We start from the raw sequence: 72,089 nt of genomic DNA on the forward strand, positions 1-72,089 counted from the left end.
TCTTCCTAACCGTGAACACTAAAATAATATGTACCTAAAACATGGCCAAGTTTTTAAAATAACATAAAATTCATCACATTTAATCATAATTGCTTAAGAAAAAGTAGGTTATTCCTTTCGATTTAGAAACGCGAGTATGTAATACGTTATATGCCAATTAAAAGGGATGCATCTTATAATCAAAACAGATAAAAACGAAGCCGTAATTGTATTAATCTTGCCTATGATTTAGGTGATATTACGAGAATGAATTACGCTAATAAATTGATATTATGTATATTTTGCCTTTCTAAATATCACTAAGGGTTCTAGCAAAATATCATTGGTATTGACTTTATTATGCTGGATATCAAGGAATAATTCATGCATGAACTTGAAATTTTGCACTTTAACTTGTTTTTCAAGACAACGTCAAAAATAATTATGGGAGTGAGACCCAAACTTAACATAGCCTAAATCTTTGCAATTACATCTCAAGAACGATTTCATCCTGAAACAAATCTTCTACATAGGCAAATGAGTTCGATAAAGAATAGGGCTGACCGTCATTGACGTCTATCACTTAGTAGGCTTCCATGTATACCTGGAATCACGAATAGTATTCTTTTGATGTAGTTATTTTGGAAAAAAACTACTAGCAAATTTGTATTCGTGCGACATGAAATATTTTGATTTATTAGTCAGTATTACCTTATTAAGACTATTTGATACTCTACAAAAATAATACTCTTATGGTTAAACAGCATGAATAACATGCTTTACAAGAATACCAGTCTGTCCGTTATTGACTTACTTTGTTAACATGTAATAACCTAAAATTTTTAATAATGACTACTGTTTTTGCTAACGAGAAGATGACGTGTCAAAAATTCATTGACTTTCTGCTTCGTTCTCAAACATTAATGACAGAAAATATCACAGCCAGAATATAATTTGAAAAATCTTAATAGTACAAGTTTTTTCCTGATGTTTAACACAATTTTTTGTAAAAAACCTGCAATACTCAATGGGACATAAATGAATCTAATGTTGTAAACAATAAGTATCAACGTAGATCAGTAAGTATCAGACATAAATAAGAAAATCTATACTTAAACTTATACTAAATGCTCACCTGTTCAGAAAAATGATCCCACATAATAAATTCTGTGAAAGCTTATTAAAAGTGTACATGTTTTCATTACTCTTCTTACCGTGTATTGTCCGTTAAATGTAGAGCTTGATGTAGTATTCACAGATATATATATCTGTTCAAAAGCTTGACAGTTCTTATTTGGTGAGTTAACTCTTTATGTTCCATGACAAGCACTAATTTTGAGACTTCACGTATCTGAAATTAATTCACTTATTTGTAATGCGTAATTTACTTTTGTAAATGTCGTGGATTATAATTTATGTACAATTATAACTATCAAAAATTCATAACTATTACTTTTATTAATAATTATTAATAATAATAATTATTATAAATTGTTTTTATTAAACATTTATGGCTGGAGTTTTCTCGCAAACACTCTTCCCATCAGTCTCATTTTTAAAATAGTCTTAAACAATAGATAAAAATGCACAGTGCCTCAAATATTATTCTATGAATAAAAATAAGCTTTTTGTGTCTTGATTATTTTTCATGCAGGTGAGTAAATAAATAGTTATCTAACTAGGATATACATACCGTAATTGTATCTTATCGTCTATAACAAGAAACATAGTAAGTTTTCTTTTTTGCAATAAGATGAATGCATCCAGCACAAAGTTTACACAAAAAGGCTATTATTTACAAGAAAACATTTTATTAAAAAAGGAAATGAATGATTATATTATGAATGAAAAACAAATTTCAGTCTCTTGCAGTGGTTTATGGAATGGAACATATAATAAAGCCATTTTTACTACAAATTATTGTATAATACTCTTGGGCATATAACGTAAATAATCTTTTGTAATATGAAACTTATATATAAGGGTATTATTAATTCCAAAAACAACTCAAACTTACTGAAGAAGTTATCAGGCTTGGTTTTAATGTTTCAGTGACTATAATGGAGGCGGAGTCAGTAATGGAAGGGGTGGCCAAACTCCCTTGTGACCTGTCCCTACCCGAGCCTAAAGATGTGGTCACGCTAGTAATTTGGTACAAGGGAGGCACGCGCACTCCTATTTATAGGTAAGTAGAAGCGTCTCATTACTCTATTTATGGGTATCTAGGAATATATTAGAAATAAAAAATACACTTTTCTTTATTCAAATAAAATATATTAAATCGTAGTTTCATGTCCAAATGAAAGTGACTAGTGGTTGTTAAGAGTGAGAGTGAGTTTAAAGACCAAATCCGTTCTAAGTTTATAAAGTGTTCCACAATATATTAACCCTCCATCAGGCGCTTAAAATTAGAAACACCATCAGGCGCTCACGGAGGTTTCCTCCAGGTTAGCGAATAATGGATATCATAGTCGTTTAAACTGTTTTTATTTGTTTAAATATTCATACGGATTTAATTACAATAAAATATATTCATTTTTAGAAGTTAAATAAAATTTACTCTCTTATGTAATGAATTTTCCAAATAAGAAATTCAAAATCTTAAAAAATGTTACTTTATAGTAACAACATGATTTATTTTAAGGAATAATGCAATTAATTGTAAAAATGTTTAACCTACTGTAATAATATATGGAAATTAACTTAGTTTTTAACTTCTTACAAAAACAACTTACTTCAATTCTTGAGTTATTGTACAATGTAATGTCAATTATTACTCTGAAATACAAAATTTATTCTTTACTAAAATTCTTTTTTAATACTACACAAAGTTTCAAAACATTTTCCTTCTGGTTATTATAACGACAATGTTCACTCCATAAACAGTACTGAAATGTTCCCTAGCACACGGGTACTGTACTGACAAGTCTCTCGTCTTCATTCTCCATTTTCACAAAATTCAAATAAAATATATTGTAAAACTTAAAAAGAAACCATCACAGGTCACACATTTAGGCGCACACGGATTATTACTACATAAAAACTAAACACAATAAGGCGCTCACGGAGATTTCGTCCAAGCACTACAAACACAACATCGGGCGCTCACGGAGGAATCGTCCAGTCTCGCACGGAAGTAGACGTCATACTGACAGATTTTGACAAAGATAAGCGGGAGGCTATTGTTTCGCTTCCCCGAAAGATGCTCGTGAAGTACACTGCGGGAAACGACTGCCAACATCAGAAAAGTAGTACTATTTTTAATAATAAAAAATACACGGAGGAAAACTCCGTTTAGCGCCCGATGTAGGGTTAAATAAATTATTGTTAAGGAAAATTAAGAACCTGCACTATTTATGAACCGAAATCACTTTACATTACTATTCGTATTACTTTATGACAGACCTCACTTCCAATTCCAATGTTGAAACATTATTGCGTATTACAATATCTGCATTAATTTAAAAATATAAATATAATATGAATAAAAAGATGAACTTGGTGTAAAGGTTTCATAAGTGTTATTGAATATTTTTCTGCATAAAATTTATGATATAATTCCAGAACTCAACGTAATGGTTAACCAGTATGGGCCTTGTTGTTTATCAAGGCCCATACTGGTTGCCTTGATTTTTTGGCATCACAATAACCATGTCATCACCACAAGACCTCGGGTACATAACTCATTTGGGGCATGAGTTAAAGTACGCCAACATAATAAATATAAAAATATTAACATATGCTACAGTAACTAGAACTTAAGACATTACTTTCTGTCTAAGATATATGGATAAATTTATAAAACTAATGTAAAACCCCACTAAATACCAATTGGATCACGAGGTAATTCTCTATAATCCAGGCATTTAAGATTTATCTGGTAAAGCCGTAATTTAAAAAAGATTTTACTTATACGAGGGCTATTCAGAAAGTAAAAGACGATTTGAAATAAAGAATTGACCAACTGAAAATTTTACGTACATATAAAGCTACATTCTTATGCTATTTTTCAACGTAATCCTCGTTCAATTGAGACATTTATCAAAAAGTTAGCAAGTTTTGCGATTCCAGCTTTGTATAAATCTGCCGCCTGAGATCTTAACCACTGATTAACGCCAGCATGAAGTAGTTCAGCGTCACTATTGAAGCGCTGCGTTTCAAACACTTCACAAGTCGTGGGTTTTTGAATTCCAGCACACATTTTAATTAATCACAGTGAGAAAAGTAAAATAGATGCAGACCGCGCACGACTACAGCTCGATGCGAACTGAATACCAGAGTGTTTTCACACCAAAATGGCGGCTGTAGCCCTGCCCACTGCCGCATCATTCAAAAACGTATGTTACTTTCTGGATACCCCTCGTATAGGTAAAATCCTTTTGACAATATGGCTTTGAAACTCGAATATTACAATTAAATAAAGTAGTGTAAAATTTGAAAATTATATTTCCAACGTGCCGGAATACTAATTGAAATCATCCACACGGTTATATATTGATATGTATTTTATAACATTTTATGAATAAATCATTTAACCTGTGATATTTCCAATTCCTTAGCCTAGATATTCGAGACCGGCCCATGCAGGAGGGGTCACACTGGTCCGAGACCCGTATATTAGGAGGTCGCGCCTACTACACAACAGAACCACCCTTCTCCCTACTTATACTGGAGGGTGTCAAGGAGGCGGACGCGGGAGTCTACCGGTGTAGGGTAGACTTCAAAATATCTCCTACTAGAAACTCACTTGTTAACTTAACAGTTATAGGTAAGCCTAACAATATTATTTAGTCAGGTTTTCATAAATGTACGGAACTTGGAAGAGTATACGTTTAACTACATGCAAACAAAAACTGTGACACAAGCTGTGAAATTGTTTACTTCCATTGTTTAGTATAAATTCAATGTAATAAATTTGTTCAGATAATTTATTAAGAAATCTGTTCAGAAACTCAGCTCTAATTTTTTTTATTTATTAATTTTTTTTATTTATAAACAGTTGTTTTACATAGTCTTGGCCTCACCAAGTTCAACAAAACTTGTCGGTGAGGTCCACTTGAAAAAGTATATAGAACACATTGATACAAATATTCAACTTTTAACTTTCTTTTAATTTACTAAACTATAAAATTCGGCGGTTTAGGGCAGGCACTAGCTTAGATATCTTGGTATGTGTGGTAAATTTGATCGAAACAGTACAATTTTTTTAAATAATACTTATCGTTTTATGTATAATAATTTTAGCCGGAAAATGCACTTATAGTAATTAGTTTAAAATTATGTAGAATATTGATAGTATATTCTATAAGCCATAGTTATTTTGGACAAAGCCATTCTCATTATTACATTTATTAGCTCACCTTGGGTTTTTTTTGCGAATTTTACTGTAATGAATTACACTATAGAATTAAGATATTGTATACAGATATTCCGTGTTCGGTGATGGTGCCTGTCATTCCATACGATTTGGATGATCTTCAGTGATCATTTTTACATTAGACTTATGGCTAACCATGATTGAAACCTAAAAATCACAGAACAAATGTATTTGTAAATAAACTGAGTATGAACATGATATGTCTGTTTTAAAATGTGATATCGACAAAATTTAGCTATAATAGACATATTCTATGCAGCTTTGTCTAAGCATGTTTCATAACACGTAGAGTAAAATATCTTATAAAATATACATCAGTCTCTGTTAGTCTGTATTTATTTTTATTGACTGCTGGTTAAAATTTTATTTGCGAATTCATCATTCACTCGCATTATTTTTGGAAAAATAATAAACCATAAATCTGCAGAGCTGTACTATACATTCTTCTACAAAATGTATCAGCTGTGCATTGGTTGTATAAAAGTATAGAACATCATTTTGTAAACCACATCCATTTATAAAAACGGAGGTTATTGTTTTGTATAAAGTCACATATGAGGATTGTGCTATGAGTTATGAGCTTTGCTTTTAAATCTCTCTCAGCATGCCGAAAGCAATCTCTAAAAGCTTTTATACACTTTACAGACAATTGTTGCCACTCCACTCCGACTCTAGTTCCAACATTCTCAGTTTATATTGTGTAGCATGAATGGAGAGACTCGTTAATTGCAGTTATGAAAAGTTTTAATGAAGAGGGAGAAGACATTGTTAATATAGTGGGGAGGGGAGTAAATAATAATTATAATTTACAGCAAGGCCTAACTTCCTAGAAGGGTTCATGATTAAAACCTGGGAATTAATATTGTAACATTTTATGGAAATTATTTTGGTAAAATTCATAAGATATCTCTTCATTAAAGCTACCTTAGGCTATTTTTCATTTCAAGTATTTAATTCACGAGTGTTTATTGTAGGAAAATGCATAAGGTATGCAAATTAATTTCAAATGTACTTTTGCAAGACAAAGATATATTATAAAATAAACTGAAAGATATATTACTATTATTTGTATACTTCAATAGTAATCTCATAATTTATTTCACTGTCACGGATTTAATGAGGAAAACAGGGATGAAAATGTAAAGATAACTACATGAGCTATGAAACGGTTAATTAAAAGCTCAACCTTTAATTATGTTAACTTTTCCGATATTTATTACAGGATTAATGATTTTTCGACTCGTAACAAGAACACATACACACAATATTGTCAGATAATTCTTAAATAACGTGTGATAGATTTATATTAGAGATAAAATTTTTATACCTGACTTTGACATAATTATCTATTTCATATCATTTAGTTTAAAACTATTTCACTAACAGTGCATGCACTTTTATTTTACTTAATATGTTTTGTTTATCCATTATTACGGAACATGTTTTTTTTTTCCTTTCTGGTTATCCTCATTTTTACCGTTTTGACCACGGGTATAACTTAACTGTAGTTTATATATGGGCGGATGTAAGGCGAGAAATATTAATTAATTTATTGTTATTGAAAAAGTGGTCTCAAGATTTGCGCTTTGCAACATATTTTGCGATTCATTTTTATTTATAAGATTCAATTCATTCATCCAGTTTCTATATTACTATACTGAACATCATTGGTTGTATGTTATAGTGCCGCCACGAAAACTAACTCTACTCGATGCCGTGGGAGGCACCATCCACACCTCCTACATCGGACCTCTTCATGAAGGCGATATTATCAAGCTGTCGTGTGTGGCGACTGGCGGTATGTTACTATACCACTATCACTATATTATTACTGAAAACACTGTATGCATTACATGTTACGGTAATACATATTAGAGTTCAGATAAGGTAAAAGGAAGGAAAACATGATTTTCTAATTACACGGTCTGATCAATAATGTTATGTTAATTTTATTTTATAAGGAAGTAAATGAGTTATTATATTTAGCAAAGTGTAAATTTTAGATTTGGAAACTGGTATGAACTTTTTATTTCTCCTAATTATAAAGGATTGCGAACGGCATAAGATTGTAATCCCATATTAATGTATGCCTCATAAATATGGCATGTATGGCATGCATAGCTCATAGCTTTATATAGATATACAGCTATTTATATTTGTATCAGCTATGTATTATATCAATTAATTATAATTTTATATTATTTTAGTATGCAGCATGGTTATGTATGGGTTTTAGATCTTCTGGTACTTCGTATTGGTAATTTTTTTAGTGAAGTCCTACTTTGTCTGATATTTTTTACCAATTCAGCAGTACGAACCCCGTATTTCTTAATTCGATAGCCTTCACAAATTTTCTCCCCACTTAAGGCCTAGACGAACAAATTTACTTGCGTTTGCTTGAAAAACCATCATTCATGGAAGACACAACCAATGTATTAAAAAATGTTAATGTAGGTAGGCCTTCAAAGGTTCTTTTAGGTAAACGAACCCAACCTCATTTTACCTACATTTTAGGTAAAATTTAACGCCTCATTCAGCTTGAGTGTTATCAGCTAAGCATTTGTAAGACCTTAGGGAAGATCTCTAAATATGTGTGTTTTACTCCTGCAAATACAATTTAAGATGCATATTTGCTTGTGATTGCAATTTTCAAAGCACTATTGCCAAAATTCCTTTACGCAGTTTTAAAGTTGCACAACTCATTTGGCTTTGTTCATTCGGGACTCATTTTTACTTGACGAGATGTGAAAATATATGGCTGATAATACTTGTTTCATATCGATTAGGCTGAGGCAGTTTCTTCTTATTGCTAGGCATTTGAAGCTTTTGGATAGCTAAATTTGCTATACGAGTTTTCTCTGAAGGATCAAGCATTTAATTTTTGCAATTATTTATAAATCCCATAAGCGAGTTCCCTTTCTTTTTTTAATGCGTACAATGCATGTCCAATATGTACAATGCTTCACAAACAGCAATTTTCTATTGCAAAACACTGTCTCAACGAATAAGAATTTTTTTAATATTCTTTTTTATATATCTATATAAAAGGATCATTCGGTCAAATAAACTTGAATAGTATTTCTTATTTAATTTTCCATCCAATTAATTGAACTTGTAGACAAAGTTACAACGAAGTGATGACAGGTTTTTGTTTTACTAAAATGGGTGGATTCATCCCTACACGAAAGTTGTGAACAACAAGTTTTGGTATTTCAGAGGAAGCTAACTCAGGAATGTTCTTGCATATTACGCAATAATTCAAATACTTGGCTGCTGAATTTGCCTTTTCGCTTTAGAGTGGTACTGGGACTCAGATGTCAGTGGTACCCGTCTAGAAGTCCCCGTAAACACAGTCGTTATGCAAAATGAGCTGGCAGTAAGAGACAGCAAATCAATAAATGGTCATATAAATTGAAGGAAGCTAATCGAAAAAAAAATCTTAATGGGTGAAAATGGAGCGTACAATGGCTATGGGCGTCTTAAAATCTATATCAAGCGATCAAACATTTGGTTTTTAAGTAGAATTATATATGTATGTGCCTATATATATATATATATATATATATATATATATATATATATATATATATATATAGTCTCGGCGGAGCAAATACTTTTCGTAATTCAATGTTTATTGAAATTAATTAGGCTGTTGCTACTTATAAAAATTTAATAAATTTAAACAAAAGTAATTTGACAGGTATTCGGTCTTCCGATCATATGTTAGTTTGGATATTAAAACGCATATATTTAAACGGATACGGCCAAATACAATATAATTGAATCGTAAAAAGTAAGATCCCTGTGGTGTAATGGTAGCACATTCACCCGGCAAGTGAGAGATCCGGGTTCGAGTCCCGGCGGAGCAAGTACTTTTTGTGATTCAATGTTTATTGAAATTAAATTAGGCTATTGCCACTTATACAAATTTAATAAATGTAAACAAAAGTCATTTGACAGGTAACCTATTTGGTCTTCCGATCATATGTTAGTTTTTCAGAACCTGACATATATTTTTGTCTGCATAAGTGGATGTAAATACATATCCCTAGGAGCTTGCTGCATAGATGGAACACGTGCAGCAAGATATAGGTGTAAAATGTAAATAAGAACATTGTAGTTCTTCTGTAAAATAGTCATGATCGGAAGGCACACAAACAGTAGCAAGTTGAAGCCGACCGTACTATTGAGATACTTAAACTAAAAATGTATCAAATAGTAATATCTATCAAACAATTTGTCCCATATTTGTTGTTTAAAGTTCGTTTTTCCAGACGGAAGGTTTGAAACGATAATATGATTTTGGACATTTGGCGTCTTTTATGTGAAAAAAGGTACGAGGATATGGTGTTATAACTTATGTAATCTATAACGATAGCAAATTTCTGAGGTCTCGTTATTCTTTGGCCAGTATTTTCTAACGAATAGTGATTGGCCTTTGCTTAGGTACATAAGTGCATTACAAGGTATCCTACCATCAGGGCTTCCTACGTATGCTTCATCTAACGCTTTCGTAGATAATGTACAAATAGTTTCTCACCTAGAACTTTTGATGATGGGTAGTGCATTAAACATATATTATCAAAAACTGCCAATCAAGCGCACCATTACTACTAAAAACTAGATAACAAAACTAATTTAAATATGCCTCTACTCAACTTGAAGGCTATGCGTAGGTAAATAGTTAAGAAATCCTCTCCTTCGCTAATGTTACCATGTTTTAAATACATTTTCAGATTATTATTCATATCTATTTGACCAAATGGTATCATTATATATTAAGTTTTAAATATCTATATATAGAAGAATTGGGAGGGGCTGCTAAGGAATAGACTGAATAGGCTGCCGGTATGTATCTATGTACGGTATGTGTGTGCCGGTGATGTGGCAGGTCACCCAGAAGCCGGAAGTGAGCTGGTGGCGGGACGGGGTGCTGGTGGACGACTCCAGTGAGGTGCTAGCTGGTCGACGGGTCCGGAACATCCTCAGGATAGACGGTGTGGGCAGAGAAGATCTAGGCAGTCGCCTGACTTGCCAGGCTACTAACAGTCCTCAGCTAACCCCACTCACTGCAACGGTTACCGTTGATATATATTGTAAGTTTTAACTTTTACTGTTTTACTTTATTTTACTAATCTTTTTTTCATTGAATTAATATATACATTGTATAATATAACATACACTCCTCACTCTAAACGAATTTTATGGTTTTATTTCTCGCTTACAAAATATTTCATATGTGTCAATTACTCTCATAATAAAAATATTCATTGATTTTTAGTATAGTAACTGTCCCGATGAGCAAAATATTTTTTCCATTACAATGACAGTATTTAGCAGTTTAACTACAGTTAGAAATTTTTAATTAAACAAAAAGATGTTTTTACTAATTAAGAATTAAACATCGTAAAAAATTGTGTTTTCATTTATTGGCATGATTGAAATATATATGTATAAATATATATAAAACGCTAATATTATTATATAATGTCATGACTTTAAGTTCAATAAATTTAATTAGTGAACATTTACTCATGGTTATCTTATAACATTAAAGTACGAGACATTTAATAACAAGCCTTGGTTATGGCAAATAAACTGCTGTTAAAGCCACTTATACCTGAGATATTTTTAAACTCAGGATGAGTATCAAAGATTAGTTTCTTGCGGTAGTACATTAAGTAAGGACATCTATTTACATTAATCAATAAGTTATAATTTCAACGTCTAGACTTCCAATGGTATATCTCATACTATAGTGTAGTTATTAAAGCAAGCAAAAGCTTAATTAGCTTATCTTTGCTGATACGTTAAATAATTCCAGTGCTTCAAATAGTTTGTGCTTTCAATGTTCTTTAAAAAATACACTGCTTGTGTTTAATGAATGCAATATATTTTATTTTTATATCTTATATCGTACTGTAGATTAATTTCAGTTTCTAAATAAATGTTCTTTTAATGGGTAACTTGTGAGGCAATCTGGTGTTAAATGTGATTATAACACTACATTTGTTGATTAGAGGGAATATTTCCGAAGATTTGTTTTTGGCGTTACACGTCACTTCTGTTCAAATAAACAGTTTTTCTTGTTTTCCAGGGTTCTTAACTTTTAAAAACATTATTACCAGTTATATTTGAATTATATCTACATGTTGTCTTGACCTCTCTTAACTACTTGTAACTAAACATGAAAGCATAATCGCCGATATTAATTTACACCCTAATTTAAACTTAAACAATGGCATTGATTTTGCAAGTAATATGTTGGTATAATAACACAACCTCTGTTTGTAGTAGAGGAGTTACTACAACAAATCCCTTGCATATGCACAAACATATAAACAATATGCACAAACATATAGACACATGCACAAACGTATTTATGCATAAATTATAGTGACGTAGAGAATACATACGTAAATGAATATAAATAAGAGATTTTATATCCCATTGCTTACACTATGCTTTTAATACTCTTTATTTGTTTTAGTTGTGCTGGAAATGTTAAAAGATAAAGTCGCTAAATAAATAATATTATCAGGAAGACAACATCATGATCAATTTACTGGCACTCAGGCGGTGATCTCGTTTAGGATTAGAAATAAATAATGAGCACTTACTAGCACTTATTGGATCCATCAGAGTTTTTTCATTCAGGACAGAATCATTTAGTCTCCACTCAATTATGCGATGTTTTTATCATTCGTGAACAGGTTCTTTTAGTTTTTACTTGTTTCAATTCCATAAATGGATATAAAATGAGAAGAGAGAACAAAAAGCAAGAGGACAAAAATGGTATAAATTGTAATGAGACGTAAAATATGAATATATTATGTATCTTAAAGGGGCAACCACGGCGTGTAAAGGATATGTGTTTATTTTCGGTAATGATTGGGTAAAACGTGTTTTTATGTAACCCTTAGATAGGCTGATTGTCTCTACAATCATTAAAATCGCAGAAATATTATAACAGAAACAATTATTATATATACGGTTTATTTAAACAGTTCCATTGTCTTTATGATTTTGAAATGTTCCTTGAAAGTTGAAGCAGCTGTACAAACCAATGAAATCTTGAAGTTTATAACCAATTTGCATTTCATACGCACAAAACTTAGGTTTTCGTAAATCCGATCAATAAATGTATAAATAATGGACGTAAAGAAACATAATTGTACAGCACATTTTAACGTGTACATGTAATATTCTTTCTCCTAATAAATCTTCTCCTTTCCTATTTTAAAACACACGTAATTTAATAAGATAACAATATGATATTGTTTAAAACCTACTCAATTACCATGCATAAAACATTCATATAACCTTTTAGGAATACAAGCTAGGGCATTGTAATATCGTTCACCAGTTCATTTATGAAATAAATGGCTGAAAATTCTTTTATACTTCTCAATAAAGTCTCTACTTTACAGCCTCACTTTATATATCAAGTGGCAAGAAATTGTAAATGTTTGAACCCATGAATGAAACTGACTTTTCAAAAATGTTGCTTTGGTGTTAAAATTGCATATTTATAACGCGTTAGTTGTAAGTGGATATAAAAATAGAAGGACTGAGAAGAGTTAAAAATAAAAATATAAACAACGATGCTAAATTGAAATTTAAGAATTTCTCCCAACAACAAATTCATCGGAAGCCACTATTTAGGATTTGCAAAACGTAAAAATTAGTAACTTTATATAATTTCACGTCATTGAATAATCCGTAATAAATATAATGACAATTATTTGACACAAAAAGGAATGTTTTGATGCAATTTACCTCATATTTGAATGATTAGCGGCTGAGAGTTTTTCTCAGGAGTTCATTTCTCATTTTGGCATACTCTAAAGTAATTTTTAAAATGGTTCCAAAAATTAAATCTTGTACAAATATTAGGGATGTAAGATGTTATTAATGTTTTTTGTTTGTTACAAGATCATAGAAAACCTAAAGTTTCCAATATAGTGTAAAATAACACATTGTTAAGTTATTCCGTGTGGAGCCTAAAGCACATATTTTCGTGCTGAAACTTTTGACGGACCACTGCTGACCCAATACCAAGCCATTTCCCTCATTATATATTTAAGAAATTACTTAGGTATTTTTCATTATCAAATATCAAGGTTTGGGATGGGAATGTGAGGATATCAGCATCTTACATGTTTAAAAGAAATTAATTTTGATTTCAAGCTATTAAATAACCATTATAACCGTCTTCAGTTGATAATGGAAGTATTTTCTCTAAAAATAATAGATGTGATGAAAACTATTTAGTAATAATTCTTATTTTTACATTACTTTTTTAAATTAAATTTTTTTACTTACACAAAAGTATTTACTTTCCAGACGTCGTTGTGGGAAAATAAAAGTGTTTGTGGAGTAAAAGAATAAAGTGGCCCAAAGTTTACACAGGCAATTTGTTATAACTCACCGACGCGTCTTGGGAGACAAATGGCTCACTTAGTTGTAATGTTAGTTGGAAACAAAAGTAGGGTGAAGGGTTTTGGTAAGATATGTCTTCTGTTTTTAAACTTTCACGAATGTCTACTTTAGAAACATGTCTTTCACGAAGCGTCACATTTGAAATCAAAATATTGTCCTATGCATAGAATTACTAATAATGAGCTAAAATATGCTAAAATGAAACATGATAGCTAATTTAATTACTAATACTCCATAACACACATAGTCCATGCAGTTTTGGGGAAACAAATGAGGTGCTGATAAATTTTTTTTTTCTGTCTGTCTACCTGTCTAACTGTTCTGACAGTACCACTAGAAAGAAGTTGCCTTTGGTTTGGAAATCTTGCAAGATGGTTCCCTTTCTTATAGGTAACACCAAATTGTATGATGGTTCAAGTCACTCTTAATATTGTTAGCGAAGATTTTTACATTCTCCTTTTGCGTAACCATGATCACTACGAGTGTTCTTAATTTTTAATTTGACACTGTAACACATACAGTAATAAAATGATCTGTATTCATAAAATCTTCTAGCAATCTCAATGAAGGTTGTTACGTAACACGTTAATTGGGATACTCGTACCTTGTAAAATATAATTAATAAATTGTAAACAATTTGCGACTAGAATATTTTATACTTTTAAGATGACATAGAGACAGCCTTTTAAGATGATATACGCTAATTTAACATTATGAGTTGTACGTCTCCCTGTTACCTTTAAAATACTTTATAAAAAAAAATACGTTGCTTAAAACAAAAACAATAAAAGGCGTCAGAGTAAAAGAAACTAAGTGCAACTTGTTGACATTGAGTGTCCATTAGCACTCTACATATTAACTAAGAGAGATATGTGTCAGTGACAATATAATAGTTTCAGTAGTTGTTCACAGACAGCGCTGGCGTTGTATTTAGGACTCTTTGTGAAACTATGAGAGCTAATTAGCTCCCTTAATTTCTTTAAAATGAAATTTTCATTACTTTATAATTGCTGTCTATAAAATTTCTAGATGCTTATGCAAAACTTCGGTAATTCATAAACCTCTATTAATTTTGGTAAATTAAATGGCCTTTTAAAAGACTCAGAACATATACATTCTTTTAAAGAAGTCAACCCAAACTCATAATATGCGATTTCTTATAAAAACCTGAGTGTTACTGAATCAAATAAGAGTGATATTAATGAAATTATATCTTCCGTGAATTAGAAAATTCTTTTATTGGTAGTAAAACCTTACAAGTATACACTGATCGAAATTATGTTATACATTTACCATATGAATACGTTATCATGCGATAAAAAATGGAAAAAATATAAACCCTTGACGAGCACAATTATAGACCACACACCACACAGACTTGAATAAAACTGTAGCTTAGATAATAATGTATCGTAAAATCATGCGAGATGTACTACTTCAACTAAAGTGTCTTTTATTCTCTTACTCACAAAAATATTTTAAAGTGTAAGAATATCTAAATATTTTAATAAATTAATATTAACATTATAATGTAATAGACTAGCTGTAATTAACTTAATAAGTTATATATAAGTAATTAACTAGTTGTGTTGCAGCTATAATTATATATAAATCTTGTTTTATAACTGAAACATACATTGTCAAGTATAGTAATATCACAAATATATTACTACAGTAAAACAAAAATACAATTTTTTCAGTTTCGGAAATTTAGTGCTTTTATTTTTCTGTTAGTTTTTAAGCTATACTTATATTATAATATAATTAAGATTGTATATACATGTGAGAATTTTCTCTCACTTCAGAACGTTTACGTTTGTTCCAGTAAGGCCGATAGAGGTGAAGTTAGTCGGCCTGAATCCTCCCCTAAGCGCTGACCAAGAGCACGAGGTAACGTGTAGAAGCGCAGGGTCCAGACCACCTGCCACCATCACGTGGTGGAAGGCCGGCAAGATTCTTAACTACCCTTCCAAAGTTACTGTAAGTGTTTATAGTGGTTTTTAAATTCTATAGAAAATTGTACTCGGTCTGTTTTATGCCACCTGAAATGAGCCGGTTATGTGATTTAGTTTTTAAATTGAATCGTGTATAACAGTAATTAAAGGTAATTTATTTATTAGTAATTTTGGATTGATAAATGTGCGGTTTTATGAATATAACTTAATAAACAACAGTGTAACATACGGAAATCATATATAATGAACATTTACTTAAATAAAACTGGACACAAATGGGTTCGTTATTTTAACGTATTACGTATTTTATGCTGTTTAAAGGGTGAGATCCTTGTTTTTAAACAAATCAATATTTTATTTATTGGCTTGTATTTTTATTTGAATTGAGCAAATTTGCATCATACACTGTTGTTTCAAATTGGGTGTTTCTTGTAGATCAGTTCATATTTTGTCATTCTAATGGAATAAGATATTATTGACTCTGTTGAGCCCTAATTGGAAGTGTTGTATCTTGTTTCTTTTTGCCTTTTGTTACTTTTGAATTACAAAATTAATTATTTAATGTTTTAGATCAGCTAACTTCATAAACATAAAAAATAAACATTATTTGCATGAGATTCAATTCCATTATGGTTATTTCGTTGAATTGCAGAAACTGAAAATATTTATACTCATATCACTCCGATATACGTATTTCCTCTGCCAATTAACGTGTTTATTATGTGCCGAATGGATGAAACAGAATAGAGATCCCTTAGGTCGTAGTAATTAATACTTGATATTTGAAAGTTTACTCGTAATTTTACTTTAAACATTTTCATAATATGCCATTCGAAGTAGATGTCTCGCATCAACGGGTTAATTTTTATTAAAAAAATACATTATACTTACGAAAAGTCGCATGGTACCCATTGAGCAATCGTACAACTACACAGTTAAAGAAAGAGAAAAATGAGTTATATAATTAAACTAAATGACGGTGCAACTCTACTAGACGTTAAAGATCAAATTTTCATGTTAGATACAGCTTCATACTTCGTAATGTAAAATGTACATTCACTTTTTAATAGAGTTCATAGGTACTTTCATTCGATCCCTTTTGTAAAAAGAGCATCATGGTATGATGTCAGGTGACACCCCATTTATATTTCAACGAGCAGATTTACATGCAGAGTAATAAAATCAGTAAACTATACTTTTTATATTTTAAAACATTTTTTAACTCATAACAAATTTAATTAACACGCAATTTCTTAACATGTTACTGAAAGCTCGAGCGAGTTCTGTATACATCGATTACTTTATATCCAGTATACGGTTAATTAAGGTGCCGTTGAATTAACTCAATCCTTAGCATGATATATATTTTTAGATTTGATTAAGTTGGATTTAGGGAGTAATATTTCTTTTTCCAAAAATATACTCTAAGAAAATGGGGAATGCAATAAGTATGCTTATACCCTTCAAAGCGGTATTCGATAAAAAACTTGCTTTCTAGGATATTGTTCAAAATGTAGGCTTCCTCCTACGATTTCAAGTTAGACATTCACAAGACAGAAATTATTCTGAAGATGGAGCTATTTTCAAACACCAACAGTTATTTTTAATGGGGCATGAAAATGCTATTTGAAGGGTATTGACTGTGACAAAATTCTTATTGGAAAGTTTAGTTCAGCTCTATTTCACCGTTCGCTTAGTGCACCGTCTCATATTTTACGCTGTCACAGATGTGTATCCTGATATCTGGATCTTTCCTAAAATTGTTTTGAAGATCCTATTTCTTCATAAATCGTAATATACATTTAATATCTTCAACCATTTAAAATAAGTAAAATTACATGGCTATTAATGTAGGATAGGACTGAATTGTAGAAAAAGTTGCGACTTTATTTACGAGGCAAGCGAAGATATTCCAGTCTGCCAGATAGCCAGTCGAGGTGGGTTAAACATTTCCAGGTTTCGAGAATTAAATTTTACTATCATTAATTGTTAGGAGTCGAATGAGATAGTTTTGCGTAAGAAACCGATAATTCCGAAAAAATATTGCACTTACTTTATCACGTCAATTGCAATAAAAGTTTGAAAAAGTAGAAAAATAAAAATAAATTTTTTTGTAAAATAACAATTTGTTGTGTTTGGAAAGTTATTGGTCAAGCGATTTCTTACTTAGAAAGTAAACTTTAATCCTGGAATTTCCACGATTTAAACCATTATACTGTAGTGTTAATTAATACGTCGGTCAGTGAGTAATTACTCAGTAAGCAAAATAGTCTCCACTAATAATTTGGCCGGGAAGTCGTATACGATAATATTGTAAGAGCCCAGGTCGGAATGATTAAGCGGTTAAATAATGATAGTTAGTAGAAGCAAAATACAAAATAAAGTAAATATATAAATAGCAGTAGGGTAACTATGGCAAACAAAAGCAATATTCAAATAAAGCCAATAGTAAATATACAGTCTAGAAGATTAGCCATGCACCAGTATCACAGTAAAACTAATATATACACAAAGCAAGCACAGAATAGATAGCTTAAAAATGTTTTGTAACAGATGCACAAGCTAGAAAATTTATAATTTAAAAATAAATGAAAAATTTATTTAATCCTTATGCAAATTTACGACCTCAAAATATAATATCTAGACTTTAAGAGTTAACTGCCAGGCATATAATTGTGAAAAACAGCATGTTCATCACTTATCTCACAACATGTAGGCTTACTCTACCATATGCAAGTTAAGATAATGGTAAATTATTTGAATCATACAATAAAGGTACTGAGCTAAATTACTATGAATACCAATGCTCTATGCGTATAAAAAAAATCAACACTTAATTTATCTGCACAATTCACCTAAAAAAGCAAAATATCATTAATTATATATTTTTAAGCAGAATATCGGGGTAAGGGTGCCAGGACATTCACCGAAAAAGAAAGGATTGCTTGTCCTGAAATATATGAAGGAGATAAAATAAGAATAATTACTTACAGAAATATGAATTACTAGTAAAAAGGAAGATTTGATTAAATATAGAAGAACAAAATATTTTCCAGTAGATTAGAGATTAGCAAATAAAATTTACTAATTGCAGAACAACAGAATTTTATTATAGTCGAGGAAACGTCATACTTAATGTTTTTAAATAATATCGATTGATTATAAGATTTACTTTATAAGAAAAGGGTTGGCGGGAAGTAAGTATTTAAAAGGAAGTCGTACGGATAGGATGCCAGTACATTGCCGAAAAGAAGCGTTCCCCTCTCGCCGTCATCGGCGGAGAAGTGGCAATATTCCATGCGGACACGGCCCTGTCAGTTAGTGTCTGACTCATCGTTTGTAAAATAACAATTTCGGTACTTTAAATTCAGATAACTATAAACTCAAATCGTTATAACGTATAACATTATGTTCTTTTTCGAAATTTCACTTATCAATATTTGATTTCGTATGTTAAGAAAAAAAATTACCTGTTACAAATTAAATACTGTACTGTTGTACTATTGTTTTCCAGACTAGTGGGGAAGGAAACATAACAACAAGTGTTGTGACGCTTCGAGTGTCGAGGAAGGATGCAGGATTGCCTTTATCCTGCCGAGCAGCTAATCCTCACGTTCCTGGAAGTGCTCTGGAAGACTCCTGGGTTCTTGATGTCAACTGTACGTATTGTAACTTAATGATATTAAAACTTTTAAAAGCACGCTATTTTATATAGTGATACTTCAACCTACGTAAATAAAGGTTGGGATATAAAACACACGGTCTAAATTATAGAATATTTTTTATCATAGTATAATATAATCAAACATTTTTCTTAGAAGATTAAATTAATGTAATAACCATTTGTGAGACAGTTACTTTATAAAAATATAAAACTAAATAAAAACAAAAAATGAGCCTATTTTTTCCTATCCATACTAAATTTTTACATTACTGTTTTTAACTATTTTAAAGCATAACATTTTCTTACACTCAATAAGCTAAGATTTCGTGTTCACAAAAATATCCAAAACAGATTATTGTCTTCTAATTTTGCATGCAAACTACTCAAAAATCGTAGGCATGAGTAAGATCTTCTAATACTAGATTTATAAAAGTTTCATCATTATATAAATTATTTGTTCGTCCTTACGTGTGTCTCAAATAACTAACTTAGTTCTTTATAACTGTGCTGAGAAATAGTGGTGGTAACATTTTCATAATAAAAATAAAGTTAAAGGACCTGTTTCGGGTTCGTAACTGCCCACTCAAGCCCTAAATTAATTAATTTGAATATAACGTACTAACATCTGACAGATTTAAGTCTTGATTTGTATGTTTTTCTAACTGTAGTTTTGGTGTATCACATCTATTTACGTATATTAAAAGTATACTGCCTTTAAGTTACAGATATTATAAATCAGTGATGTTCTCAGACGGAGAATGATCTTTCACAAATATCCACAGTCAATATATGGATGATATTTCTTTGCGTGGAGGCGATGTGTATCACGATAACAGACAAATTTGTGGCACAATGTGACGTGTATCGGCGATATCCCTCTGGATTCCTCAGGATACAATTGATTTGCGTTTGGAATATATGTTTGAATATACATTCTTAGAAATGTGTCACTACTAGAAACGTTTCTGTCAATATAATGTGAATATCAGGCATCTCACGAAGAAATGTTAGGTTAATATGTGAACTAATATGTGAACAGGACCAAATAGAAACAGCTGAATATTAAACTATTAAATATTTTTATTATTTACATGAAGTATAGCTTGAAGGAGTTAACTTTATTTGGTACTGAGAAAAGGTATAAAAATTAAATATATAAAATTATTATCATCTTCCGAAAATTGTATTTTTGTAAACTACATATATGTTACTCTTAGTAGTTGTTTTTATTATAGCTATACATTTTAATATACTCTAAAACTATGATATTACTATCCCGTTATAGTTTTTCTTCGGATTTGACTGCAAGATGTGAGATTTAAATTGCTGTAGCTACCAAATATATATTATCAGTGCTATGACAAACATTTTATTAAAAACTTTAAAACATTATTCGAGTGCCTATATATTAGACTATATATTTGGGGCTCAGTTATTGCAGTGAAATTGCAAGTAGTTCAGAAAAGGTAATAGGAACAAGCCATAATTTCTACTATCTAAAACATTGAAAATCATTAGCGAAGAAGCGGCGTCGTTGTATGTATTTTTAAACAGGCAACCCTATTTATTACAGTGACTTTCCTGTTTCTGGAAGATTTGATTTAAAGTTACTGTTCATTAAGTAACATTTTCCACGTTAAAACTGATTTTCATAGCGTCCAAGTCAAAAATAATAACAGCAAACAATTAAATTAAGTTAACCTTATTTTTTTTCCTTGGGACAAGAAGCTTATAAATTGCACTTAGTTCTATAAGAACCATAGCGCTGCTTCCAGAGTGACAGGATATTCAGGGTAAGTTAGGCGGTAGAGGCCGCCTCCTATGAAAATCAATGAGGAAGAATTAGGGCACTAATCTCAAAGTCATGTCCCTCCGTAAGAAGGGGAGGCTAGCTCTGAACCAGCCTCTCTAGTCATAGCAGGCAGGGGGTAACATATCCTTGTTGAGGCAGGCAAGAACCTCTCGTACTTGGGAGAACTAACCCACCAACTCCAAAAGAATTATCTCCCGCAGTAGAATAGACCTATCGAATTACCCTTGCACCTCAGAATCTCGATATGTGCGGTTAGTGATGTGCCGCTCCTGGATATCCATAAGTTTTCCCAGATTTAAGTTACACATTGGTGTGTCCAGTGTTAGGTTCAATTGGAAGGTTGAAAAAAGCCAGAAGTGATCGCTGCTGGATATATATATATATATATATATATCTTTGTTTACCTTCCATTGGATAATAACTAGTCTCTGAAGCATCGTCAATACAGTCTTCATCTGAAAAAGAAAATTCATTTACGGAATTTCTCTGGCATTCCAATCCATCAAATTCAAGACAAAAAATGGGTAAAACTGGTGTAATTTTTATATGAAGACTTTTGTAATTGCAGATTTACCATTAGTGAACGTCAAACTGGGAAGCAACATCAATGCGTCCTACATCAGGGAAGGGATGGATGTTTACTTCGAGTGTCAAGTAGAGGCAAACCCTCGGATACGGAAACTTATTTGGATACATAATGTAAGTTTTTAAATGTACCGACCGATTTGTGCTTTAAGTGATGAGTTCAATCGAAAACTCATATGTTCCATTTATCTCAGTTTTGAAGAAAGAAACTTATATTTTTAATAATTTTCTGTCACTTATAATTTTTTAACCTTTTTCACTTGTTAATTGTATAATTATACAGTTCGGAAAAAACAATATTCCCTTACATATAGTAGTTTCTTATATTTTGAAAGGTTCCATAAACTTAATTAATTCCTGAGCCATGTGTGGAACTAGTTTTGGCACAACATATGCCTGTTTAGATGATATATATATATATATATATATATATATATATATATATATATATATATATATATATATATATACATATATCAATTAAGTTATTAGTGTTATTAAAAAAATACTTTTAAAGATGTAAAGAAAAGGAGTTTTGTTTCTATCGATATTGTGAATTTTAGAAATAAAGTGCTAAAACCACGAGTTCTGGGAAAAAAATCCACTATTATATATAAGGATAAATAATAATTAGTAGTGTTAGAAATATACCAAGCAATAAACTATGCCATATATACCATTGAATTCAATTTTAGAAAAATTATGTACTACAAATCTGGATGATGTGAGTTTTATAATATATCATTCTGAGTAATTATGAACTAGTGGGCTAAAGTATTTGTTCTTTTATATATGATATTTAGTCAGTTAATTGCTCGGTTGATAATTGTTTTGTATAAAAGTATACATTTTATTTTATAAAAAAGTGTGAAATATTGCTTGATAATTAATTACAAACCAAACTAGAAACAATATTTTTCAACAAAACAGTTTTATTAATTTGATTTTATTAATGAATGGAACTTTACGAATATTTTACCTCACAACCCACATCCGATGATGTGATTGGTAATTGGTATGAATTCCCATGCAAGTAATATAATGAACAATATTGGCTTATACGTATTGTTTGAGAGCGAAACAAGAGAAACAGAGCAGAATTGAATTTAATTAATGCTCCAGCTCTTCAAAGCATATTCTTGTTTTTTAATTAGGACCATTTTTAGTTTTATAATATGGAGCATCCAAATAATAAATAATTATGTAAATTTTATATCTAACTTCTGAAATCGCGGAGATTGCAGGCTCTAGAATTAGGCATAATTTGGATAAACCGTTTGCTTTTACTTACTAAAAGACCATCTCTTCTAGACCAAAGTGTGCATCATCTTCTGTTGGCTCCTAAAAATCGAGCTAACAACATTTTCCAAAAACCTTCAATCCGTATGTATTTACAATCCAAAGATTATATCTATTATCTGGATGTGGCCACTAAAAAATTCCATCCAGATTCACAATTAAGCAATAATTGCACCATTTTTACAGTAATTTTGAGAAGCTAAAAATAATGATTTAAATACGTGAATTTTCTCACATAATACAGTATTCAATATGCTTAACACACAAAACAACAAACATGTTTAATAGATGTGCAAAACCCTTTTTCTAATCCAGGACCAGACCACATAGACCTGAGTGTCAAGAAATAAGTGATCAAAATACGAATTACCAATTACATTAGTCTTTTAACGTAACTAGTCTAATGCTATAACATATTTTCTGCAGTAGATAAAACTAATTGTTATTTTTTAATCTGCACAGGGAATGATGGTCTACAACAATGCCAGCACTGGGACAATCATCACTAACCATACTCTCGTCCTCCAGTCCGTCAGCCGCAACAGCTCAGGCCTGTACTCGTGTGTTGCTACCAACTCTGAGGGAGACGCCGAGAGTAAACCATTCGACCTCAACGTCAAATGTAAGATCATTCAATATTTTGAAATCTTTTTAACGGCTATGTAATTGGAAATTATATGCACGCCAATACACGGCTATCCTAATAGGCTACGGGTTTAACTTCAATTAAGTTCCCACTTTAGTGTGAAAATTAAAACGGTGATTAGTAAGTGAAATTAAAATTCATTTTCCCATAAGGATCTTTAACGATGGCGAATTAAATATCCTTAATAATGTTGTTGCGTTGTCACTGGTGTGCGCAAGCTCACTCAGATTAGTTGTTATGGCGAGTCTAATACATATTATGCATGATTAAATTTTTAATTAATAAATGGAATATAAATCGAGATTTTAGTGCTAAATAACATATAAGTATGAATAATTAAAACTTGCACATAAGTACTATCTCAAGGGATGAATTTATTTCTCCAGCAATCTGGGGTGATTCCGGAGGCGCATGCTAATGGCAAGGAAATTTTCTAATCCGTAATTAATTTCTCTTGCTAAATTATGCTAAGAGATCTGATTACGTGAAATTACCTGTTAGGTTTTCATATTTATTTATACTAATTAATTTAATTTACATATTAATATATTTTCTTACTGATAACCAAAATTGTGTATTTGATTTAGAATTGCTCATTGTCCACCATTGTTTGATACTATGTTAGTCATAAAGGAATCTATTTTCATTGTATCTTTGTACACACACACACACACATGTATCCCAAATTATAGTGGTCCGACTGTGACGTAGTATAAGGTGACTTGTGTCGACCAATCACAGGCGTCCTGGGAGACGCGGACGAGAAAAGCCCTCAGATGCATCTTAGGCAGATCTTTTACAGACTCCGTATCGCTCGGACACAAATTATCATTGCCTTCAGTGGGGGCTTGGGTGGGCGTTAACCTCTCTGGATATAGAAGGAATAAAAAACAAGTCGCAAGTTAATTATCCTTCTTATCGCTCGGCAAAGCAAAGCAATGTTTTCTTTCACAAACTTTTCGTGGTTATTGCTTTCCAAAGATGACCTGATCGTAACATTGAAGTGTAAAAGGAGTTGAAATTTAGCCAATGACTCCCTATAATTACCGTTTTACTAAGAATAGCAGCATTTGGTAAATTATTACACATGATTTGAGACTGTTGCATCGACCAAGTGATTATAATTGATGACTCAAAAATAAAACTGAAATAATTTATTGGAAGTTAAAAATTGAAAATAAATCTTCTTACTGCTTCAAATTGTTCATTGCCAGTTATATTTACAGCTATTTTTATGTAGTATTGTAATTAAAAGTATTTAGTTTTTAAATATTTTTTTAGATAGTCGAGTATGTAGAGTGGCAACCAGCTACCAATTCTTAATATGACTTAAGATTTATGTTTATGTTTTTATTTAGAAAACGTACTTATTAAACACATTATAAACAATATAAGGCCATTTTAGAGACTATCTTCTGTATATTTTTAAAAATCCTTCAATTTACAAAACAAATATTACTCCTTTAACTTGACATAAAAAATATTATTGAAAACACAGAGCGTGACGTATAACAATATTACACAAAAGTTAACCTATTGTTATTACACAATTATTTTAATATAAATATAATAGTATATACTTAAAATTTTTAACTAAGTTGAAGAATAAAAATTTGAAGCAGTCGGGATAAAATGAAACTCTAAAATTCAAAACCGTCATCGGATATTACAAATCTCCCAATAACAATAAGAATACATTTACAAAATTAAAGACTTACTAATAGATTTTACTAGCCTTCAACTAAAGTTTTTCTCAGAAATTCAGTAAACAGCCCAGAATGAAGAATTCAAGCGGTTATTTTAAAATTACAATTGGTAAAAGCATATGGAATTCTAAATCAATCATATCTTAGATAAATATTTTTTTTATTATCAATGAAAACAAATCATAAAAGAAACAATTCAAATTCAAAAATTATGACAGTCTTATGGAGGACGCGATTGACTTTGGGGTTTGGCTTAACGGTTTCTTCGGATTTGTTGTTTGTAACCAAGGCCTTTGTCTAATAATCTCACGGGCACTGACAACTGTTGTTGGGAAAGAAATTGGAAATTTAGATCAGCAGCTCTCGGGAAAAAAATCTAATTGTTAAAATTTAATGCCAATGTGGCTCATAAAAAATGTGTATTGCATATTGTGAGACCATTATCACACTTAAAAACTTCTCTTTTGAACAAGGATATTTTTCATTATTTCTAATTAAGTCCGATTTTCACAAAAGACTACCTCCAATCGCAAAGCAATAACCGGCCTATTTCAATTTTACTAGTTTTGTTCGAAGTAGTCGAAACACTTTTCGTAGGAAGAATGCTTTAATTTTATAATAAGCACAACTAGCTATCTGAAGACCGGTTTGGCTTCAAAGTCAAAAATATATTAATCTGCGTTATAGTGTCTCACAGTGCTTAATCCGAAGTGCAATTATTTTTCTGATCTATTCTGTACGAATGCCTTGTGCAATTTACAGATGACTTGACTCTCTGTTTCACTAGCATATCAACATTAATTTGGGAACAGCAAAATTTGTTTGAGTTCAAAAAATGCATATAACAGCCTTTATCTTAAGACAAGATCTGCAAAATCCTATTTTTAAATTTTACTTTGCGATCAGTAGTCATGCATGACGGGCCTGCTGTTATGTTGGTGGACACCATGCCGCAAGATGTCTACTCCTCGAAATTCCTAGGAATATACTTAGATCGAGGGTGGACTTGGAACGATCATATCGACCAAGTTTGCTCCAAATTGTCCTCAGGCATTTGTGTTTTGATGTCCCTGGCCATATACCGCGATATTCAGGTTCTGATTACGATAATTTGTGGATTTATTTACCCCCACACAACACACAGGCTGATAACCACTACACGAACCCTGTGCAAAAAATTAATTCATGAACTCATGAGAGTTTTCTAACCGCGAAAGAGCTATATGCATTATTGCACAGTAGTTGAAATAAGGAGTGTCGTGCAATGAAGCATTAAAAAATTTACGCATTCAATTCTCTTCATCTTAGAAAAAACTGTGTTTTGTTTGTCTGATTATCTAGAGGAATAAATAACTACCGAACTCGTTGACAAAGAAAAGTGGTTAATGAACGATTGCCTTCACAGGCATGTGATCACTTTGTAAACACATTATCAGATTAAATAAAAAAGCTCGTACGCCTAAAGTTTTAAATATTCGTTAGAAACACTTTTTGGTGTCACAAATATTAAATAATATCGACCGGTTTTAGCGTATGGTTGGGAGACCACCAATTAAAAAGACTGAATCCGTCGCTGTAAATGGGAATAAAAAGCAAATAAATGGACGTGTGTAAGTTTGCAATTTCTACGTTTGAATGAGATTTCTTGAATAATATGTAGATTGTTGACTTTTGTGTGCTTTTCCGGCAATAATAATATGATTTAATTTTACTTGACTTTTTCATAAATACGTATGTATTTATGAATTTTGTGAATTTCCAAAAATGGAATACTGTATCGAGAATACTAGGAGGCAAATTTCTGCCTGACTCTGTTCCTTGTTGACCATCACAACTTTCGTGCGTACCTGTTAAATGTATGTAACTTTAAAAATCAGTGTGTGCCTGTTTTTAACTTTAAGTTTCACAACAATTATATTTTATTTTTTTATATTTTACATAATCATATTTTACTGAGTGGGAGCTATGTACAAATATGTACAATGTGCATGTTCAATTTCAATTTACTCTCCATAAAAATTAAAACCTTTAAAAATAAAATATAAAACTATTTATCAGTGACAAAACGAAACGCTTCTATTGTCATTAAACCAGATGTAACACTAAAAGCGTTGCTGTTTGGTAATGCCAGGCAATTTATAATTACACTATTTGGGTCACAGTAAAACAGGGCTTACAGTTAATTTGTGGTTGCACTGCGAATTAATCACTCAGGCTGCTTTGTTTATAGTCTGTGAATCTCTTGATGAGGAATATAATGATTTGATTCAAAGTAATTATAGACTAGTTCCATTATTTTCCCACGAGACTAAATTATTCAACCGTTACTGCAGATCCTATTATTTATTTTAGTCTAGACGTTGATGAATGCTAATTACTGAAATGGTTCATTTATACTGTTATGTAAACCAAATGTTTTATAATCTATCGATCATACACAACAGATATAAAAACATATTTATTGCTCATTACAATATATTGATCAAAGCTTATGCAACATTTCTCATTTCAAAATTATATTATTATTACCCTGTCTACGAATTGCGGGTGGAAGAGATCGACTTGAAGAGAATCAAGAAAATACATAGTTCGGTAATTTTTTTCGTTTTTAATATTGAAATATTTTGACTATATGATTCCTTTACGTAAAGTTTCTGACATTTTACCTATGGAAACCGTACGGTGGATGCAGACCTGAATTATGATCCACAATTTTATGTCACATGTGGAACCACAGTATCTAACTGGAAGTCTCTTGTACCGGTAGAAGTTTTCACCCGCCATGTCGCGTATTCGCTCCACTTTTCGAAAATTAAGTTGAGATGAAAATTTCTCCTATCCTGGACCTACGCTGTTTACCGTTCTTCCCGACGACGTTGAACAGCTCCACCATAACCTTTTTTTAATTATAACTAGGAAAGTGTAAATAATTTGACTTTTTTTACTACAAAATTAAACAAATAATAACAAAATTAGTTGTTATATGATTATTTGTTGATTTAGTATATTACAATTTTAATTTTGTGTTTTTTTAGTTTTAATTTATTTTACATTGTATTTATTGATCTATGATATTACAAAAAGAAGACTGTAAACCGAGAAGCGATTGGATATATAAAACATTTTTCATGTACCTATTTATTTAATCATTAAAAATTTTTACGAGTTTCATTAATACGAACACATTCTTTATACTGCAACTAAACTAGGTTTTATTTTAGTATTAGGAGTTTTTTTATATAAAGCTCAAAAAAAATAAAGTAAAAAATCTTTTATAATAACCAGAGCATTGCAAGTAATCGATATAATACATCTATGTCATGTGTTTACATCAGCATTCAGTCAAACGTATGTCAGTGTCCTGTTATTTACATATTCGCTTTTTATCAGATCCTGACTGATCCAGCGAATGTTTGTTTAATATTTTGTTGCTCTAATGCTTTTATATATATATATATATATATAATATATATATAGTCATCGTCAACATAGTTTAAACACCTGGAACCAAAAAGCGTTTAAAAGAGCTTAAAAATATGTCCGCCTTATAATTCCCCGAGTCAGCATAATTTCATTAAGTTTCATGGACAATATTAGGAGAAAACCCGCTATCACACATAGTCATAATAGAACATTTTCGCTGCTTCCTGAATGACAATATTTACAAGTTGGATAAGGTTGGGGTAGGGGACACATATTGTTAGGACTTCATGAGGACTCGAGTAAGATCTCTGTCATGCCTGATTGCAAGAAGTGGTGGCTAGCTCTCTTTCAGCACCTTCTATTTTTTAATTTTAAAGATCTTTAACATTACGTGAGCTCCACTAACTTCAACAGTCAACATCCGCAGTCTAATACAACAATCAACCAGCGCTTTATAATTCCTATGTCAACTTGTGTTTAGTCATGTGTTACTTCTGTACTCACGGTATGTAATGTATCCAATACAACAAGGGTTCTCCTACAAGGGTCTGAATGCACATTGAAAGAGTATGATTATATTTTTACTCATGATTAAGTCTATGTGCTGTAAATATAGTTGAGCCGGAATGTCTGGGCAGCCAACAGCGGGTTTATGGAGCTGCCCGTATGGAAGAGATCTCCATAACGTGCGATGTGGAGGCTAATCCTCCAGCAGCATGGTTCCACTGGAGTTTCAACAACTCGGCGGTGCGAGCCAGAGGAGTAGACTCCTTCCAGAGTGTAGGAGGGGGAGGCCGCAGCGTGGCCCGGTACACTCCTCTCTCTGACGGTGACTACGGGACCCTGCTGTGCTGGGGCCGCAACGAGCTAGGGTCCCAGTATCTACCATGTGTCTTCCACATTGTTCCCGCTGGTAGGTTTAAATAAACAAAAGTAAACTGTACATTTCTTATTTAGTATACACAAATAGATTACCAACCAAGAGACAGACAAACCAAGTATACCTCCTTAAATAAGAATATATGTCAAACTTGTCGGAGAAATATATTTATACAAAGCGAATATGAAAAATCTATTTTAGTTTCACTCATATAGATTAGTTACATCATCTACTGCTAATTACAAGATAAATATTGCTCATTACGTTTTGTATTTCAGTAATGCAAATTTGTAATAGGAAAGTTTGTATCTTACAAAATCGCATTTAGGTATACATGTCGGGGAGTTATGCATCTGGTTCAAACATATATATATATATATATATATATATATATATATACAGGGTGAATATAAAGTCAGGACCCCCTCTCTATTTTTTTCTATATGTAATATAAGGAGATATCCTTCGGGTAGTGGTACAATATGGAAAAGATGTTTCATTTTATGATATAGAAAATTTTTTTTGTCCCCCAAAAATGCGAAATTTTGGGGGCAACCCAAAAATTTCAAATGTATACCCCTATCAAGTGACCCCTCATTTTTAAAGAGCATAAACAAATAAAATAGTGGTGAAAACCAGAGACCACTATCTCTTTTCCAACAACATAGCCAATAAAAAATTGTAATTAAGTCTTTTTTACACCTAAATTTATTTTGTTTTGGGTTCAGTTTCCGTCGGCGTGGAAGCAGGTTTTATTGGTTGTTTGTGTTCTCAATGAGTGAGGCATGCAATGGACGAAGAATCCAATATTAGAAAGTAAACTGATAAGGAGTTTATTGTCAATTGAGTGACTGGGCTTTCCCGGTTCGAAGTACAGTTAGTACTAACTAGTCCATTCCTTGTTTTCAATCTTGTGAGAACAGGTAAGCAGTATGAGTCAGCTGATGCATTATTTTATAATAGACAGTAGAGCTGACACCAACAGCTGATCATGCAGTTGGAAATTTGTCAATTTTGTATCTTTTATTATTATTAAACATACGACAATGAGAGTTAGTGCATTAAATAGAGGACGTTTTAAATAGAATAATAATTGCAAAATAAACTAAATTATCATGAAAATGTCAGTTGGAACCTTGTCAAGCCAAGGTAGCGAGTAGGCTAGTTATTATCTTAGTAGATCAATTTATTATCCAGTAGTAATTGTGTGGTTACTATTCCGTGAATTTTGAGAAGGTTTTATGTGTTTTAGTGTTATTACAATAATTTATTTAGATGCACTTTCGCATTGTAAGTTTTAAAATAATATTATCTAATTGATACTGATTACGAGTAAAAATGGCACATTATATTTATTACGAGTAGAAAATTATATTTACTTTCGAGGCTTCGAATGAAAATTATCATGAGACAGAAAGGCGGTTTAATTTGGCACATCCTGATAGACCTGTGACAAGGAAATACTTAAGAACTTTAGTAAAATAAGTTTCCGAGAATTTGGTTCCATCAAAGATGCCCCACGCTCAGGTCGGCCTCCTTTAGGCGGTGACAAACAGTTTAAAATTGTTGCACAATTTGTTGAAGATTCGCAGCAGCCCACCAGATTAGTAGCAAATCTTAGTGATGTTTCCCAAACGTCTGTGTAAAGTTCCTGAAAAAAATAAATTTCACGCCTATAAAATTAAGCTTATCCATGAGTTAAACGAAGACAATCCAGAACCGTCGTCTACAATTTTGTGAAGAAATGGAAGCACTACTTTTTCTGCTCATCCATTGTTTGTTCGAAACATTGTGTTTAGTGATGAATGCAGCTTTTTCGTCAATGGAGATGTGAACAAACATAACTGCAGGTACTGGGACACATATAATCCCCATGTTTTCCGTGAATCTCGCACCCAGTACCCAGAAAAAGTTAATGTTTGGGCCGGGATTTTTGGGAATCACATTATAGGATCATTTTTTATTAATGGAAATCTCAATGGTCAACTGTATTTTGGAAATGTTACAAGAATCAATTTTTCCTGCAATAAATACTGTTATTAGGGAGAATCAACATGAATTTGAAGAAGAAATCGTTCATTTCCAGCAAGATGGTGCCCCATCACATTATCATCGTGCTGTACGACATTTCCTGGGAACTCAGCTACGTGACAGTGGATTGGAAGGCGTGGTGTAATAGAATGGCCTGTACGGTCTCCGGAACTTACACCCATGGACTTTTTTCTATGGGGTCACATAAAATCCGCAATTTTATAAAACACCATAACAAACCTTGAAGATTTAAGAAACAGGATTATTAATTCTTGCAACCTAATACCCACCTCAGACTTTTCCAAAAAACGTCAGAGAGGCGTTCACCCTACGCTTGTCGCTCACTGACAAATAGTAGGAGGGCTATCAGTTTGAACATTTGATTGGCTTCGTGACGTGGTGAGTTATTAAAATTGTTTTGGTAATACTGGCTATTATTTCGGATTAGGAAAGAGATAGCGATCTCTGGTTTTTCACCACTATTTAAGTTTTTTTTATGCTCTTTAAAATGAGGAGTCACTTGATAGGGGTTTACATTTGAAATTTTTTTGGGTTGCCCAACAAAATTTCGCATTTTTGGTGGACAAAAAAATTTTTCAATATCATAAAATGAAACTTCCTTTCCATATTGCACCACTACCCAAAGGATATCTTCTTATTTTACCTATAGAAAAAAAATAGAGGGGGGGTCCTGACTTTATATTCACCCTGTATATATATATATATATATATATATATATATATATGTATATGTATATAAGATGAACTATACTTAGGTCAGACTTTTTCACTATTTAAAATGTATTTTTTCCATATACAAAATTTACAAGTGGAACAAAAATATTCTAGACTACACTAAAGGGTAAGCATTTGTATTAAGATGTTTTAATTCTCTGTGTTATTTTATTATACACGAACACTATAGAAATTCAAATTAAATAGACGTGTCTGCTAACAAATACTTTACTTCTGTCTAGGTTTTTAAAAGAATTGTGTGTAACATGATTTATTCCGTTACCATTCAAACAAACAAACTTTTTGCATCGGAACCTTACTCCAAGCGTGTTTTCCTGCAGGTAAGCCAGATCCGCCCTACAACTGCACTGTAGTGAGTGTCAGTCTAAGTACGGTCAATGTGAGCTGTGAGCGGGGGTTCGATGGTGGCCTTCCCCAGGAGTTCCAGGCAGAGGTCACAGTGCGAGGTCGTCTGGTAGCCAACCTCACCAACAGAGATGCTCCGGAGTTCAGCCTACTGGAGCTGGAGCCTGGAACTGCGTATGACGTCACGGTGTTCTCCAGCAATGGCAAGGGTCGCAGCCAGAGAGGTACTCACGTGACTGCCGCCACGCAAGACCCTGGAACAACACTTCTGCCAAGCAGAATAGCCGGTATGTATAGGCACAGTAGATTGAATAATTAACAAATAAATGTATTTAGATATTTTAAGCAAAACGAATAGAACTAGTAATTAATTATATTATCTCGTAAAAATTAGGTGCTACATTACATATTTACGTCTTGCACTTTAATATGAAATTATCAGAAACAACATTACCTACAGTAGTTATCATATAACTAATTAATCCGTTTAAACTTTTAATTGAAATTTACAGACACCATTTTCTACTCAATTATTTGTTAAATATTAAAGATTTTTGTAATATTTATAGGAATAAACAAATACTTACATAAATTTTAAGTTTTACAATAACCTTATAATTTTATTTGATTTAAATTGTATTGCATTATTGCGTATTAAGCACTATTTGTAAACTGCAAAAGTCGTGATATGAAATAAGTATTTGTTTACAGAATAAAACAACCAATATTTTTACAATATTGCAAGAACCATTATCTTAGTATTTTTCACACTACGGAAATATTCCCTTCAAAAAATCTCCTAATATTACAAAAGAAATGTTCCCCTAAAATGTTTTGGGTATATACTAAGATACCGTATAACCCCAGAATTGAAAGGTATACATTTATATTTCATAAGCTGCATTGAAAATCGTTAACCAACGGTTACATTCCACCGAATATATTGGTAAGCAATATATGTTTCCATAAGTTGATTATAAATACCATTACGTCATAAAACTAAAATTACAAGGGAACAAGTGTTATATCTATACACGTTTTATATGAAAAGTTGAACGACTGTTATTATTTTATCGCCATTTGTCTTAAACTTGTAATAATTTTATCAGGTAAATACAAAATGAATAATAATACGAATTTATCCCCCGAATAAAGAAAGTTTTACATCATTAAATAATGAGAAATTGTGTCACTATACTGTGTGTTATACGCCCATATGGCTCAGCCAAATTCTAGGATTGGACATGCTCATCACAATATTTTCTATGTAAAATTGTTTCATGCAAATTTAATGTCTGGAATAAAATGATGCACGAAACGTATTTTTGCTTGGGGCATTTACATTGTTGTTTATTAAATTAGGATTGGTAACGTATTATTTAAATAATAAAACTTCCGGTGAGCGAGGAATAATTTAATTCAAGAGTAGGCTGAATTTAAACCTCGTAACCAACAATAACAATATTCGTTTACCCTATTTTAATTTATGTTTACTCTATAAACTAAAAGTCTCTATCTTAAAATCTCATGCAATGTTACTCAGTTTGATTATATAGTTATGTACTCTGTTCAATTCCATCATGTTTATCGGTAAAACCAATGAAAATATATTAGCTAACGCTCAGCTAAATTCCATTATCATCGTAAAACTCACTGTTGCTAATATCATCAAATAAAGCTCCATGCATAACTGTGTCTATACATCATTGTGTGTCCAAGTTATCGAACGGACAAATACAGAGATAAACAGTTTATAATATTTAAACTGTAAACATATAAAACAATCCATCTTTGTATTAAAAACAGAGAAAATATAAAAAGTCTTCATTATCGGTTAGAATTCATGTAAGAAGTATAATGTGTACTAAAGTTAGGCACCTCGGAGGTTACCCCGGAAATATCTAGACGGAAAGAGAGGTTATCTGGGGAACAGGGAGAGGGCGTGTATGTGGCGGGCGATGTGCCAGCATCGTTGCTCAGCCTACCGCCAGCAAAATTTAAACATTTCACCGCTTGTTTTACACTCTGTCTAAATTGCTACTGAATTATTCCTATGTCTGCATCTACAGTTTCCCTGCGTTTGTATTATGCATCTAATAAGATACAAGCCTACTCACGTATCTGAACGCGTGTAGAAGTCTGAGGATATGATTTTTTTTTTTAATATGCGTAGCTAGTGTGCTTGTAATACAATTAATAACGAAATCATATTCATTAAAAGTATAATTAAACTTTCAATACGTTAAGTTTCCACAATTTTTAAACTATTGCTTTATACCTTATACACACAATAAAACAGTTTTTTCAGAGTTTTATTTATTTTTATGGTAAATGATTTAGAAATGTATTATGTTATGTGAACGTTACTGTCTCGAATGATGACAGTATGGCTTATAACGTTCTTCGCCACGTTATAAGCCATATTATTATCACGTATAGTTGCTACAATAGCCTGCATTGATGGCTAGAACCATTAGTGTCAAACAGTTCACAAACTAAAAATACCATAAAATTGTAATCTTTTTTGAAACAATAATCATAACGGTTTCCGTTATTATCATTATTATTGTAGTAGTTATAGACTGTCTCAGGCCACGGGTACTGGGAAGCGGCGAAGAAGGAAAACATAACCCTCGAGAAAGTGCATATTACGATACAGAATAACATTTTACAGGCTCTTACATCATATCATATCATCAAATATGTCTGAGAGAGCTACCAAATATTATACTTGAAATTGCAAAGATATACTCTGTAAAAAAGCTGAAGTTCTGAGGCTGGCCAATTCCAAATTCGTTATCTTTATAGCGATAAGTTATTACAAAGTTTCTATAAGCATACAAGTGATGGTCAGTAGTCATTATAAGTGGAAAAAGGGGTGAAATTGTTTTAGTATTAAAGAGCTCTATTGAAACAAGTTAAACAATCGCAGGAACATATCAGATTTTAATAAATAAAGTAACGAAAATGTAATAAATAAACAAGGATAAAACATCGTCCACCTACAACTTGTTGTGAATCAAGGAATGTTCATTGTATATAGTTATTAAGCAAAAGAGGCATGAATAAAAATTTTGACCACTTTCAAATGAAGAATATTTACAAGTTCACTGAAATAAACTAACTACCATTCTTCATGTGATGCTATGCTTTCGATCAGATATCACACATCGACGCATATTTTTAATTTATATATTACCATTGTTTATTAGCTTTTAAGTCATGCTGTACTTTCTAAAGGATAAGGCGTTAGAAATCTCACTACCCTAATTATCCTACGAGTAAGAGGATTTTATTACAATTTTAATAACACGGTCGCCACAACTTAACAAAAATAAAAAAATTAAATATTTAAAGCTGCAAAAGAATTATATAGCTTCAGTGCAGTTGCATAAAAATATTGTAATATATATTGTATTGCCAAATATTGGGTTAAACAATTAAACTATTAATCATATTAATTGAAGATTATCATACCTCTTTCAATTGAGTTTGTATGATTTGTTTCATGTCTATATGCCCTATGTATAGATATGATAATAATGAAAACCTTTATGATTTTACCAAACAATTATTTTGTTTACCAAACAAAAAAATCACAATCTATAATTCAATGGAAAATAAAATAAAAGGAGTTTCCATTCACCAATGTCTGCTGCCAATCACATTTAGGTTACAATCACACGTCTTCTAGATCAATTTGATAATGAAATGTAGAATCATTATTAGAAGAGTTGATCATTATGCACATGTTATTGTGTAATTTACCTACTCTTGCTAACATGAATTGTTTCCACCTTTCCAGATGAGGAGAGCCTAGTGAACGTGGAAGAGCTGGTGCTGTTGGCTCTAGGATCAGCCCTGGGCGTGTTGTTCGTGTCGGCAGTGGTGCTGGGGCTAATGAGGGTGCGGCGACCTCCACCTCGACCAGAGCAGGATAAGAAGGTGACTCAGATCCTCGCAGTGGCCACACCCTCCTCCAACGTCGACGACGACAGGAATCCCGACGTGATTCCTCAGAAAGGTACAGAATAAAATTATTACTACTTGTATTTAATTAGTTCTTAATCAGCTGTATGTTAAAACAGAGTAGTGATCTTAGATCTAAGTTTAGAAATAGTAAACATTGAAAATTATTTAAACAAAGGATATATGCAATAATTGCTTCAAATATTATAAATATTATAAAACATAAAACAACTGGATATTATGTTTTATTATGTAACCATGTTAAATGAAGCTGTATAATCGCATTAAGTGAATTAAATTGAATTTTAAATTCATTTGCATTGAAACATTTCGTATATTTTTACGTTATATTGTGTTTGAAAAATGTATCAAAAACCTATTTGAATAAAGTTTGAAAATAATGAATCAAATTTACATTTAGCTAAAATTATATATTTTTTAAGCTGGATAAAGGATTATAGGCGTACAAAAACATTCTCTTAAACACAATTAAAACTTATTATTTAGTTATCTATATAATATAAGCATATGTTTGTTTTATTTCACGATAATTTCTACTCTTATGAAAGAAACATCTTTCTTAAATATTCTATCAGTTCGTATCCCTGTAGGCGATGGGCCTTTGAACGATTCTTAACGAACAGAATAGGAGAGCAAGCAGATAAGTAAAGAAACCTTCTATTTTAAAGCGATCAGATCCGAGGTCGAGTTTAAAAATGTTTAGCACCAAACCATTTTTATTCCTTAAATACTTTGTAAAATAAAACTACCAAATCCTTTTACACATTTACGATTGGTAAATTTTAGGTATTTAACCTTCACACATATGGTTTATGGATTGGAATATAGCCTTTTTTATGTGTTTCAGATGTCGATAGCTCAGTAACTCAAGATATAGAATTGCGAGGTGAAAACCCAGCACCGAGTTGGGAGACCTCGATTTGTGTAACACCTCTCAATCCTTATCACGCTCCCAGAGTGAGTATCTAATGAGATTCAAATGAAAGGCATTTTGCAATAAATTGAGTTGATAATAGTAAGAAATACTGTAGAAATCATTTTCCGGAATTCGGCTTTCAAAATAAAATACACCATGTAATAAACATTTTTAACGACTCAAACTGAGGTTAATCTCAATAAAGTATTCATAAGAATGAAGTATAAAGGCAATAGATTTTTACTTATTACGGCAGCACTTTAGATGAGCATCACCAATGAGGGAAATTATTAAATAGCAAATATATATGTAATAAAAGATCTGTACACACAAAATAAGTTATGTTTTTTTCATGTTCATGGCCACTGTGTTTTTCTGTACTGCAGCACAAAGGAATGAAGGCTCCAGGATTGTGGGAAGGCACTCTATGGTCCAAGGGTCAAGACCTAAATGCCCTTCGTCACGTGGAGACCCAGACTCTCCAGCACTCAAACAGACCAAAGGAGAGTGCCGTTTAGCAGGTATGTGTGTATATAAAAATATATATGCATTTATATACATAAATGTTATATATATATATATATATATATATATATATATATATATATATATATATATATATATATATATAAAACTGATCTGACCTTTGTATGATCATAGGAAAAAGATAAAATTTAATTTTATATAAATTCTATCAGTGTAATCATTCATTGAGTAGTGCATTTTTTACTTTTAAATAATGTTAGAAGTTGATAATTACATTTCAATAAAATTATATAACGTGAATTATATGACTCGTTTTACATCAATCACTCGGCATATAACTGGATATCTATTGGATAAACTTCAATATAGAAGTACTTAAGTCGAGAAACTCTGGAGTTAAACAAATTATTTCCTTGCTCAGCATAGCCTATAAAATCTACCTAGTAATAGTTTATCCATTATCCATTGATAAAATTTCATTTAAATGAGATACACATTATATATCAAAGTTCAATTACGTCACGTGTACAAGGGTTTTTGTTTGTAATTTATTAAAATTTGTTTAATTTGCTTAATATATTATGATTAAACACAATTTAGACTTGTATTATTACTTTACTTTTATTTCAGTTATGTGGGTCTGACGATGTGTTCACTGAGCACGAAAGGTGTCACAAAAATAAAAATTTGTCATTTATTGGAGTGTTTGATCATATATTAAGTATTGAGTTTTCAATAAGAAGAAGCTGGTAAAATGTATTAGTTCAATTTACAAAAAAATATACTGTTTATAATGCCAATTCAAAGACAGTACTCATGAAACTACACAATAACTTTAAAATGTCCTAACTAAATTTGATTCTATTAAATAGTTTAAAGGTTTTCATTTTTAAATCCGAAATGCAGCAACTAAATTAAAACAATATGCTGTCACCTGGTGTTAGTATAAATTACCATAATGTACGTTTGGTAATTTTACTTCCATTTAAAGAAATATGTCTAATCTTAAATACTAGTCTATTTCAAAGTAAAAAAAGTGTCATTGGTATATCTGAATTGCACTTATTTTCCTTTACTAACGTGGATTAAGTTTATGCATTATTTACTGTAAAACAAAGATTTTTACAGTAATATCCTTTCAGTAATATGTAATTTGGTGACATTTAATCTAAATTAAAGTGTATTTAGTCTGAGTAATAGTTAGAGTAAATACATTCTCTATGAAGAGTCTTGTAAAATAGTTTAAATATAAAAAGTAAAAATAAAGAGAAAAAATTTCATTCAGTTTTGAGGTTTTCCATTAAAAAGTGGTGGGAGCATATGCAGGTGTATAATTAAGGTTGGTGACGCAGGTGGTGAAGAGCCCAGGCGGCTTCGATCAAACAGCGGTTTGAGACTTCTTCCACCTGATACATGGTAATGTTCCAGTGTAATCTCCAACTTTATGTAATGTTTCTGAAGAATTTATTTATTTCTATTATAAAGAGAAATATTTTTGTAGAGTATGTAATGAAAATTTATATTGCATTCTCACAATATCACATGCCCTATAACAAAATAAGTAATATTCATGATTTTTTATCATGAAATATATAAATAAACTTTAATACGTTTTATCGAATAATAAATTTAAATATACAATTACACTAAATTTTCTTACCTATAAATGGTTCTTATTTCATTGTTTGTTTTCCATATGAAACTTTGTTATTTTACTTCCTTGCATATTTATAATTTTAAGTCCGTTTTATTATTTTTTTATTTATAGCATATTAATTTAATAATTTATTATATGTTTAATCATAAAGACAAGCATTTTAAAACATTCAGGATAATATATTATTTTATAATAAATAAATTATATGCTATTGTAATTATTACTAATAGTTTTTATGCACTACAATAATAATTTTATAATTTTTTAATATAATATTTTTTGTTCAAACTGTTTCCACTTAAAACACTGTAGTAACTGTGTTGGTAATACAATTTTACGCTTTTTTAGTTTTTATTCGCATAATATGTTTAAAACACAAAGTTGTTTGGTCAGAATAAAATATATTTTGAAACTTATTAAAAATAATTCTTAACAAAGAATGAAGCATTATTTTGACATATAACGTGAAACATCAGAATATTTTTTATATAACTAATATATATTAGAAGTTATAATTTTATAATATAATATTATTTTATAAATTTTGCTTTGATTCCTTTAGCAGTGCCTTTCCGCATTTCCCTGGAAGCGACGAGGTCGTGGAGGTGATACAATCAACGACTCCCGACAACTTAACACGCTTAAAGACTAAAGTTGTAGGCCTAAGCAGTCATTGTTACTACCAACGCTGAAATGAAATGAACTTATCGATTAATCGTGCATGTCAGAGTTTAATAATCGTTTAATACATGTCGACTGTTCTCAACAACCTCATCTTCCTATTTAATGTAAGATAAGCTCAGTTGTACATAGTACGAATGTTGTTTGTTGGAGACCCAGTTTTCTGCTAAAACTGTTGTTTAATTATTCAAACCCACTATCTATTTGTTATTGTAGAATAATTTTTATATCTATATTTTTATACTATGCGTTAATAAATACCTCGAAATACAACGCTTTGTGTTTTATTTATTCCTTTATGTTTTTTTTCCTTAAAAATTCTTAATTGCCATAGCACAGCAGGTTCTACTGCTTTTAACACTAAGAAGAAGTTGTTAGTATTCATCAATAAATTCAGTCAAGATTACTTGACCGTTAGCAAATTTGTGTTCTTTACTACATACAATTAAGATTATACTTGAGTGCTAACGAATTTATTGAGGACCTAAAAATATTCATTTTTGTCCGTCTGCCTACATGATATCTCTAGTAGGATGTGACTTATAGACAACATTTTGTAAGAAGTTTTCTTTCTCCATAAGCAACACCAAGTTCAATAATTGTATATGTTACTCCATGGGACATTGCTGATCGTTAAAGAAAACGTCCACATTTTATTTATTGGTAATGGAGACGACAACAACAAAATATTTGGTTAAATAAATTCAGAAACAAACTGATTATAATCGTAACGCAATGTAACAATTGAAACAAATATAGCTATAGACATGAGCACGTGGCGTGGTGTACTCATATCTTGTATTAAGCTCTGAGTACAATATAATTGATTTAGTTTATATGTGAACTGATCAACGAGACTCGCTTACATTTGTTTATAAAGAGTTATCAATTGCGTACGTGATTTTGAACATTGCGAAACACAATGCTGTATTACAAATCATTAAAAATGTATTCTACCTAAAGGTATTAACGTTGCATAAAGAACCCTTACAATGATTCAAACACATAGAAATCATAGTGTGTCACTTTAGTATCACGCCTAAAAGTTCAACTATGAAAAACATTATGCAACTGCAAACCCTGGAAAATTATGGAAATGGTCACTTTATGAAATATAAGCACATTCGGATTGTATATACTTAAAAACTTTAGTCAAGTTTTATAGATTTAAATTGTTATTATTTCCTACGTTACGCTTATATCACAATTTAAACATACATTTTTAAAAGTTCTATTTTTATACTGGCTATCCTTTATTTACAAATTACATGTGGAAACACGTAATTGGTACCAAAGAAAAGAAGTTATGCTTCTAAAACAACCATCGAAACAAGAAGTAATGTAACCAATGACTGTTTTGCTTAAAATACAGTTATTTATACAGGTGGACCACAAATTATCTGTAATAGATACCTAAACACTAATGCCCAGTGCTATTAATAAATAATTTAGAAATAATAGTTATGAGAAGGTGTCATTTTAACCAAACTATAATTCAAAAGGTAAGAAAATGTATTGTTCTTTCTATTAATTGTATTACCAAACAGAGTTTTAATAAATACAATTTTAAATTATAATAATGTCTTTCTCTAGTCTTAAATATTTTGTTCATGAATAACCAGTATTGTAATCTAGGCAACCCTATTAAGGGCAATGGATGAAACTGTGTTACGTTATGATTCCATTACTTTTTATACGTGAAGGTGGGAACACCATTGTTAAAGTATCCCGAGAGTACTTCGGTTTGGCCATTGTGTCAACACTCTCAGACTAGATACAAAGAAGTAGTTCTTACAATATCATTATCCTCTATGTTTATCGCTTCTTTACACAAATATGGCCTCTGGAGCAAGTAAATTCCTGGCTATTGATACTTACTGAGGTTGCCTCTTCCTCCTTTTGATTCTTATGCCTTTTGAAGAATTGCTAAACTTTTGCATATGCTGTCAGTTTTTGGTCGTTTCAGATACTGATATACATTTATTTTTTATAAATTAATTAATATCACTGTAATTATTGCTATAAAACGGCAATAACATGAAGTAAATAGCTCACTCGAAAAGAAATGGAGTATTAGGCACATAAATTTGTAATTGTTAACTATACAGCTAACTAAATAATATAAATCATGAAGCATAATTCGCTTTAACACATAACATGGTATATTTGTTTTAATAATTTGTCACCATAGGCAAAACATACACGGTCAATTTAGATACCGCAAAGTCAATTTTCTTTTTGGTCCATGCAACACACACCTTGATAGAAAAACTAATATGTACCTGAAGTTTCAAGTTTAAATAGTATTTAGATTTATAGTAAAGTACATTCTTAAAAATAATAGTTCCAAAAGGGGTGCAAAATATATATCCTCGTCCTGATGATCATGACTAATAAAACTTAGATTTCACGAGTTATTGAGGCTATAGAAGAAGTACTGGATAGGATACAAATAGAATTTCCTTTCCATAGTAATCTATGAACCACCAGGATGTCGAATTCCAAGCAAATAGTGACATTAAAGCTGAACTTAACTAAGCGGTCCACGTGTGGTAAAAACAATCTGGTTTACTTCAATACACGACGTTCTATACTTGACATAAAGTATAACACGGCATTAAACGCCACACCACGTGCTACGATTATATTTTATCTATGTCTATTATATGAAAATTTAACATGCGCTATTTCAAACATGTAGCCTAATAATCTAGAGACTTTTAATTTGTTTACATCCTCCGTGAAGTCTTTACGCGACACTTTACATTCGTCACATACATTGTTCTTCATTTGATTATTTGATAGGATATAATTTAGGATAATATTTGACATCATTACTTTCTTACAACATATAACGATGGCATGTGTAAAAACTCCAATCATCCTACCTGGTTCTTTCACTAGTGTAATAAAGGATAGTGTTCGATGTAATCCACGTAAGCTATTTTCAATCCACATTAGCGTAATTAGCCTAACCATTGAAACTTTATTTTCACAGGATCCTCACTATAATATTAAATACCAGAAACGCAAAACGTTTATTATACACAATTAGTGCTTTATGACGACAAAGAAGTGGAATGTACTGTGGAAATTTTTTCTATAAATGGCTTTCCTCATTCAATTTTGTTTAGTAGTGTTTTGCCGTCCGGAAAACTTTCTAATTATTATTAAATATTTGTAGCATACTAGAAAAAGATTTTTTCGCAGTAATAACAGTTTAATAACAGTTTTTTGGATAGTGTAAATTCTAGTAGTACTATGGTGATAACCATTGATAAATTTAAATAATTTAAATACTGTGTGAATTTATGTTATAAAAATAAACTTGATGACCAAGGCAGTGAATGTTTTCACGTAATTTATTACAAACTTGTAGGCTTTCTTGCCGTGGTGGTATAGCATTTTACTTGCGGTTTACGGAAAAACTTAAATGAACACTAAAATGCCTCAACGATCCAATATCACCCAGACTATAGTCTAAAAACATGAAGAATTCACAGCTCTTAACTTTATGGATTATTTAAAAAACTACATGAACATAATAGTAATTCTTCCTTAGGCGTTTAAATTCTTAAGTATGTATTTATATTTTCTTCATCGGGACAACAAGGCAAACCCAACCATACTTTGGAAATACATTACAATAATTGAGAGCAGATTAAAAGAGCTGGAAATATTCGCTTTTGGACTGAAATAGGTTTCTGAGACCTTTATACGCAAATAGTTTTTTGATTGGGACAATAATGCAAACTCAACTGCGATGCCGTCCGGTCGGAAGTGAACACCTTTTAACCGAAGTGGGCTTCTCAGGCTTTCTGATGCTCATATTTGTCTTCGTCGTGACAACAAGGGAAACTAGTATGCCACAGGTAAATCATTTTATGGCAGGACAAGACTAGGATTGAAGTAAACGAATAATTAATATGTACATGATATATGTCTACTTACGTACAGATTTTAAAAGGACTCCTTAATATTACAACATAAGTGATATATTAGTATTACATGTTACTAAGTATATATTATAAAATTTCGATATTTAAAATTGCTAGTGAAACCACGGATAACAGCTATTACATAAAATATAATTAAAGAAATATATAAACCATACTTATAAGATTTTATTTATTATCACTGTTGTATACATCTAATTGGAAAAAGGATAGAATGTGTGTATTGATCAAATGGAATACTATTAATAGTCACTGAAAATGTTTACTCTTGCAGCATGAAGTATATAATGAACTTTAATATATGTTTAGATTTTGTATGTGGTCATACAAATCATCTTTAACAATTCTAATCTATCCATTATCACTAAAAAGTTACGTTACGAGATACAATATTTCTAGTATGACGTAAAAATTGCTATTGAATTTGTTAGCATATGTAACCACTGTAAATAATAATACTAATATATTTCTAGGGTTTAACACAAATACTTGCTGCATAGTATTAGTTATGAATTTATAATGTTTAACACTAGTGTTTTATCTTGCGTCCTTGCTCTTGGCTTATAGCGCTTTTGAAAAAATATTTCTGTTGGAACTATACAAAAATTGTATTCTTAAATTATTTTTAAATCTAAGTAGTGCAACAAATAATGTCACCGGAAACTTTGACACTTGTTGTTACTATTCTATGTTTGTCTCAAAATATATGTCATTGCTTTGAATATTTTGAATGCATAAGTCTGTGAAGAATCATTTTTGGGAGATTTTTATATATATATAGCTGTTTAATTTTGTGATACTCAACCAGAAATAATAACTTTGATAAATGTAGAGGAAAGTTTTTGTGATTTTTTAAATAACAGTCTAATACACAAGCTACTAGTTATCTCGAAATGTTACTTATTATAAAATAATTGAACACAAATCTTGTATTATCATAAGTGAAATATTAAACATCGTAGTTTACAACAATAGTTAAGACAGTAGTATTACTTGACATTTACCATACATAGCATCAGCAACGATTTCAATCCATTTAGATTATTATGGATACTCCTTATTATTTTCCTTTGTCAACATGTGATGACATATTTAAAGTATCCGAAGGAAACCAATTGGAAGTGCTGGGCACTAATATAACTAAACAAACCATTCGTGTTGTGACTACAAGTGGATAAAACATAAAACCAGTGACCCTGTGACAGTTGCAAATTGATTCACAAAGCAATTGATTCAGGCCCAAAGTGCAATGTTTTTAGTGATTAAAACTGTGGATAAGAAGTGAGTCAGTCTCTCTCATAGAAGAGATAAGCGTTACCGATTAGATATATAATAGATCCGTTTAAATTATATAATGAATCCATCACATTACGTTGTAAACGTTGTTACAAACTATACGTAACTCGATTTTATTACATATAACGCATGTCCTCTGGTGGGAAGGATTCATTCAGTGCGAATCTTAAGTTGAGCTCCATTTCGCTCCTCTTATGTGAAGCATCTGAAATCTGATGCTGTCGCAGACTTGACTCCTAAAATGTGGAGTTTGAATTTAGAAAAGCATGAAACGTTACTATAATAGCCTACTCTTATCGTGTAATAAAATTTTATCAGCTATCTTTACTCAAACTGATTAAAGTTTCGATATAAAATATAAAAACTTTCATATCCATAATTAAAAAAAATAATACTGATGAAATACTAAAAGGAGTACGAGCTGAAAATTCTTTAATGTGACGAAGTCATTGAATCCCACCTAAAGTGTAAACATTACTTTGTACATGTTGGCAGTAAATTAACGTTCTTGCCATTATATGGTAAAAGGTTCAGGCACATACTATATCATATTAATATTATTATTATTATACTTAGCTTAGCTTACAAACAGTTTAAATTATAATTGAATATTACTCTATAAGTTATATAAATATAGTGTATGTATGTTTGACAGTATAAAATGACGACAATAAGCCAGACGTTCTATTAACTAAACACATACATGTTTATATGATATTCGACAGCTGTTACAGTGAAGCATCTATAACTGGGCTCTTGAGAATATAAAAAATTTAATATATAATACAAAATGTCCTATTCCTTGTTTCAATAAAACACTTACCTCACAAATACAAGATATCCGGTGCAACAACATATTAATAACATTTTGTAACTCAAACTGAACAATTTATTAATTTATTATTTTCTTGATTACGAAAACTTGCACAACACTTTATTATTTTAATTTTAAATTATGTATTTAATTATTTTTTGATATTACACACAAAGGCGTGTAAAAGTAGATAGAAATCAAATGACGCAGTACTAGTACTAAATAATAAAAGTTTCAATTAGAATCATCTTTAATCATTCAAGAAACCCATCTCAGCTTAGGTGCACTAGTAGATAGCTAAACATTTTCTTGCCGATAAAGTGCCACTTCTAAAACAGTAAATAAACTAATATTACGAAAACTAATTCAACACAACATTAAACCTAAGGATTTGCATGCCACAGTAGCGTGCCTTTCGAAAGAATAGAATTTAAAAAAGGAAGACCGGAAACAGAAGTGATTACAATTCTCGGGAGTTGCTTTCTCACCTTATTATTTATAACAAACTGCCTCCTACGGCTCGAACTCAGGGTTCCTTATATTTAAAGAGCTTTTGCACAGTCTTATATTTAGAGTGCGAACCGTCAGTCAGAAGTTAAATTTTTCCAGCTCATCGCTAAAGCTAATCCAAACTGTACACTAAACAAGTATACTTTATGATGCATTTTATATGTGATTACTTCAGTTTGCATCATTGAAAAACTACCATAAATATTTCAGTACTAAATAAATACGAAGTATATTCAAAAGCCCAAATATGTTTAGTATAAACTGAGAAAATTAAATTTATGAGCACTAATTTTTGGTTTATAGAGCACTCAAAATATGTACAGTGATAAATAACATAGAGCTATAGAAAAATACCTATAGCCGTTATGGTTTTATTTTGTAGAATAATTATTTTTTTAACAACGTTTGTGTATTTTAATAAAAACATATTGAATAAAAAATCGTTTACTTTAAACGATTATAAAAATAACATAATTTATAGTTCTTAACGAATCTTGTCACTAACAATCATGTTTACTGTAAAAGGTTTTGTACAGGAAATGGTGATTTTAAAATCTAAAGATAGGGAATGGAGGAAGGGATTATTATTAAATATAATAGTTTATTGTTAAAAACCTCTCCGTTTTACACGGTGTCCATTCTGGAAACATTCATTCTTAAGATTTTTATATTTAATATTTTCAAGATTTAATATTTAAGATTTCAGAACAAATTTATAAATAATGATCAATCAAATATGAAATTTGTCTTGTTTTATTCTATCTCATTAAAACCGAACAAAGGAATACTAATATTAAATACTTTTTAAATATATTTAAGAAAGGTTTTCACATCTTACCTATCATATAATGAATAAATAAAGTAGTCCTTTTTATTGTTCGTAGCCAGAGAGATAGATACGATTTTCGGATTGTAAAAGTGACTTGTATTACTCCATTAAATTGCTTCCTTCAAGTCCCTTTTGAGCTACGCTATATTTGTAAATTACAAAATAAACAATTTTAATGTGATCCCTTATTACATTTATAATATTGTTACCACAAAATAATAAAAATTTTCACAAAAATAACCACGAAAAAAGTTGTAATAGAATATGAAATCTATTAAAGAGCGATAATCTTTATAATACAACTTTAATCCTTTTTATGATATTATTTTCACTATAATAAAAATTTAAATTCCATTCAGTATCATTTTCAGTTAAATAATTAAACAATATTATCTGTTGGTGAAAGGTTTCATAATATTTAGTTAATAATATTGTAGATTTTTTTTATTTTTCCATTTACTATTGTTAATTGTTGTTAATTGTTGTTGTTGTTGTTGTTATTGTTTGTATATTTTTTTATAGATTTTATAATGTGATAAAAATATAAAATCTTTCAACACGGTTATACAGAATTTTTATTTATATATCAATTGAGTTATAGAATTAATTTGCTAATCTTTTAGTTGCACCAATGGACAATAAACACGGGTATCGATATACGTGACCATATAGAGATTCTTAAATGATCAATTAACTGTTTCGGTTTTGAAGTTCGTTTTATTAAAATGAACACAAAGTTTATTGAATATATTGATCATAATATAAATATTGTCAATATATAATTAATTACTTATTGTAGCATTAAATGTTTTGAAATATTTCATCAATAATTTCTTTGAAGAACATACATTGAGAAAATGAGAAAATTTAATTTCTGAATTTTAATCAACTCTGTTCATATAAATTTGGTCTATGAATAATATAGGTTCTTTAAAGTTTATTATTAAAAAGTGGTGATTTAAAAGAAAATTAGATTTTAAACATTTCTATAGTTATATTTAACAAAAAGTACAATACTATTTTAGATGATTTAAATATACCCTCTGCTTCAGATGTCAAAACCTATGTTACATAAAGAATGCCTAATGCCTAAAATGTGGTAGTGAACTTAAATATAATAGTGCATTATGTAGGAATAGAATTTGTTTAGTAAACTTTAGGTAAGTCTTCATTATAGGAGCCTATATAGTAACAATCCCAGTTTCACTCAGCCAAGGGGGGGGGGGGTAGATTGCTCAAAAATCATGAGTTGCTTTACGTCCAATGGACCTTAAGTATTCTTATAAACAACATATTACAGGGAGCCACCTTGTTTTGTCATAGTTTAAATCCAGGCTTGAACAAGGGAAAGGCCTAAGGAATAAGTAATGGTAGCCAAAATCAGCTGAGGTCCAGTCTGCCAGAGAGTCCTTAAATTGGTTTTCTTGGTTTAAACACACACTAAGAAATACTAATACTAAAAAGACAAAAATCCTTAATTGTTAAAGAATTCTTTAAGTTGACTTTGACTGTAATAGTTACAAACTAAGTATACAAGTTCCCAAACTAATTCTCCAAATTTAATTTAAACTGAAAAAAGGCAAGGTCGGTCTACATAGACATACAGGTTTTTAATTAATCAAGTCAAAGATTGTCTACTATCATTTATTCCAAGGTCCTCTGATTAAGTGAATTCACAAGTACTGTAATCCAAAAGCATGAAATAGGCCCTATTAAATGCCTGCAACCATAATGGTGAACCACAGATTTGATTCCAATTTATACCAGTGTCACCATTATTAATCCAAGAAAATATGTTTAACATGAGATAAATCAAGTTATAATATGAGATAAAACTCAATACTAAATACAATAGCTTAATATTTGTACAAATACCTTGGGTGGCCACCACATACTTAAATAAACAAGTTAACTATATAGATTATTATAACTAACACAATATACAAATCTTACACACTACACACATAAATAAATACACAAAAAACAGTTAATAATATGTAGTATAAGGGATATCCCAGTAACAATTGTAGACAGTTCCAATATTGAAGTCCATTCACTGCTACAATAGGCCCACAGGTTCTCACAGTTGTAAGGGGTCAGGCTCACAAAAAGTCCCAAAAATATTATTAATTTACATCCACAGGTGGGAGGTAAGATTTGAAAGCCCCACCATTGTCCCTTCAAGGTGTAAACTGAGACTAACAATCATAAGTTCCCCATACTATTTCAGATTATTTGGCATTGGCCGGCAAAGTGAAAATAATGAATAGTCCTTCAGAATAAAAGTATTTCCACTTATCGGTACGATGAGCCCCGCCAATAGTCTATGAGTTGGCCTAGGTAGATAGTGGGTAAGGCAGGCAACCAGGCAGCTGCGCTAAAGGCCAGTAGGTAGGCCAGTGGGTCGTGGGTCTCACAAGCCGGAATCAGCTCCCAAAATATCCTTTAGCTTAATAAAATCCTATAAGAGCAAGGAGGGAGCACAGGCACGAGAAGCTTTCTGTTCAAATCTTCTGAAACTACTACTGTAGACGGCAGTGATGCAGAGTCATCCAAGAGCAGGAATAATCAAGGCAAGAGTAGTTGAATTGTAGTTTGGCCAACTGGGGCTGCACAATGTTTACTAACCCAGCTGATAAGAACTAACACAGGTTGATCAGGCCTGTGACCTACTTGCAGACAATTAACTACCTTGATAACTTGATTTTGTCCATCAGCGAACAATAATTGCATTCTTGAGGTTGAATATTATTATTTTGAAAATAATCACTACAACATGTATAATGCAATATCATATTTAAATATGATGAATTTCTCCTTCTATTTTTTAGTTCCATTTATAAATTTTTAATTACGTTTTATAAAAATTCTATATTTTCTAGAGATAATTATTCAATAATTTGGAATTGAAAATAGCGAGGAAGAAGATTAAATCACCTTAAAACTTTTGACAAGTTGGCGTTTGAGGTAAAACTTCTCCAACATGATTACCTCTGGTATTTCCCGCATCAGAACACGCTAGACAACCATAGTCATAAGAATAAAATTTGCATAAAAATATCAATCCAATTTTAAAATAAAAGTATCAATGTGCATATTGAATAAGAAAATTTATTTATGCAGTAATTACATGAGTAGTGTTTTTTGCTGCCCCACTGATGACAGTAGCATTTGATTTAAATTTAAAATATCTTCTTGTCTTATTTCCAGACACAGTAAAACATATGTATAGGGCTGACCATAATTAACAGCATATTTTGTTCTAAGGGAAATATTACACAATAAAAAAAACTAGTTTTGGCAAAATGATGAACCTAATTACAATGGTGGTTAACGGTTTTGGTCAGTAGAACTCAAAATCAGTAAACTCATTATTTAAAATATAATATAAATGTTTGATTCGCTTTAAAAATGACATTTCATTATATACGTTTATTCGTTTTTACCGAACTATAATATTTTTCGAAACATACACAAGATATTTAAATTTTATACCTGGAATAATACTAAACTTACGTTCTAACAACAATCTTAAAAATCCAAACAGATAAAACGCGTGGTTAAAATCGTTATCCCGAACATCCAATTTTTACATGATTGCTTAATTGAACATTTAAAAGTACAACTAGAATAAAAAATGTAATGTACATTAAAAAATTCCATGTCTACACTTAATTAATTCCTCTAGAACCCGTACTGCACTGATGTACAATTGCGGAGAAAGTTTTGTGCAGGAAAGGTAGAAATAGCGTGACTTACATCAATTTCAAATAAGCGTTTAGTGCTCTCTTGGGTCTGAGTTAATTGAAACTCTCAAAATGTTCCTTGATTATAAAAACACTGGTTGTTGGGCATATAAAACCTTTAGCATAATTATCACAACCACATCAGTGCTAAAACTTCACATTGATAGTCAAGTTGAATCGAGTAAAAATTAAAGCTAACATAAGGATTTGTCATGTTAAACTTTCAAAGTCACTTACCGTAAACTGAATTTAAGTAACAATATGCATATATAACATTTACTGGTTTTTATTCCGGATATTTGCTAATCAACTTTTTTCATACTACACTGCTATTAAATATTATTAAAGTCTTTGTTAGTTTTAGTATATTTGTTCTGTAACTTATGAGTGTGTTCTTGTTAAATAGAAATTAAAAATTACAGGAATCTTCATCAACTGAAATATTTTATAACCCCCCTTTTGGTGATAAACCCTTACAATCACTATTAGGTGCTTTACTTTGAACAATATGTCTAACTTGGATTCAAGATAAATGCTTTAAATCTAAGGCAATTATTATTCACATTTAAAGTATCAGTAGTAATGAGGACTGTTAGCCTAGTACACACCTTGATAACATTTGATAAAGGAAGGCTTCATATAGTTGTCAATTTTGACAGTACTCAATTACAAAGACTCGCTGACCACTGTATGGAATAGATTTTGTAAAGCCTGAAATATTATTACTACTACGACTTTTAATAAATACACTGTTTTATTTATTCAATAATTTTTATATATAGAAGCAAATTACACAACTCATTCCTAATATACCGTTTAAATATCAAAGAATACACTTCAGAAGAAAAGCTATAAAGCGTAAGTATACTTGTAGAATTAGAGTCTCCCATATTTCTAGTAACAAAATTAATGACATAAATATTGTTATTTTAACATAACTTTGTTTTGAAGGTTCCACTAGAATCGTTTCACTATATTTAGTTCAAAAAGTAAAATTTTATATACTTTTTGTGATTTACTCGCAATACCTAGGTTTTTCGTTGAATATTGAATTACAAAATTTAATATTACGCTTTTTACGATTGTTACCTTTAGATCGTCTTAAATTCATGGTTACACAACTGAATTGACCTGCTTCTATATTTTGGTTACTTGACAAATAACGTTACTTAAAAGACATGATAATACAAGTAATATTCTGTCAGTGTTACAATACATTATGTAAACTGTATTTGGTTTTCAGGTTAAAACTCCTTATACATGAATATACTTCTGATTAAAGTTTAAACAAATTACAAGAAAAAGTAATTCAAATAATATTTTACATTTTTTCAACTCAGCTTTGTAACTTTGAACAGTGGTAATGCGCAATAGACAAATGGATTTGTAAAGGGAAATGTTGATAACTTTATCACGGTGATTCTCAGTCTCGCACCAAGAAACTTTCTTTATTGATGAAGACAGGTTTTAAAGCACATTAAATACACGAGTGATTATGTTTTTCCTTAAGCACAGTTTTATTATTACTATACCGGTTCATTTAATTACAGATACAATGATTTTAAACAGTATAAAATGATGTGCAAAAGTCGTCTCATTACGATACACTCTATAGATTATTACACATAGTCTTGTTCCATTCATAATTTATATTATCTTTCTCAAATAAAAAGAATACTGCTTCTCTTCCGGTACAAGAGACTCCCGTCTAGATATTGTGGCTACACATGTGAGAAGAAATTTAACAAATTTATGAATTATGTATTTTCTGGATTCTTTTTAATGTTGCTCTTCCAACTGCAATGGCATTAGGAAAGGTAATAATAATAAAAAAGAGGAAATGAGAAATATTGAATTAGTTTTGAGAAATACATGGGAATGAGTGATCAGTATCACTTCCCTTATGTATACCTGTTTTGTATGAAAAATATATTGTATTTCTTTATGTAATATTATAAATTTACCATCTCAACAATTAGCATTCATCAAAGGCAACACTAAAATAAACAATAGTATCTGCAGTTACGGCTAAATAATTTGGTTTCATAGGGAAATAATGGCACTAGTCTATAATTAGTTTGAATCAAATCATTATACTCCTCATCAACAGACTCACGGTCTATAAACAAAGCAGCCTGAGGGATTAATTTGCAGTGCAACCGCAAATTTACTTTAAGCCTTGTTTTACTGTGACCCAAATAGTATAATTATAAATTGTTTGGCATTACCAAAAAGCGACAATTTTAGTGCTGCAACTAGTTTAATGACAATGGAATGGTTTTGTTTGGTTTCTGGTAAATATATGTTATATTTAATTGTTAAGGGTTTCAGATTTTTATGGAGATTAATTTGACACCCACAATAGTGAAATGGTTGGATTCATGCCTAACACGATTATTGTATATTTTTGTACTTAGCTTTTAGTTAGTCTATTATGGTTCTTTTAATGTGATATGAAACTTATTTATTCTAAAGATTGTGAAACCTAAAGTTAAAAACCGAAACAATAAGAACTTTCAAAATTATTTATCGATAACAGGTATCACGAAAGTTGCGATAGTTGATGAGGAACAGAGTTAAGTAAAAATTATCCTCTTCGTGTTGCACACATATTGCACAATTCTTTCGTGCAGAATATATCAGAAAAAGATTTGGACTCGGGATTGAACCCTGTGGGACACCATAACGCAGGAGAATATGTTCGGTCAATTTGTTTGAGATGTGGATAATTATAGTTTTTGGGAACGTACATATATACGGATTTAAGTTTTTGGAGATTTTTCTTAGCTAAAGAAGCCAACAGAAGATGATGCACACTTTGGTGTAGATTAGATGGTCTTTTAGGAAGTAAAAGTAAACGGTTTATCCTAATTATGCTTATTCTAAAGCTTGCAATCTCAGAAGTTACATATAAAAGTTCTTTATATATTTGATGGTTCTATATTATGAAACTAAAAATACTCCTAATTAAAAACAAGAATATGCTTTGGAGATTTCGTCATTGATTACGTTCGATTCAGCCCTGTTTATCTTGCTTCACTCTCAAACAATACGTATAAGCCAATACTGTGTATTATATTACTTGCTTGTTGAGTTCTTTCCAATCACGTCATCGAATGTGGGTTGTGAGGTAAAATATTCATGAAGTTCCATTCATTATTAGAATTACAATTATAAAATTGTTTTGCTGGAAAATACAGTCTCCATCAGTAACTATTGTTTCTAATTTTAACTGTTTTTAATAAGTAATTATCAAACAATATTTCACAAATCTTTTGACAAAGTAAAAAGTGGTCATTGTATGCAAAACCCTTTATTAACGCAGCGCAAATATCATGCATGAATGAACAAAACCTTTAGTCTATTTCATCACTCGGAGCAATCCATTACAAAAAATCTCATCATCCATATTTTTATTAAATTTATTTTTGTACTATTCAATTCCTTAGTAAAAAAAGGTACATTTTTATTGTTTGATATAGTTCAAATGCTACTTATTCATATTTATACTTAGTGTTAAATATTCAATGATCTTTCAGGAACTCTTTGTTTCATCAGTGCCGTTCTAAAATTCACAATATCCATCAACCAATGCAGAGTAGCTTGCTCACACTGTGACCCGATATAGTTTGTTTAACTGTGTTTCCTATCCTAATCATAGTAAAAAATAGTGAAGACTTTACTCTTTTCAATGTCTACAGTTTTAAAAATAAAACTTTGTTAAAACATATCTCCTTTTTAATTTATATCTTTAAATGTAATGTATTAATTCTTAATATAACACTGATTACTTAGTTGATACATATGTTTGTAATCCAAATAGGTCAGTGTTGTGTCAAAGCTAGCTCCACACATGGCTCAGGGTTAAAGTCAGTTTATGCATTCTTAAGTCCAAAATATAAAAGACTACTATATTTAATGGAATTTTTAAAATGTATAATAATACATTTATAGTCTAATAAGAAGTAAAAAAATGAAATGTGACTGAAAATTAATAAAAATATAAGTTTTTCCTCCAAAACTCGGAGAAATGGATCGCATAAGTTTTATAATCTAACTCATTACTCAACACACAAATTATTATATTATTACATTAAAAAAACACACATTTTGTGTCCAAATAAGATTGTGTATGCGTGGTTCGCCTCTACTTGGCACTTGAAGTAAACGTCCATCCCTTCCCTGATGTAGGACGCATAGTTTTGCCTCCCAATTTGACGTTCACCAATTGTAAATATGAAAATATCAAAGTCAGTATAAAAATGACTTAAGTTTCATACATTTTTTGTTTTAATTTTGATAGAATTGAATGCCAAAGAAATCCCGTAAACGCGGCACGCAAGACATTGCTTTTCTTTCTAACATGAAAACTTTATAAATAGTCACGACGCGTCAGATTCTGGTTATCTAATGATAACTAAAATCATTAGTAATGTAAGGCCAAAAAATGAACTAACTTAACATAATTGTTTGCTGTTTTTATTAATGATTTTGACACTACAGAAATTTGGTTCACCTCTGGAAGTGTGACTTAATGAACAATAACTTGAAAGAAAGTCGTCTAGAAACAGGTAAGTCACTGTAATAAATAGAGTCGCCCGTTTAAAAATACACACAAAAGACGCCGCTTCCTCGCAAATGATTAGTAAATATTTTAAATGGTTGTGCTGGTTCCAAATACCTTGTATAAACTACTGGGTAGATTGCTGCATAAAGTGAGCTCAAATTCCAAACTTCAGTAAAGTTCTTTTCTAGGCAACGTTGGGGTCTAAGCCAACCAGTTTGAGTTGTACGGTAGTATTTCTCCTTTAATTTGTGAAAATATAAATGTCGCTACAAAAGTCAAAGCAGATTTACCTACCCTAGTTTTCTTATGATTTGAAAATCTTCTTCCCCGTGAATAATCCACAACCTGACAACAAGTCATTAAAAATCTTCCTTTGAGGTTTTTAACACAATATATTGTTATGAGTATGGTTACAATATATTCAATAGCTAGTCCCTTTTTAGGATCTAAGCCAGAGCTCTGTGTACAGTTACCACACTACAGAGAGCAAACGCTGTTAAATCAAAACTGTTTGTTAGGGTACTAAAATTAGTTTTCGATTTGAAAAATATTTGTTGAGTTTTTTAAATAAAGTTTTGGTCACAGCGCTCATACAGTCTTTAGTAGTTATAGCAATTTAAAGCAGAGTTTTTTTTATATCTTATAATATAATTCTAAAAAATTATAATACCTGCAGAGTATATCAAAAAGTAAAAAATATAAATAAACTAAATAGTACCTCCTTATCACTTAGGTAAATTTTGTAAATATTTAATATATTAATCGTCATCAGTTTTTATATAGTATTGTTCACATAGTAGTCTGAAATTTCTTTTTGAGATGCCAGTGACTCGTCGTATAGAGATAAAAAATTCTGGAAGTATGTATAAAATAAAATATTCCTAAAATATTATACTCAAAAATATGTTCTCAATCGCAAATTGTTTGCATCTTTAGCAACCCAGTGGGATATCTCCGATACATGCCACAGTGTGCTACACATTAGTCTGTCAACGTTGTTCACATTTGCCTCCACGAAAAGTAATATCATACAGACATTCACTATGAACTTTTCTGAAATTTGAAAATATTTATCATAAAACAGTGTTATTGAGCTCAGTTTATATTTTGCGTATTTGTAGATTTTTATTTCGTGTATCTCCTACAAAATATTTTACATTATTATTATCACGCATTAATTGTAAAACATATGTACATTCTACTTCCTGCGTTAATATTACGTTAATTCTCATAAATATCTTGTAGTAATCCACTACGTCACAACACAGAGCTTATAAAATCTCAGGCTTTTTCGTTTAGCATATTCGCATAGTATTTGTAAATCTAATTGATCTGTAGTGTTTCACGATATACATTTTATCTGAATGCCAATTTTTTTAATGTAATGGCTGTAATAAAAATATTAAAAATGTTAAATTCTAAAATGTAATAATGTTTATGTGGAAGAAGAAGAAGAACCTTTCATTCTTTGATCATTTAATGCTAGTCTAATTTTCGTTTAGTCCCCTTATAGAATGTTTGAATGAAAATTATTAAGCTTTGATCAAATGGAAATTTTTTTAAGCTAAATTACTACTTAAAAAAGAACATGTTTTTAAATTACATCCACCATAAACCTTAATCAGTTTAATATTATACCTTCATTCCCAAAAACAACTATCGGAATGAACAATAATGATTAAGGGATAATCACTCAATTATACTATTCTGGAAAATAAATGCTCTTTACATAAATGATGTAAAAACATAAAAAACTGCATATTGTGAACTGTTTAACGTAACCATGTTAAATGAATTTGAATAATCACATTAATTGAATAAACTGGTTTTCAAGTCATTTGCACTGGAATAATTCGTATATTTTTAAATTATATTGTGTTTTAAACATTGGTTAACTCTATTGAAATAAGTAATAAAGGAATGCTTCAATTTAACATTTAGATATTGTTATAACTTGTTAAAGTGGGATTTAGGATTATTGTGGTAACAAAAACTCCTCTTAAATACAATTAAAAAGTTTTTGATCTTTAAATAATGTTAGAACATATTAACGATAATTGAATAAAATTAGTTGACGTAAATACAGATCACTCGTTTAAATAAATTACCTAACATATAGTTGGATATTTATAAAGCTTCAATCTACAAGTTAATCAAAAAATCTTGTGTTACAGAAATTATTTCCTTTGTTCAGCATAGCCTACATCATCTATCTATTAAACATGCTATTAATAATAATAACAGTTGAATTAATAAAATATAATGTTTCTCAAAAAATTACTTATCAATTTTTGATAAATTATATTAATTATTACGTGTATTTTTTAATTATCATCGTAGAACCTGTACTTAATTAATAATCAAAAGAACTGTTCTCTACAAAGATGGTACGCTATTTTAACCTAGTCTTTCGTTACAAAATGCAAGTTTTCATAATATTATTATGTAAGTTCCAATACAGTACTCGTGATACTAGAGAATATTTTTTAAAGTTTTACCTAAATTTGATTCTAATAATTAATATAAGTTGTTCATTTTTATATCCAAAATGCAGTAACAAAATGAAAACAATATGCTGTCACTGAATGCTAGTATAACACTCCATGACTTACGTTTGGAACCTTTAAGTACATGTTTTAAAATATGTTAAATTTTAAGTATTATACTATTTTTGAGTGTCACAGGTATATTCAAATTGCGCTTGTGTTGCTTAACTTGTGCTGTAGTGAAGTTTAATCTAATTATAGCACATTACCCTGAGTAGTAGTAAGATTAGATGATTTTGAGCAATAAATTCTCCATGATGTATCAGCATAAGGAGTAAAAATTTCATTCACTGCTGAGGTTTTCCATTAAAAAGTAGTAGGAGCATATGCAGGTGTATAGTTAAGGTTGGTGACGCAGGTGGTGAAGAGCCCAGGCGGCTTCGATCAAACAGCGGTCTGAGACTTCTCCCACCTGATACATGGTAATGTTACAGTATAATCTCCTACTTTATGCAGTATTTATGTAGGTTAGGTTGATTTATATTTATTTTTTAACAAAGAATATATTTTTTAATTTATGTAAAGAATGTTTATATTGCTTTCTCACATTTACTTATCACATGCCCTAAAAAACCAAAAGTAATATTCAGGATTTTCATTTTATATTATGGACAGTCAAAATACACTAGTATATATTTTAACGATATTAAAATTAACTATGCAATTACTTGAATTTTCTTTCCTATAAATTTGTTCACAAATTTGTGAAGTGCCTGATGATGGAATCTTTGATTCAGAAAGGCCTTGCACAAAATAAAAAAATTATATATTGGAAAACGTCGTATTTCTTTATCTAGTGATACTACAAGAATAGTTTTGTTAAAACTTTACAAATAATACTTTTTATTTAATATTTTGGAATATTTATAATATCCAAGATATTCATTTGAGAGATATTAATTGATTTTATATGCTATTTTAATTATTAATACAACAAATTTTATACATAACATTTATAGTTTAATAATTTCAAATGTTTATACTTTATTCTTACCAAACGCAAGAATATATTTTTAAACTGTGTACTTTTAAAACCCTGTATTAACTGATTTGGTAATACAATTTTAAACCTCTTTTTGACTATTTATTTGTATTGATAAAAAATATTTAAAAGCCAAGTATTTTCATCTGAATTAAATATATTTAGAAAAAATTGAATAAAACTGTTTGAAAAGTTTTTAAGTGTAATGTAAAAATTCGATTATTTAGAAATTAAATAATTTAATTATACAACATAAAGTTATAAATCATTCTTTGTTTCATTTAGCAGTGCCTTTCCAAATTTCCCTGGAAGCGACGAGGTGGTGGAGGCGATACAATCAACGACTCCCACAACTTAACACGCTTAAAGACTAAAATTGTAGGCCTAAGCAGTCATTGTTACTACCAACGCTGAAATGAAATGAACTTATCGATTAATCGTGCATGTCAGAGTTTAATAATCGTTTAAAACATGTCGACTGTTCTCAACAACCTCATCTTCCTATTTAATGTAAGATAAGCTCAGTTGTACATAATACGAATGTTGTTTGTTGGAGACCCATTTTTCTGCTATAACTGTTGTTTGATTATTCAAACCTACTATCTGTTTGTTATTGTAGAATTATTGTTATATCTATATTTTTATACCATTCATTAATAAATACCTCGAAATACTACGCTTTGTGTTTTCTTTATTCTCCTATATTTTATTATTTACTTTGTACTTATCGCAGCATAGCAGGATCCACTGCTAGTTACAATATTACGTAGTACTTTACGGTAATCTTAAATACACACAGTAAAGATTATACTTGAGTGCTAGCTAAATTTATTAGGAGATAGTAAAATATCATAACTGCCCGTCTGCTCACACGATATATCTAGAAGAAATTGACCTATAGGTTTTTGTATAGAGCGTTATTTCTCCATAAGCAATACCCAGTTCTATAATTGTGTATGTCTCTCCATTGGACTTTGTTGAGTGATAGCTATCACATTTGACTTATTGGTAATGATGATGAAAACGACAAAAGCGTGGGTTAAATACATTTAGAAACAAACAGATTATAATCATACAGCAATTGAACACAGCATGTAAATATAGCTATAGACATGAACACGTGGAGTGGTGTACTCCTATCTTGTATAAAGCTTTGAGCATGATGCAATATGTTCATTTTCTATAACTAATGGTGAATGAGACACATTAAGTGTTCCTTTCAAAAAGTAAACAATTGTATACGAGATTTTTATCGTTGAAAAACACAACATTATTTTACTATATCTGTTTAACTGTGATGGCTCATTTCTCCTTATGAATTTAGATTGTTATTAGGTTCTACGTTATGCAAATAGCACATTTTATACATACATTTGAGGATATATATATATATATATATATATATATATATATATATATATATATATATATATATATATAATGTGGTGTAATGGTAGCACATTCACCCAGCAAGTGAGAGATCCGGGTTCGACTCCCGGTGGAGCAAGTACTTTTTGTGATTCAATGTTTATTGAAATAAAAATAAGGTTATTGCCATTTATATAATTTAATGTATATGTATATATATATATATATATATATATATATATATATATATATATATATTAGCTATTACCTTGTACATATAAGAAAAGCAAATTTGTTACGCTTCTAAAACTACTATCGAAACAAGAAGTAATGTATCCAATGACTGTTTTGCCTTAAAATATACTGTTATTTCGAGAAGTAAACCCCAAATTACATGTAGTAGTTATAGAAAATCAAGGTCCAATAATTAAAAAAAAATTATGGTTGCCTGTAAAGTCGGTTTTACGGGCGAAGATTTTACGTGACAACGTCTTTTTCTCGGTAGAATATTTATTGATATGAATATTATTAAATTGCACAATAGGAACAAGGAATTGAATGAAAATAAGAATTGCACAAATTTTAACTATAGAAATATATTTTGTTTACTAAACATTGTACATAATTTGAAATTAATTAAAATTTGTTATTGTAAATGGTAAAGTTGAATAAAACATTTACTAAAATTGGAATTTGAAATTCTTGCTAAACACAGTTAAATTCTAACTCCGCGCGTGGTGATTGGTCGGTTTTGTTCGTTTGTTTGGTCGCACTGTTATGACAGGTTAGAGGTTATAATTTGTTATTTTAAATGTTTGACTAGCAATACGCGCTGTTTCTTCTCAATCGACTGAATTACGATTGATTGCAGAGTGATTTAAACTAATAATTTACTTAACACTATCAACATTTTTCAATAGTATGACATAACCTATAAACTCAGTTTCTCAACTTTTGTGTCAACTAACAATTAATCAATCAATCATAGTTTACGATAGTGAAATATCAGTGTACAATTATTTACCTTTATTGTTGTAGTTGTTGTAAATGACGAATCTAAGCACTCCACATTTTCACGAATAAACATAGTTATCTTCTTTATCCCGTGCGGCGGACCCACAGTTATCTGCTTTATCCCGTGCGGCGGACCCACTGGACGGGCATCGTAACGTTACCGGGCGTTACACTTTTTCATGAGTGACTCCGAGCTGCAACCTAATTTAAGACGTTGTCACGTCAATAATAATTAACCAATAATTAAAAAAATTGGTTAAGAGAACCCATAATTTTAGACAAACTATATTTCAGAAACTACACAAATATATAGATTTTGTTATAAAATTTATAACTCAAAAGAAGCTTTGTACTAGCTATTCTTTATTTACAAATTACATGTGGAAACACGTAATTGGTACCAAAGAAAAGAAGTTATGCTTCTAAAACAACCATCGAAACAAGTAGTAATGTAACCAATGACTGTTTTGCTTAAAATACTGTTATTTATGTAGGTGAACCACAAATTATCTGCAATAGATTCCTAAACACTAATGCCCAGTGCTATTAATAAATAATCTAGAAATACTAGTTATGAGAAGGTGTCATTTTAACCAAACTATATTTCAAAAGGTAAGAAAATGTATTGTTCTTTCTATTAATTGTATTACCAAACAGAGTTTTTAATATATACAATTTTTTAAATGATAACAATATCTTTTGCAAGTCAACTATTTCATTCATGAGTAACCAGTATTGTCAACTAGGAAACCCCATTAAGGGCAATAGATGAAACTGTGTTACGTTATAATTCCATTACTTTTTATACGTGAAGGTGGGGACACCATTCTTAAAGTTTCTTATTGGTACTTTGGTCTAGCCATTGTGTCAACACTATAAGATTAGATACAAAGAAGATTTTCAAGGAATATTGTTAGCCTCTATGTTTATAGCTTCTTCTCACAAATATGGTCTCTCAGGCTACTAGTAAGTACCTGGCTATTCATATTAACTGATATTGTCTCTGTCTCTTTTTCATCTTTATGTCAGAAAAGTGTGATTTTCAAGTTTCCCGATAGTACTTCAGTCTAGCCATTGTCTGAAATATCTGATTAGATACCAAGAAGTAGTTCTAACAATATCATTAGCCTCTATGTTTATCGCTTCTTTTCATAGATAAGGTATCTGAGGCTAGTAATTTCTTTGACAATGATACTTACTGTCATTTAATCTATTTCCTTTCCAGAATCCTTATGCCAGAAAACTAATTGCTACACTTTTGTTTATACAGTCACTTTTGGGTCAATTCAAACATTGATAAACCTTTATTTTTAATAAATGCAATATCAGCACAGAATTATTCCTTTAAAACGCCAATAATACACGTAAACAGGTAACCTGACAAACAATTCATTTACTGGAGTATTAGTCACAAACATTTGTAATTTTGAACTATACAGCTAACAAAATAAAATGAAGTATGAAGCATAACTCCCTTTAACACATACAGAAAATTTTTTTTTATAATCTGTCACCGAGTGCATAACATACACTGACAATCATGGACACGCCGATAGCATGTTTTTAACACAGTTTTTTCGTTTATTGCGCTGATGCAATAAAAACAATCGTTACAAGAAAATTAATACGTTCTTCGTGTTTCAAGTTTAAATACTATTTAAATTTATGGTAAAGATGTAGCCTATAAAATAATGTCCTGTATTTTTGGGTATAATGTAACAGGTCATAATCGGTTCCAAAAGTGCGTACCCTTGTCCTGATAATAGTGAATAATGATCCTTTATTAGATTTCACGATTTATTAAGCTTAGAGAGTAAAATTTGTACTTGATTGTACAAAAATAAATTTTAATTTACTTAGTAATAAATAGAAACCTGTTTATCGCATTTTGAGGTAAATAATGACATTAAAGCTAAATTATCCTTAAACGTCCAGGTCCGGCGAAATAAAAAAAGTTGGTTTGCTAAAATAGAAGTTCTCGTATTTCCATATTTGACATTAACTATAACACGGCACAAGAACACCACACCACGTGCGGTGATTATATTCCATTTGTCTGTCTGTATATTTACCTGATATAAGTGTACTTACGTTTAAAAATTTTCAAAGGACACCATAATATTACTTATTGGCATATATGAGTATTGCAAACAACAATACTAATATATTTTAAGGTTTGTAACAGAAATATGGACTGCTTTAGTTATTAATTTAAAATGTTCAACTCAAGTGATTTATGAAGCGTGCTTGCTCTTAGCTTTTAGCACTGTATAATTAAAAAATTGGTGTGTTGCAATTTTAAAACCATATTTTTTTAACTCGTTTGAAAATTTAATGGTGCAACAAATAATATCACCGTATAACTTCAAAATTTGACCAGTAATTATTTGATTATTATATTAGTATAACTGTATGATAGAATTAAAAAAATAATAGTACAATTATATATTTATTATAAACAAATGTTACTTTAAAATAATTATTGTTATGAACTAAACACAAAGAAATCGTACTGTTTATTAAATAATATTCAGGTCTTTAGTTATAAACCCAACACTATAGTTTATTTCCGCTGCAAGCTTTTCTTTCTTGTGCCGCAAATGATGTAAAAGAGTACACATGATTAAAGTTCGCCAAACCAGTAACAGAATGCTGATGTAACAGACAAAGGAGAACATGAGAGACGGAACAATCACCTGGTCCCTTGCTCGTTTGTAGAGGCCCACTCACCCTATTATTTATAACAACCCTCTTCCTGGCACTGCTTGAGGGTGTCATGTCACCCGCTCGACCTTTATCCGCATTCTCCCCATCTCTCAACTCGTCATTTCGATCTTCGCGATAGAAATGTATAATTCAATTTTATAAACTTTAGTTATATATTACCCTGATATAAAATGAAGTTCTCTACTATTATAGAATAATGTATATGTATTTCAGTGAAATAACGTTTTAGTAACACTGTTATTGTTCCATGTATGTCTGCAAATTTATGTCAGTAATTTCAAAACTATGAATGCGAAAGTATGTGAAAAATAATGTTTGGATTTGTATATATTTCAATATATGGCTGGTAAAATATTTTATACTCAACCACAAAAAAGCATGTTGATAAATTTAGACGAAACTTTGTATGAATATTGTTTATGTAACAGTATAACACATAGACTATAGGTTATTTCGAAATACTACTTATTATTAAATAATTAACAAAAAATCTTGTATTAGCATAAACAAAATATAAAATATCGTATTATGCAGTAATAGTTAGGGCAGTAGTATATTATCTGACTTTTACCATTGATGGCAGCAGTGATGATTTCAAACTAATTGTTTTATTTCGGTCACTCAATATTAGTGTCCTTTGTGAACATGTGACGACACTAATATAACTCAACAAACCATTCGCTTTGTGACTAAAATTGGATACCAAAATCAGTGAGCCCGAGACCGTTGCAAATGGATTCACAAAACAACACATTAGACACAAAGTGCAATGTTTTTATTGAGTAAAACTATGGATAAAAATCAATGCGCCTCACTCATGGAAGAGATAAACATTATAGAACAGTTAATTTTTAAAAGTATATAATGAATCCGTCATATTACACTATAAATGTTACCACTCGATTTTATTACACATAACGCAGCTATGGTGAGAAGAGCTCATTCTATGCGAGTTTAGCTCCAATTCGTTCATATTACGTGCAGCATCTGAAATCTGATACTGTCGCAGACTTGACTCCTGAAATTTGGAGGTGAATCAAGAAAAACCTAAAATGTTACTACAATACCATACTCTTTTCGTGAAATGACATTTTTCACTTTTATTATTTAAATCCATTAAAGTTTATAGATCAATTATAAAACTTTGTTAGTTATAAATTTCTGCAAAATACTGAAAAGAGTACATGCTGACAATTCTTTAATCAGATGAAAACATTGAATCCCACCTAGTCTAGAATTTACTTTGTACTCGTTGACAGTAAAGTAATGTTCATGCCATATCTAGTAACAGGAAGCGTAGGCACTAAGTCTTTGATATTAGTATTATAAAACTTACTTATGAATCTGTTTAAATTATAATAGAATATTATTCTATTTTATATAAATACAACCCCTGTAAGTTTGGGAGTACACGAAAAACAACAACTTTGAAGTTTTATTAGCAAAACATATATGTTTACATGTTATTTGACAGATATTACAGTGAAGACATTTTTAATTGGGTCATTCAAAATATAAATTTGTAATATATTTTGTATCAATTCCTATTCGCGTTTAAATAGCAATTTACCTCACTAAAACATTATTATGCTGTGCAATAACATATTAACAACGTTTTGGAAACTCAAACTGAACAATGTGTTACTTTATTTTTTGTTTTTAGTTACAGACTCTGTAACCAACTATAAATACTATTTTTCTCATTGTACTTTTAAATTACGTATTCAGTTCTTCTCTATTATTACACAAAAAGGTGTTTTCAAGCAGAAACGGATATAATCACGCAATATTAATATTACTAAACAGTATAATGTTTCAATTAAAATCACCTTTAAACTCAAAACATTTCTCAGGTGAGTTGTATTCGTAAGGAAATTAATATTTTCCCTTCAATGAACTGACAGTTTTAAAACAATAAATAGACTAATATACCGAAAATTAATTCAACACGAAAATAAACCGAGTTTTCTTGCCTCAGTATCGTGCCTTTCGAAAGAATAGAATTAAAAAAGGAAAGCCGGAAACAGAAGTGATTACAATTCTCGGCAGTTGCTTTCTCACCTTATTATTTATAACAAACTGCTTGCTATGGCTCGGTTCAATTTACATCCGCTCAAACTTTACACACGTACATTTGTAACAACCTCTATCTTTTGTACACACAGTATGACGTTCAGTACAGGTTATTTAGATGGCGTAAATGGTGTGAACACAGAAAAATGTATACATAGAAACTATATTTACAAACTTTTTTGTACAGTAAATAATGATTTCAAAATCAGAAATGAGAGTGATATTAAATATAATCGTTTGTTGTAAAAAGCCTATACCTTTTACATATTACTTATTCTGGGAACGTTCATGCATAGTACCATATATAGAACAATTACCTAACACTGATAAATTTAACATGACACTTGTGGTGTTTTATTCTCCCTCACTAAAACAGAACGACAGAAAATAAATATTAAATATTGTATAAATATAGTTAATAATGATTATCACAACATAAACCATAGTACGATGAATAAATAAAGTAGTGTTTTCTACGACCGCGTTTTTCCTCGTCCTCAAATTATCTAGTCATCTGGAATTAAGTATGAATGTGATAATTTCAAGAAGAGACTTCGAGCCTGTGTCTATTTATAAGACTGATTAATTTACAATCCCTTCTCTTATCGTGGTTAGTCACTTTTATCGTTATTTGCTATTCAATTTTTATTGTTTAAATTTATAATATCACTACATCCATTTTTTTTATGTATTACAACATTTTAGTATGTATTTTTGGATGTATTGTAGATTTTTGTTTTTTACTATTAATTTATTAAGTTACAAGATGTTTTCAGTTAGTTGTTATTGATTTATAATCATATTTATTTGCTCTTAAAACTGTGTTTGTTTGATAAAAAAGTAAAATTTTGGTTTTCGACATATAATATTTTCAACTAATATAAATAATTTGGTAATACGTGTTAGTACTTATTGTTTACTAATAATGTGGTTTGTTTTTTCGTATTTAAACATAGGTGGCCATTGCTGGAGTGCTTTGATTTTTATTTAGTTTTGTATTTATTTTCAGACATTTTTTTCTCTTTTAATACGTAATATTTTTTCCATTGGAACGAAATAAATAAATAACATTATTATACATTCTATTGTTTTCTTATTGAGCCATTCCTGTATTCTCAACATTGGACAAACTTGTATGTAAAAACCCAGTTTAATTTTGGTAAAACAATAGCATTTTATTTTACCAATTTATAAACAAAAGTATCATACTCTGGCATCGGTTTCAGTATCAAAAAGTTCCAACTCAGCTCATCAAGTGTTGAAACGCCCGTCTAAATACGTGTTAAGTCCTGGCTTGAACCCAAATGAATTAGGCACAAAAAATTGATCTAGAGTATTTTATTATATTTTAATATTTTTTTAAAGTAGCATTTCAAAGAAACATTATATTTAGTAAAATAAAACTTCAATAAGATGAAATATGAAGCAACTTAATACAAATGTATAAGGGCTAATTTTACTAAAAATTAAAATAGTACGTGTGTGTGTGTGTGTGTGTGTGTGTGTGTGTGTGTGTGTGTGTGTGTGTGTGTGTGTGTGTGTGTGTGTGTGTGTGTGTGTGTGTGTGTGTGTGTGTGACAAAAATGTAAATGTCATTCTGTCATTCTATTAACAAAATATAATTAGGATTTACTATATGAGATTAATTTTATAATATCATAGGCTTATAATGAAATAAAACTTCTTTGTTTAGCCTAAAGTTCATGTTCTTTTAAGTTTCTAATACTACGGAATTTCAAAACTATTTTGTACCCAATCAAAAATTTTGTTATTATAAAATTAAAATTGAATTATTTTATTACGTTTTGCAATAATGTTATAGCTCTTCTTTTAATAATTTAGAAGGTTATTTATTTTCGGTTATCCTCCCTCACAAACGAAATTGGAAATATTAATAATTTTAGTAAATTATTTTTTAGTAGTACATCATTAATTTATCCATTGTATCTTTCTAATCTGCTTAAAAAGTAGTAAAAAATTAATAGATTCATTGAGCGGCAAACTATAAAATCTGATAAAGCAGGTTTATTTGATAACTTTAGCAATGAACTCTAAACTAACTTGAGAAGAACTCGTGTGAAGTACTTAAACTAAAAGTATCAGAGATCTACATCTTACTAACCAAAGTATAACATTGAAGTTTATTATAACATATATGTTGATACGAGTTCTATGAATATCAAAATACGTAAGGTAATAAAATTCAGTCAAACCATGCTGCGACCCAATCAACATGAAACAATTTTAATTTGCATTTTATTAATATAGTGTTTGGTTTATAGCAAGTTAAGAAGTTAAGGACACGGTGATTTACGAGTATGAATAACTTAAACCATTAGACTACACAATGCTGGTTTGATGATTTGAAAATTTGATCTTCAAATGTCATAGTAAAGTTTTAACAAATTATAGATTTGACAAGTCCATGTTTATGTTTTTATAAATACAGTTATAGAAGTCAAATTTTGATAGAATTTTTCGCGTATACCTTGCTTGAACGTGGTCGATTTAAAGTTTTAACAGAAAGGATTTTACGTTCTTTTACGAGGACAGGAACACACCGTAGAGGGCCGCTTCTTCTAGACAGCCATAAAATCGTAAAATTTCCTTTCAATGAATGAGAAAGAACAGCTCTACTCTATCATGATATTAGTAATATGTAGTCATGTTTTATATTCTTCCGTGTTATTAAATTGTTGATATAAATTAAAATTACAAATACAGAGATTGACTTTAAGGATGTTGGAATGTACTTAAAATAACGTTGATGTTTTCTAGATCAACTGTTTCAAAATGAGGTAAGTGGATGACAATTTTTGTGAACATATGACCTATGACTAAGAATCTTGCGACTATACTACTAGCAGACAGGAAGTACTCCTGAAGGGGCAGGAAGTCGCCTCGCACACACGCACCTCTATACACAAAATGCGCAGAGGGTTGGATCCAGCCCGGCACCTGCCATCTTACGTCCCTCCGACATGTAATTCAGTGTATAATACATTACTTCCTATAATTTTCCTTTTTATTATGTTTAATATCTATAGATATTAATCCCTTTAGAATACTAGATATGAAAGTAAAAGTTTGGGTTTGAGAGTGAAAGTACCGACTTCCCTAATCCCCTGCAACAACATGACCAACGACCAGTCCTAATTCCTAGCACTTTTATGTGTGAGAAATCTGTGTGTGTGTTTTTTTTATAGAGGTACGATTCCTACCCACTAAAAAAACATTCCTCTCCCCTCTCCCCGTAGATGGTACGGAGAGGACTGAATTGGAACCGCGTTAGCATTTCTTCAATCCAGTCCGTGCTGCGTCTCACGACGCCTACTCCTGGCTACTGGTCCCTTTCTGCAATTTTGACTTTTAGAAGCTGCTGCGCGTAGGCTGAAACGGCTGACCAGTTTTCCTCTTTTGCAATCATATAGGTCACCAGGCTTGAGAGGGACAGCCTGGCGCCTATGATCTCTTCGATGCTGCTCCTATAGTCCTTCCACCGAACACACTCGAAGAACGTGTGTTCGGCATCGTCGATCTTGTCTGGGCAGTATTTACACGTTTGCGTGGTGCACAAACCCATCTTAAAAAGATAGGCATTAAACTGTCCGTGTCCCGTCAGTAGCTGGGTCAGGAAGAAATCCGTATCCCCGTGTTTTCGAGAGATCCAGACATTGATGTTAGGAATCAGGCGCTCCGTCCATCTGCCCGTCTCCCCCAGCGTCCATCTGTCCTGCCACTCACGTAGCGTTTCCTTTTTTGCTGCCGTTCTTGCCTCCTCAGAGTTGTCGCCATTTACTTTGGCGTCATAGAGCTTCGCCCTTTCGAATGCCAGCAAGTCGATTGGCGTGGTTCCCGCCAGTACCAGTACAGCCGCCTCCGAAACCGTGCGGTAGGCACAGGTGACTCTGAGCGCACCTCGTCGTTGCACCGCTGCTATCTTGCGCGCCGGTAGGTCTTCTGTTTGAGGATATCCGCCCATATCTCCGCTCCGTATAACAATATGGAGTGGACTACCTCTAAGAGCACCCTCCTTTTTCTGGTGTGTGTGTGTGTGTGTGTGTGTGTGTGTGTGTGTGTGTGTGTGTGTGTGTGCGCGTGTTTGGGAGTGTGAGAGTACACGGATTCCATCGCACTCTCTAGTTATTATTAATAATAAAACTTTTACTAATGTTAATTAAAGGTTTAACCCTATTTGAAAACAATAGCTAGATATTATTTACAGTAGCATTTTATAAGACAATACGGTACTAATAGTAATAAAATATACTTTTAAGGTGTAATTTTAAAACACTGTCTAGTTTAAAAGAAGATTTCAAACTAAATAATCTTAAAATTACCCCATTACTAAATAACTAAAATTAGATAATGGCTTTTAATTTCCCTATTTCAAGCTATACTTTAATAAAAGTTATAGTCGGAGCATGATATTTTAATGTAAGATAATATAACAGGCATTTATAAAGTAAACTATGGAACTGCTAATAATTGCAATAATACAAATTTAAAAAAATGCAGAAATTAAATAATTCTTTTTTATATAAAGTAATTTTTAAATATCTCACATGTAGTACCGAATGGACAGTGCACGTATACAACAATAATATACATACCTAGTAATATCAAAACCATTGGAAGAATGCCAAATCAGTACTAATACTTATAATGTTGATAAAACGTTTAAGATAATCAAACAATATTTTCTTATGTCTTAATTGACCACCTTTTTACATACTTTAAAATGTATTTTATTAATTTTATAATGAATATTAACTATAGTTTCCATCATACTTTTAACCACAGTAACTTGACGATAACTCAGACTAATCTTGTTATAGGTGCAGCAATTTAAACTTATAGTTTAAGATTATTTAATCAATTTATCTTTTTTAATAACTAGCCTTTTTAACCACACTAAATTTCAAAAATTTAAAAAACATAGTATTTATGAGTATAATTAAGTAAATTATGGCTTCTACTAAAATATACGTAAAGAAATGGAACAGACAAATTGAGTGTGTGAATGCATA

At 30.7% G+C, this 72,089-nt stretch overlaps 1 protein-coding gene across 1 annotated transcript; it reads left to right on the top strand.

The window, feature by feature from the left end:
• Positions 1-4,611: 4,611 nt before the first annotated feature.
• Positions 4,612-40,890, top strand: LOC124353033 (nephrin-like). The gene is made up of 14 exons (XM_046802827.1): positions 4,612-4,747; positions 7,041-7,154; positions 10,248-10,452; positions 15,624-15,778; positions 19,268-19,412; positions 21,799-21,929; positions 23,577-23,736; positions 29,506-29,802; positions 32,877-33,188; positions 36,707-36,925; positions 37,739-37,848; positions 38,194-38,328; positions 39,646-39,709; positions 40,513-40,890. The coding sequence occupies exons 2-12, from the start codon at positions 7,068-7,070 to the stop codon at positions 38,323-38,325; spliced, it is 1,953 nt and encodes a 650-aa protein (XP_046658783.1). The 5' UTR covers positions 4,612-4,747; positions 7,041-7,067; the 3' UTR covers positions 38,326-38,328; positions 39,646-39,709; positions 40,513-40,890.
• The last annotated feature ends 31,199 nt before the right edge of the window (positions 40,891-72,089 follow it).

The sequence above is a fragment of the Homalodisca vitripennis genome, chromosome 1 (genome assembly GCF_021130785.1).
Source record: "Homalodisca vitripennis isolate AUS2020 chromosome 1, UT_GWSS_2.1, whole genome shotgun sequence".
Taxonomy (NCBI): domain Eukaryota; kingdom Metazoa; phylum Arthropoda; class Insecta; order Hemiptera; family Cicadellidae; genus Homalodisca; species Homalodisca vitripennis.

Excerpts from the sequence above, each read along its gene's own strand:
- LOC124353033 (XM_046802827.1), top strand. The coding sequence starts at position 7,068 with ATGCCGTGGGAGGCACCATCCACACCTCCTACATCGGACCTCTTCATG. Across the intron at positions 10,453-15,623 it reads GGTTACCGTTGATATATATT|TAAGGCCGATAGAGGTGAAG; the intron begins GTAAGTTTTAAC and ends CGTTTGTTCCAG. Across the intron at positions 33,189-36,706 it reads TCTGCCAAGCAGAATAGCCG|ATGAGGAGAGCCTAGTGAAC; the intron begins GTATGTATAGGC and ends CCACCTTTCCAG.